General features: G+C 30.5%; 4 protein-coding genes across 4 annotated transcripts in view; 1 reads left to right on the forward strand and 3 right to left on the reverse strand.

Annotated features, from left to right (window-relative positions):
- LOC109019136 (adenylylsulfatase HINT3-like) overlaps positions 1 to 7,111 on the reverse strand; it is a 9,788-nt gene extending 2,677 nt beyond the window's left edge. Inside the window, exons 1-2 of the mRNA XM_035687159.1 lie at positions 6,996 to 7,111; positions 729 to 837 (exon numbers count right to left, since the gene is read on the reverse strand). Of these exons, the coding sequence (XP_035543052.1) occupies positions 729 to 837; positions 6,996 to 7,111 (225 nt within the window). The remainder of the gene's footprint in view (positions 1 to 728; positions 838 to 6,995) is intronic.
- A 2,340-nt stretch (positions 7,112 to 9,451) lies between these two features.
- LOC109019137 lies at positions 9,452 to 16,877 on the reverse strand. Its single transcript, XM_035687160.1, has 9 exons — positions 16,860 to 16,877; positions 15,225 to 15,348; positions 14,527 to 14,691; positions 12,599 to 13,105; positions 12,312 to 12,470; positions 11,763 to 11,855; positions 11,548 to 11,601; positions 10,978 to 11,399; positions 9,452 to 10,140 (listed from the first exon to the last, which is right to left on the reverse strand). The coding sequence occupies exons 1-9, from the start codon at positions 16,875 to 16,877 to the stop codon at positions 9,532 to 9,534; spliced, it is 2,151 nt and encodes a 716-aa protein (XP_035543053.1). The 3' UTR covers positions 9,452 to 9,531.
- A 25,328-nt stretch (positions 16,878 to 42,205) lies between these two features.
- On the reverse strand, positions 42,206 to 49,940 carry LOC109019138 (ankyrin repeat-containing protein ITN1-like). Its single transcript, XM_035687161.1, has 3 exons — positions 49,448 to 49,940; positions 49,208 to 49,332; positions 42,206 to 42,814 (listed from the first exon to the last, which is right to left on the reverse strand). The coding sequence occupies exons 1-3, from the start codon at positions 49,938 to 49,940 to the stop codon at positions 42,206 to 42,208; spliced, it is 1,227 nt and encodes a 408-aa protein (XP_035543054.1).
- An 11,975-nt stretch (positions 49,941 to 61,915) lies between these two features.
- LOC108984490 (ankyrin repeat-containing protein ITN1-like) lies at positions 61,916 to 65,948 on the forward strand. The gene is made up of 3 exons (XM_035687162.1): positions 61,916 to 62,405; positions 64,445 to 64,524; positions 65,343 to 65,948. Exons 1-3 carry the CDS (start codon positions 61,916 to 61,918, stop codon positions 65,946 to 65,948), a joined length of 1,176 nt encoding a protein of 391 aa, XP_035543055.1.
- Positions 65,949 to 72,089: the final 6,141 nt, after the last annotated feature.

The following is a 72,089-nucleotide window of genomic DNA, read 5'->3' on the forward strand; positions in this document are numbered from 1 at the left end:
CATGCTGAGCATAAGATTAGGTCTTGAGTCACGTACGCGGGCTATACTAGTTTTAGCAACTACAACTGCTTGAAGCATCAAAAGTCAAGAAACTTGCCAACTTTTCCAAACGTTTGGTGTTCTTTAGAAAACTCTGATCAAGCATATTAAAATTCCTGTAGGGGACTTAGGGTTCAAAATCTTATTCTTCCCCGCTTCACAAGAAAAACTTCTAAGTAATAATAGTTAGCGGTTTGCGAGGAAATAATCAACAATATTTTCTCAAAATGCAGAAAAACGTAAGAGGATTTCACGATGACGAGATCACAGTGAATTTTTCACACAGATAAACAAAGATAGTAAATTAATGATCCAATGGTTATGGCAAAAAAATTTGACCACTTGAAAAAAATGTTAAAAAAATGGTCCACAATGCTTAGAGATACTACCATGAGACTCTTAAGTAACAAAAATAATAAGTAGGCAAATGTTTGGTAACTAGGAAAACGTTGGACAAGGAAAATACATATATGCACACGACAAACAGATATTCAGTATGTGTGTGTTTTATATTTACGCATTAAATTTCAATTACCAAATTGTCTTCTCAACTTATCTCTCTGCATGCAAGCTCTCCAAATTGCGAAACCCAAATCACGAAAAACCGTGAAAATAGCATTTCAATTTTCTTCCACTCTTCATGAATTTTCTTAGCATCCAAACGAAAATGATCAAATAAGCCGAATTACCTTGAGAGCCGGTGATTCACCGCACACAATCTTGCAGAAAATGCAGTCGTTTTGCTGAACCTTCTTCTGAGAATCACGCAACCGCTTAGTCTCATCCGAATCAGAAGCTCAATCGGAAAATGAGAGGGTTGAAAAAAGTGGGATGGGAGTCCGACCCCGAGGCTGACTGGAACCAAGAGGGCAGATATGGGAAGAGAGAATGGCGAGCCTCCGTGCCTCCATGTCAAGCGAAACCGAACCTTCTGACAGAATCATTGGCTGTGGATGTGACTAGGCCCATGATTTCCAGAACTTTCTAAAATGAGTTTCTGATCTGAGAAAGCAGAAAAACAAACCAAAACCGCGGGGTTTTCCTCCTTTCTGTTCGAGTATTCAGTAATTTCTTGGGAGGATGGAGGTTTGGCGTGGCGGTGGTGGTGCTATGGTCGAGACATGTGGCGTTTGGTTAGCCCTGCTTTGCTTTATTATCCAAGGGTAGTGATAGGTTGCTACCGCTACTAATTTACTATTTATATGTATTTGAAATTTTTTTTTATCATTTATTTTTTAGTATTTTTTTTAATATTTTTAATTATTAAAAAATTAAAATTAAAAATTTTAATTATTAAAAAATTAAAAAATATATAATTTTACTTATAGTTATTTTCTTAGCCATTAAATAAAATAAAAAATTTTAAAAAATTAAATATAAAATTAATAATACATGAGTAGTGAGAGGATTTCATTATCCATATGACACACATTGTATAGAGTAAAATTATTTACGTAAGCCTACAGCCGGAGTAAAAAAAAAAAACAAACAAACAAACAAACATGTAAGGTGTGCAGAGAGTGGGCTGATGTATAGCTCTGCTCTTTACAAAACGTGGGCTTTGTTTTGCCCGGTTGAATTTTCTTCTCCCATTCGAATTTCCCTCGCGAAAACGTGCGCTTTGTTTTCCCCAGTGGAGTCAGCCCATCGCGTACTCCTCCCTCGCCAAGCCAGTAGTGCATCACGTACAAAACGTGCGTTTCACCTCTGTCGACCACCCAGCTGCGGCATCGACCACCCCCACCCGCGACCCTCCAGCCACCTTCGAGCCTCCACTAACCTGACCGAAAGCTTTGAAAAAAAACACCTGCCCTGAGTCTGTGGCCGAGCACCACATTCTTGGCACAAGGACCTACTTAAAAAATCAACAATCTGAACCACAAGTCCCTCCTCCACCGTCTGGGACCGAGCCCTCCACCCATTCCCTTTCCCTTTTCATCCACTTCCACTTATTGAAAGCTACCATTTTTTGGCACTATTGCATTTCGTTTCCAAGGTAAGAATCTCAACATTTCTAAGCAGTTTTTCTCATACCTATTCTATATATTCCTTTTGCTGTTTTTAGATCTTTTTCTGTTTTTCTTGGTTGTTTGTTTTTGTGTTTCTGTTGTTCCGAATATGTGTTTTTGGATGCTGATTTTCGTGGGTCTTGATTGTTGATTTTCGTGAATTTTGTTGTTGTTTTCATGGATTTTGGTTGCTGTTTTTGTAGATTTCGTGGGTTGGGTTGGGAACGGCCAAAGCCTTGCTTATTTATGCTGAGGATATTTGTTTAGAGCGAGCTTATGCCACAGTTTAGAAAAAGAGGAAGAATCATATCGGAGTTTTTTGAAAAATTTTACATCTCATAAGTGGACTCTTTTCAAGTTTTGCCACCCTATTCTTCGATTTAGGAACATTTTGCAGCAAAGTTCAAAGAGGAATAAGTGCAAATTAAGAAGAAAAAACTGCTATTGCTCATTTCAGATTTAAACAAAATTCACTAGGTTACAAATGAATGAGTTGTGCCCCAATACAGACATGTGTAAAACTAGACAAGTTTTGCTAGTAGATGTTTAGAGAATTCAGGTTTTAAAGATTAGGGGTGGCAAAAATGGTGCCGGCCAAGCGTAATTGACTTTTTACTTATGAAGGGTATATAATTTTTCCGACCGCTCACCTCTGTTTTTTCCTGTAAAATCTCAAGGAATAGCAATCTAGCTTAGGCCACTAGAGCATAAATAAAACAGCCAAAAAATATTAATTGACGGTAATATATTAGAAAACACTAACCGATCCCTAGAAATCCGGAGGTCATGAGGTGTATATGATCTATATTATGTTATAGTAACGAAGTCATGAGGTACTGATGTTTATTCATTCAATATCTGGGATATTTGCCCATCATTAAATTCAGAAACAAATATTTGCCAGTGAATATCAACAGCGAATTAAGTGCATGTGCATGGGGGTTAAAGCAGGGGAATTGGTTTGTGTACTTGTGGTGATCTTTGGCCTAGACAGCTAGCTGATGTGAGCATATGTGAGTATATATATTATATATACCAAAGGAATTAATATTTAGCATGTAGTAATTCTCTCTTTGTAAAAGGTAAGATCAGTACATGCATGTACCAACAACTTTCGCGTGTGATCAATAAATAAACATCAGTACCTCATGACTTCCTTACTAAAACATAAATAAATAAACAAATTAAAGCTTCTCAATCAAGGCCTTATCTTGATACCTCACCATGCTTAACATCAGTACTACTTATAATTAATAGTTGAATCAACTATTGTCACCAAAAACTGTAATTATAAATATAATCATGTAATTCTCAAATGTAATTCTTTGTTTTCTCCAAAGGATTATGGGTACCTCCATCTATTTTGAGGTAGCTTCCATCTTCAAGTTGTTTTTGTTTGTTATCTTTTTTTTCTTTTTTTGACAAGTAAAACATAAATGGGCATATTGGATGGTTTTATTTTCAAGCACGTATTCATTTCCACCGTGAAAGTGAGGGTGCAGGAAGCTAAATTGGCCAAGGAGAAGATGCATGGGAAAATGAAATTAGCTTGTGGCCGCCCATTGGTTGTCCAACTGGCTAGTGAGAATACTTGGTGGAAACAACTGATCAGAAGTCTTCCAAAGGAGGAATGGGGTAGTCAAACAAGACAAGTCTTTGGAGGATGAGGAGAGCTCAGGTGGAAAGAAGCAGAAGCTGGGGAAAAGCATATCCTGCAGCGAAAAGCTGGATCTCCCCTCTGGCTAGGGAGGCATTAGCATGATCGATTTGCTGAAATGGAAATGATTTCACGATACTGTATAATGGTGGCATTATCAATGCAATGCTTTTTTTATATCAATTTTAACCTTTTGCGTCGTGCACATGATATGTTTGTGGCCTTATACGAAAGATGAAGAAAGAAATTTTAGTTAGAAGTTATCGATCAACTGGCACAAGACTTTTTAAGTTTTTCCAGTACCTGATATATAGTCTTCATTCATGAGATGTGTACAAGCTTTCTGAGCTATAATTTTTGTTTCATTCATGAGATGTGTACAAGCTATTTTCATTACAAAGGAAAATTTAATGAACCTACATATACTCCTTTTGTACATCATAACCAAAACATAGGGGGAGTACCATACAACATCTTATTTACATACAGTTTACCCAAACCAAATAAAAACTATTATAAATGTGACAACCCAATACAAACACAATAATTTTTGCTTTTCATTTCGTAGAGTTGTCTCTTTCTCTCGTACTTTATCTTCCCTTTTATGAACTTCATGCTTGCGTAGTAATACATCATCCCACATCTTATTGACTTTATTCTCTCTTGTACGAATGTTCTCTTCTAGCAAGTGAAGTATATCCCAGCCCAAACGAAAAATTCACACCTCCTTGCTTTTCCAGCAAGTCATCTTCCTTCCTACTCAGTTTTTGACATACACTGATTAGGAAATTACAAAGTATTCCTTCCTCATAAAGCTTTGTGTGTGTTACATCCTAGTAATATTATTGATGAGAAAATGTATAAAACCAAGTAAGATTTGGAGCATAAATATTAGAGTTTAAACTTCCGAGTAAGAGATTGATAGACTCTCAAGAAGAGGGCAACTCGAAATAAGACTTTCAATTGCATTCGAGGCAACAAAAACTTGGTAAAGATTAAGGCTCTTCAAACACAAAAATCTTTTAAAAGTGGGAGTTGCTTAGTCAGTTCACAAAAAAATGTGACATAGTGGCCCACTAAGCTACATTAACAGACAACCAATCTGAGCCTATAGCATCGCCATCATGGTTCTACAACTTACATGAGTATGGAAAACTCTATGGAATGCCAAAAATTTCTCAAATTATAAAGTCTGGACATCGGATACCATGGGCAAAATAACAATTGGTTTACATTGAAACAATCAATTTACCAGATTTATAATAAAATCACAAGCTTAGGATTATTACTAAAAATATTTTTTAAAAAACATGTTCCCAGAAATGATATAGGTCAATTCACAATCATAACTTAATTTACGGAATTTGAATGATGTTGTTAGCCCCAAACAAAGATAAATAATAGATAAAATAAGAAAAAGAAAGAAAAAGGCCAATCGCAGTTTTTTTGTTTATGCAGCGACTTCTTGATCTTCAAATTTCAAATTCATAATTTTTCTTGACAATCTAAATGGATAAACTAATTAACATCCCTCAATAACCATGATTTCCCCACTGCAAAGAATACTCCATAGGATAGAAATGGTGGTACATACTCCATAAGGCCAAATTACAAAGTACAGATCGCCTACAAACCTAGATTCTGAGATCCACTTTCAGTAATTTGGGGCAAAATTTCAAATTTTAGATTGACTACAAACCCTAAAAATTTGAGATCTATTTCATATCGATTTGTATGTGAACGAAATTGAAGTGTGCGCGCGTGAGTGGTGAGAATCTGAGTGTGAGTGAGTAATAACAGAGAGTATGTGAAAAGTTTGGGAAAAATGCTTACCGGCGTTGAAATCGCAGAGAAGAAGAAGACACTCTCATCGCGATGCCATCCAAACCTGTAGTCGATGGGGATTGGGGGAGACCGGCTCCAAGGGGGGGGGGGAGGCTTAATGAGGAAGAAAAGAAACGGGGAGGGAGGAGAGGAAGAAATAGACGCCGCGTAGGGGACGGGGAAGAGGATGCCGACTCGGGTGGTAGGGGTCGGGGGCGACGCAGGATGGTTGGGTATAGGAAGAAAAGAAGGGAAATGCTATGCATCAGCCCCACACCGGCACACACCTCACATCACTTTTTTTTTTTTACACTCAATAGGTTGAGTGTGTGCTGGTGTGGGGCTGATGCAAATATTTTTCCAGAAAAGAAATGGGGAGGGAGGAGATGAAGGAAGTTATTTTCAAAATGTGAAGATGTTTCCCTCTGAGAGAGGGAAACATCTTCACATTTGGATTGTCAAGAATAAATATTAAGATCAGCCCCTGTGCAGCAGCAGCCCGGCGCACACCTTACGTGTCCATTAAACGCACGTTTCGTTCCCTCTCTCAGACGGGTGCACACCTTATTCTGTTCTCTCTCTCTGTTGATCATCTTAATTCCTCTCGTCTGGCACCCACTAATCATTTCCTAGATTGCTTTAGCTTGTCCTAACCCACCCTTTTGTTCCTTGTCGCCTCGTATCTCCTGTGACATCCCATTCTGCGGCTTTTGCGAAGTATTAGAGGCAAAAAAGTTCACGACCTAGAAATTAGGTAAATCTTCTGAGAAACCAAGGCAAAGGGTCTCCCACCCTCCCATGCCCAAATATAATTCACCCTCTCCTTTTTTTTTTGGGTTGTTGTTGTAAATTTCTTCTTATATAATCGGTTTCTGTAAAAAGCTAAGATAAGACCCTCGTTGTTGTTGGTTGTGTTTGACTTTAAAAAAAGAAAAAGAAGAAGAAGAAGAAATAAATATTACTAAGAAAGAAATTAGTCCAGTTCATGGCGGGATGCCCGATTATAACAAATGGGTCTGTCTTAGATTTTGTTTAGGTAGTTTGTGATTACCAAAATAATGGTCGTTGCCTTGCTACTGATCATTCCGTAAGAGATGGCGTCGATGAAGTGGTAATGTGTGGTGCGGGGTGAAGTTGAAACAAGGAAAAAGTGTGGGAGCTGAGGACTAATTTTCTAGAAAAATTCGGCGTGAATGTAAATGTAAAGGACAAAGGACACGTAAGGTGTGCTACGGATCAGTCGTGAACAGGGGCTGATCCGTAGCATTTCTCAGGAACGAAACGTGCATTTAATGGACACGTAAGGTGTGCGCTCGGCTGCAGCTGCACAAGGGCTGTTCTTAAGATTTTTTCTTTCAAAAACAAAACAGCGAAAATTACGAAAAATTGAAAGCCCTCTCGTCAATCGCTGTCTACTGCCCATCAACGGCCTCCTCCACCATCGATGGAGTTGCATACTCCACTACCCATCGCCGGCCTTCTCCACCTTTGACGGAGTCGCAATGGTCTTGTCCTCCACTGCCCATCGCCGGCTGCCTCCACCATCGACGGAGTCGCAATGGTCTTGTCCTCCACTGCCCATCGCCGGCTGCCTCCACCATCGACAGAGCACGTAAGGAATTTGTAAGCCCAACATCTCCGGCCTCCTCCACTACCCATCGACAAAGCACCTAAGTGGGTCTAAGTGGGTAATGGCGAGAATAAAGCAATTGCAATTCACATATTAGGAAATATGCGATTTAAGTGGGTAAGTTCTTTTATACTACCCATAATAAATGCAACCAATTCACCTTTTTCGGATCATTCTGATCAACTTTGAAACTTTAGTGGAAGCAAGAATTTATTAATTCATAAGAAATATAAGAGCATCGATTGAATAAAAAAGAGAGGGAATATCCATTACGGCCATATTCGTGGCGGTGAGCTTAGAAAGCTTAGAGAAGCCGAAGAAGTGCGAGCGTAGATGCTGAGACTCATTACAGCCATATCTACTACCTTTTTTTCTATCTCGACCTGCTCCTGCAATATCAGAGAACAGAGAGAGAGAGAGAGTCCTCAGTATAGAGCTGAGGAAGGGAAACTCAATTTGAGAAGGAGATAGTGACTTGGGCTAAGGAAGGGGGATGAACCATGAGGCAGGCACTTTTTCACTTAAATTAGAGATTCGTTTTGAAAACACGTAGGGCGTGTGCACGCTGTCTCCGAAAAGAGACTGCAAATAAAATTTTCCTTGTTTTAAAGCGAAGAGAGTTTTGTGTTGTCTTTCGATCATCGGCCGAGAGGTTTCGCTAGCCAGTCGGGAGTTCCAGTGTCCAAAATAGTTTTGATAAGCAAGTATTACACGATTAGATGAGTAATGATATATATAAATTTTTTTATTAAAAAATTCTATACACTATACTTCCATTTTATTTTTATCTTACTATATAAGATATAACATATTTATGACATTAGATGATCTTTTATTAGATATTTTTCATTATTTAATGAGAATAAACATGTCATATCTTACATAATACAATGAAAGTATGATAGTGGTGTGGTGTGTTGTGTTGCTATTTTTTTAATAAGATGGTATTAGTTAGCAATCTGTCTATTTCTTAGTTTCGTTTGAATTTTTTATTTTATTATTGTGTATTTTCTAGCATGGTGTATAACATTATTTTTTTTTAAGTTGATGACATTATGTAAAACGATATTTTTTTATAAGTTATTTTATAACAACATCTATAATATAAAATAAAATTGTGTAGAGAATTATAAAAATAATTGTATAATCATTTTTCTAACTAAAAAGAGTTACATTGCTGTTTAATTAAATATAGACTAGAGAGGTTCATCTTTGTCACTACTAAAGGGTAATAAAGATTGTGGAATGGTGACAAGGAGTAGGGGTACGCATTTGAATATAGTTGTGCAATATTATGCGTATATTGATTTTGAAATTGATTTATTTTCTTGTCACTCCAATTGTAAAAGTTGTTTAAAAAAGAATTGATATCCATCAATGCCGAATAGATCTTCCAATGAAATGACCCCAATGGGAGTCTCCTTTTGGTACGATGTATTTTAATCCCCCAAGCTTGAGCTTATTTAAGAGCTAATTCAGGCCTAAGATGAAATTGTATTAGAAATTTATGAATAGTAATGAGATAATTTGTGAATAATAGTGAAATTATTTGAGTTAAGATATTTTATAGAGTTTTGAAAAATGATATAAAAAAAGCTAAATAAAAATATTATAAAGTTACAATATTATTAAAATATAATCGTTTAATATAATTTTTGTTTTGAGATTTGAAAAAGTTGAATTATTTTTTTTATTTTATTTGAAAGTTTGGAAAAGTTATAATGATTAGATAAAAATTTTAAAAATTTAAAATTTAAAATTATTTGTATTTAAATGGTGTTTGGATATTAAAATGAGATGTGATGAAATAGCTTGAGATCATTTATTGAGTCTTTTAGGAGAATGAGATGAGATGAGAATTTTATGAATAATAATAAGGTGATTTGTAAATAGCAATGAGATACTTTGAGTTAAGTATTTTTTAGATTTTGAAAAATGAGAGAAAATGTTGTAATGATTATAAAGTTGTAATGATTAAAAAGTTGTTAAATATTAATTTGAAAGTATTTGTATTTGAGTGACGTTTAGAAAAAAGATAGGATAATATGAAAATTTTGAAATAGAAACTTTTTACAAACAAGCAGTTGTATCAAAAAAGATATAATTCATTTTTCCCACTCTAAATTCTCAAATTTGAATATAAAATTCTAGAGATTTAAATCATTTTTCCTTTGAAAGAATAACTACCTAAATCATAAAAAAAAAAAAAAAAATCAAACTCCAATAAAATTATATTGGGTGAACATCAGTGTAAAATAGGAATTACAAAATATGCCACATAAGTTCAACTATTTGTTCCAATGAAAAATAATCATCTATTCTGCTTAGTCTGCCAAATATTAATACAACATTACAACAAATAAGGTAAAAAGTTATATCGAAGGTGTCTTTTTTCTATCAAAGATGCCTGGTCTATAGGTTGAATTAAACATGTCAATAAGAAGGCGAAATTGCATCAATACAAATAGGATAACGGGAATACCAGCCAAACCAATAATAGGAATGACAATCCAGTATTTTCCACTTAACATAAGTAAAATAGCAGTAGAAAAGGCTATCATCATAGTTGCAATAGAGAAGAAGAGAGCGAAAAGGCCTATAATCATCTTTCTGGGTAAGGATATAAGAAAGTCTTCTTCTGCATAACGTGATGTGAGGATTCCTAAAAACATCAATACTGAAGTCGATGAAGAAAATAACGACAGAGAATCAGTTACTATAAAAAGTTTAAATAGTTTGTTATGCACGAGGATTGGCAAGCCTGTATCTTGATTGTTACCACCAGGAATGGTAAATGCTGCCGCAAACATAATGGTAATGATGAGAGCACTGACCACAGTACAAGAAGTTGATGTGCCCTTCATCCAGTTCTCTCCCTCTTTTCTCATTTCTCTGTGGTCTTTCGTAAACAATTGTTTGGCAGTCAAACCATCTTTGTTTGAAATATCCTTACGAGTGAGAGGGCAAATGCGTTCCACCTCCTGCATTTATTAAATAAAAATATGAGGAAAAAATCGCAAGTAGACTATTGCAAAAGAATTAGCCATCTTATATATTCAACAAACCGAGACCATCATCAATCTTTTGGCTTTTTTAATAATGAATTTTATTGTTTTGATTTTTATACAACCTTATTTTTATTTGAGGGTATTTCTATAAAAGAATATTATTGTATAATTTATTTTATAGAAATGTCATTCATTAAAATATGAATGTGCAAAGAATTGTAAAAATAGTTGTATACATGTCAGTTTCTTTTTTCAAATTTGTATTTTATTTCTTCAGTTTAATCTGTTTATTAGATTTCCGGATTGAAAATTGGACAGCAAGAATTTTTGCTTTCTTATAATAAAGACATGCTTAGTAGCAATCTTGTGACACCAACAAACATGGAATGGAAAACAAAGTTATTCTATATATAATAAATATAATACTTGCAGAGTGGTTGAAGTTTCTAATTAAGATTATTCCATAGTAGAGTTCTTAAAATCAAAAGTACCACTGTTTTGAAGTTAAGTGATACAGATTTTTCCACCCCCACATTCCCTACATTAATGTAGGGGAATTAAAAATTAATATTAGAAATAAATTTGTTAAGAAATGCAGATTTTAAGACATATTAATGTAAAACAAATGGGCTCAAGGTCATGAGCTCTTGCCTAAAAAATTGAAAGGTTTTTTATACCTACATTACATGGTACTATTGTTGTTGTCCTTTCTCTCTATTTGAAAATCTATCTCTAGATTAGTTTAAAGAGTGTATGCAGGTTGAGATCAGCAAAATAATAAAGCAGCAGGGAGAGATGGATGGAGCTGACCTTAAACCATTGAACTTCTCTTTGCATTTGCAATGCTGCTCCTCTTATGGAATCGATAGCAGTATTTTCTATTACCATCCCTGCCATATGCAATATGGTATTTGCGGACTTATCTACCATATTTAGTATTGAATTCTTCATTTTTAAGTTGTATAGAAGGCTAAAGATCCTATGCTGACGATGCAGGATGGCCCAATGAAATATGGTCCTTTTTTTAGCAGTATCAAACGTCCAGAAAAGATATGGATTTGCTTTGACTGTATGATAAACAAATTCAAAGTTCCCTCTCTTGATAGCACCGTACACTGCTTGCAAAATAATATCAAGATCATATTGATTTCTTTGGCTTGCTTGACAAGTACGGGTCAGAAGTCGTTGGAATTGAGCTTGTACCAACTTCATTTCATATAAACGCTTGAATCCTGTATAATTAATTTGGCAGGTACGAAACATTAATGCATGCTGGCCGGTTAGTTTATAAGTTGGGTGAAACAATAAATGATCAAGAATAAAAAAAAATTATAAAAAATTATTCAAAAAAGTAAATGGATGCAATATCAATATATATACCCAAGAGGTTTGAGAGACTTGAAACTAGTTGGCGCCATAGATGATCAGCTCCCACTGCAAATTAAGTAAAACCAAAACTTGTTCATCTTTATTAATTCCGACAGAAAAACAAAGCCGCCAAAACTTTGATAATTAACATTAATTAATGTAAGGAGTCAAAAAATTCTCGGGAAAGAAATTAAGTAATTTAGGCATTAATTAACGCACGTACGTACCTGATCCGATTGTATTTTCTTGACCATGATTTTGAATGTTCAAACGGAATTGGTTGGCAGCACGATCTAAATCTAATGATGAAATGTGTATACCTTCCCCCACCAAAAAAACAAAAAAGGCAAATAAAAGCCAATTGCAATTAAATTCAAGCAACATGCATGTACAATACTATTAATAAGACTATGATTTCCTCTTATATTCTTAAAAATATTTTCATTATAAAGGTAAAAATGATAATATAAAATAATAAGTTGTATGAATTAGTTATTTGACTTGATACAAGTACTAGAGCTGAGTAGTACTATACAAGTTGTACTTGGTGATGTTGTTCTATCATATTAGTTGAGTGTAAAATGAGCTCTGCATTAATGTTTAAATATAATTATTTACTCAACTAATTACTTACCACGAGACATAGGAAATATAATTATTATAAAAGATGTATAAAAGTAAGATTATTTTTTAGAAATTTCTTTTTTTCGTAAAAAGAACCCAATTAATGGAAAAGCTGCTAAGGAAAAAAAAAAAAAAAATAGAGTGGTACTAACAGTGATTGTAGATCCATTTTTTCCAAAACACCATCCCTTTTCCAATCTCGAATGTTTCAGTTGAAATATTAGCCAATACCTCCAAAGGGCACGTATTTGATCGATTGTCCGAGGTAGAAGCCAAAAGAGGATAACGCTCCATTAAATCCAAAGCCATATCTTGCAAGATCATCATGTGTTGTTGTACCGTAAGTACGTAAGTGCATATAATATCCAATTAATTAATCCAATCACCAGAAATTACGGCCAATGAACGGTTATAAGAGAATGCAGTAATAATTTATTACCTAAATCTCCCTGATAAATACAAAAGTTAAGAAGTGAAGCACCATGGGTATGGCAGCCTTCTTCTGCCTTCAGATCTTCTAACGGAGTTTGAGAATAGAGATAGCGAGCCAATTCTTTTTGCCCCAAGGCCATAGCCAGAGAAACTGGAAGGTCATGATATTTATCATCTGCAATGCTGACCAAGCGATTGTTCTTTGCAATCAAGCACTCTGCAATATTCTGATTCCCAATAATAGTTGTCCGATGTAGAGCTGTAAAGCCGTCATAATCTTGCATTGCCAAATCATGTTCCGAAATTATTTTGACCAACTCCATGGCTATATGTTCCTTTCCAGCATCAACTGCAGCGTGAAGAACCGTCCCATGACCGTGAAATATAGGCATTCTTGCTATCAATGCATGGGGGTGGAGCTGAAGGAAATCACTTGTAGCGTTCCAATCACCCCTCCACACAGCCTCGATTAAGGGCCGCCCAAAATTATAATCATCCTCCCTGATCTCTGGCCCTGTCATGCATGCATATATATTATACATTATGATAATTGATATGCTTTTTGATCTCCAGTTTTCATATTATACATAGAATTATGAAATTAATTAAATGAAACAACTCAGACACCTACCTACATATATATATATAATGATATTAATGCAACTTATATTATAACTTGTAAATTTGGTGAAGTGTAAGTCCCAATAGCAAGTTTCGCATAGGCCTTCTATAAAAAAAATAAGCCCCCGTAAAAAAAATAGGTTTTCTTTACACTTTGTTAATGTGTGGTCTATTTTTTACAAAAGGATTATACGTGACTTATTTATTGAGACTTGTACTAATCATTTTTCAAATTTGATAGATTGTTTGTTAATCTAAATTAGGCTTTAATAGATTGTTTGTCAGTCTAAATTAAATAGCTCAAATAATTAGCAACAGGCAAAGCCCATAAGTTTATTTATGTTATGTGAAGATGCAACCCAACGAACTGAGTGTTCGATGTGGGCTTTGTTCCAGCAATTCTCGTACAACTTACCACTCACACGTATTCAAGCCCAATAAAATCTTTAATCAAATCCCTATTATTTTTTAACGTATCATTCTCTTAAGTAAAAATCACATATTACTCCTGAAATTGACACATTTTGCAAAATGGCAATAAAGTTAGTTAATCACCTACCAACTTAACACTTCACCTCCAAATTATATAAATAATTTGACCCCTTGTTTAAATCCTATGTAATATTGTTGACTTCGAGATAATTGATAATTAAAAAATAAGTAATGTAGTAGTATGATCTAAAAGATTGGATCTTAATGGAAGAAGGCAAATTGCAAAAAGGAGAAGTTTGAGAGATAAAGTTGGATTAGTAATTTGATGGTCACCTTGTAAAATGAGTTCAGGTAGTTTGAGGAGATGACAAGTGTAATTTCTCTATAATTTCATTTTACTATCATCTTTTACATTCAACTTATTTGCATATTGTGCTTAATTGGTCGATATCCAAATGTGCTTTCCAACAAATACGATCGAGATCCGTCATGAGTTGTGTGAGAAGGATGTTCAAGTTTTCCAAATCTTTATTTATTTATTTATTTATTGTGGTTGATTCTTTCTATTTCTAAGCTAATGTGAATGACACATCATCCACATTATTGACATGACAAGATTTGATATACAATATTTAAATCTAGAATCTTTCTTGCAAATTAAATCATATCAGGTCAAAGATAAACCACCTAAAATAAATCATTTGTACTTGTTGTCATGGTGATTCAAATTTCAATGACAAGAAGAACTACAACTAAGTTACAAGATCAGCTTTAGATTAGGCATTGAGAAATTCTTAATTTTCCATTTAATTATAAGCCTATTTTTTTTCTTCCAATAATGTTTGTGCATATTTGTGCATATTGAGAGAGAGAGACAGATACCTGTGTTGTCTGAACTTGAAGAGTTTTCTTCATCAATTATCAAATTATCATCTTCAGTCTGTATTGAGTTGTTTGAACTTGAAGGATCTCCTTCATCAATTATCGAATTATCATCTTCAATTTGTATTAGCTTGTACTTTCCTTTACTTTCCATGGGTATGTTGCCTGTCAAGTTATGAAATACGTATATACATTAGTCTCAAAACTTGAAATAGAAGGAGACACTAATTACGGCCATATCTTTCATGATCATCATGTGTTGTTGTACCGTACGTACGGAAGTGCATATATCCAATTTAATTAATCCAATCACCACAAATTACGGTCAACTTGATTAATTATTTTATGGACTCCAATGACATAGGATTGTGCAAAATTTCAAAATTTTCGACTCCACTCAACATCCGTTTCGATTTCAACTCCAATGGAGTTGGAGTGATCGAAATTTGGAGTCGGAGTTCGGAATATCTCCGAATTGGTAGTCAGAGTTCGCAACTCTAAGAAGCTCCAAACTCTGACTCTGAATTTTTAAAAAAAAACTAGATGTAAAACGACGTCGTTTGACATCTAGATTTCTTTTAAAAAAATTAAACGACGTCGTTCCACTTTAAGTGGAACGTCATCGTTTCCTCACACGGGGGGTCCAAAACGCAGGACCCCCTTCCCTTCTTCCTTCTTCATTCTCTCTCGAGTCTCACGTCTGGACTCTGAACCAGTGAAGCGTCTCGCGTCTCTCTCACATCTCACGTCTCTGTTGCCGCCGTTCCTCTTTGATCTTCCGTACGACTTCAATCCGAGCTTCAGCCTCCGTTCAGCTTCCACCTACGGTGAGAGTGAGAGCCCTAAAATTAAATCAAACAATTTAATTTTATGTACACGTCACTTATGAATCGGTATTTTGTTGTGATTCTTGTGAATTGGTTTTGTAAATTTGTAGTAAGAAAATGTGTTTGATGAAATGTATTATGTGTTTGTAAGTTGTGTTGCATGCATGCAATGTGTTTGATAAAATGTGCAAGAGAATCAAGAGATGTTACTCCTTCAAAAATCAATGTGTAAATTTGTAAATGGGCTATTTGAATCAAGAAATGAGCTCTCTGTTGTTTGAATCAGACACACTATGAAGCCCTTAATTATTTGACTGGGTGGAATAAAGTTCAACTACTTGTGTTTTTTATTCCCGTAGAGGAGAGGGTGTGTGTGTGTTTTGTAGTTGGTATTCATTTAGACACAAAATGGTGCATTTTGCTTCGGTTTAGTTTTGTAAAGACTCAGTTGTTTAGTATCATCATCATCATCATTTCAATCCCCAAGTTCACCTAGTGAAGATGTTGTGGTGGGTTGATCAAATGGAATGAAAATATTGAGCTTCACCTGTGACAAAATCTATAATCAACATCTTCAAATTTTATTATGTTGTACCACAAATATGCCAGACATTTGATGTCCTTACCATCACAAACATGGATCCCTCTGGTTTGTTTGGGCAAATAATGCAAGGGATTTCCTTAATTCTACCACAAATAGGAGCTTTCAATATCATTATTTCTCTAATCTGCTATCTAAAGAAATTCTTCTATATTGTCTTTCAGGTAAATTTACATGAACATGAATTAAGAAATAAAGACTTTTGAGAAATAAAAATAAAAATATAGAAACTAAAAACTGTTATGACTTTTGAAAAATAAAAATATAAAAATATAGAAAACAAGTAAATTTTCGGGTTTTTACCTAAATATAGAAAAATAAAAATAAAAATAAAAAACTAAAAAGGGTACTGTTGAATATAAAAATTAAAAGTTTTCCTGTAAAAAAAAATTTGGTTGACTTTTGAGAGCATGCAACACATCCCTTATGACTTTTGAGGGCATGCAAGAGATTCTTTTTATTGCACTATAGCTATGCATTACTCTTTTATAAATTTTTCAGAGGAGTCTATATTGGAAGACCACGTATATCTTTACGTTAATTTAAATGTTTAATATAGCCTAATTATTTTTTAAATTAATTTTTTGCTTCTAATTTATTTTTTCAACTTCTTTGATTGTGATATAGATCCTAGACCTAATCGAGATGATCGTCCAGAAAGGGATATGGCAGATGCCAATGTTACAACTCCTATACCGGTATGTACTTCCACCCCTAGAGCCACATCTAGAGCAACTACATCTTGTGCGAGTAGTCGACTCCCACTCCCAATAGATATAGAGGATGAGGATATGTTCAACGAAGAGGAGGAGATGCCCATTGAGCAAGATCAACCACCATGACCTTCTAAAAAGAGGTCGTGGACATGGAAGCATTTCACCAAAATTCCTGGTGATATTGCATACCCGGTAGCAAGAAGTCATTACTGTGGGCAACTTTGTGGATGTCATTCGAAATAGCAAGGCACCAGTGTATTAATAGCACATCTAAATGGTTGCCAACGATATAAGATAGCAAAGGGATTGGCGGCCACTAATCAGATCAACTTCAGTTACCAAACTTCTATAGCCACTAATAGTACATAGACTAAGAAATTAGTCATCCCTCAATACAGTGAGAAGATGTTGAGGGATATGCTTGCAGAGATGATAATTACTGATGAGATGCTGTTCACCACAGTCGAGAAAAGAGGCTTTCGAAAGTTTCTAAACTTTGCTAAGCCATGATTTTCCATTCCATTACGGTATACAGTGATGCGAGATTGTATGAAGAGGCATGCGAAAGACAAGGCGGAGATGAGGAAGATGTTTATTACCACTGGCCAGAGAGTGTCGTTTACGATTGACACATGGACGTCTATACAGAATATCTTCTACATGTGTATCACAGCACACAACATTGATAGTGAGTGGATTTTACATAAAAAAAATATTGGCTTTAAAGATATTGTGGATCATAAAGGTGCATCCATTGGAGCAAAGATGGATGATTGTTTAAAGGACTGGAAAATTTGAAAAGTGTTGTGTATTACAGTTGACAATGCCAGTGCTAATGAAACAGCAATTGATTGGTTTAAGCAGAACACGACGGTGAGAGATGATGTCATTCGGACCCACGAGTTTATTCACGTTCGATGCTGTACTCATATCATCAATCTCATAATTGTTGAGGGGTTAAAAGAAGTTGATGATTCAATTACCCAAGTCCGCAGCATTGTACAATATGTAAAGGGTTCCCCTCAAAGGCTTGTCAAGTTTAAGGCAATAGTAGAATATCTTAAGGTTGAATGTTCTAGTATGTTGTGCTTGGACTTTCCGACTAGATGGAACTCTACAAACATGATGTTGGATGTGGCAAAAAAGTACCAAAAAGCATTCGAGCGGATGGAGGTCGAGAATGAGGGCCTGAAGTATACTTTGTTAGAGCCAACAGGACAGGAGCTCAATGCGCTAGACACACATGATTAGACCAGTGTGAGCTACTTTGTTGAATTTTTTATGACATAACCATGCGGCTATCTGGATCCAAATATATGACTACGAACTCATTCTTTAGCGAGCTCTCGGAGCTTCACTTCCACTTAGAAAATAATTGTACTAACTCTGGTAGATTGTTATCTACCATGGCTATGAGGATGAAGACCAAATATGATAAATATTGAGAGAATATTAAGAAGATAAATAAATTGCTATTTGTGACTGTGATCCTTGATCCCCGATATAAGTTGGCTATTTTAGAATTTTGGGTAAATTCCGTCCTCGGGGCAGTGAAGGCTGCAAAGTTTATTAGAGTGTTAAAAAGTGGTATTGATGACCTATATAATCACTACAGTAATAATTGTCAGCCTTCATCCGCAGCTGGTAGCTCCTTACATTCGAGGCCGACAGGGTCGACAACTTTTTCAGATGATACTGACCCATCTGTAGGGGTTAGAGGCCATCGTATTATATATCAATATCATCAACTCATGCCAACAAGAAATATTATGCATTGTACATCTAAGGTTAAATGATATTTTATGGAAGCTGTCGAGGGACCTAGTGATGTATTTCGGTTATTAACTTGGTGAAAAGTTAATTCCACCAAGCATCCAGTCCTTTCCCGTGTAGCCCGATATGTACTAGTCATATCCTGTCATTACGGTTGCCTCAAAGTTGACATTTAGCACTGTAAGTCGCGGGTTGGATGTTTATTGGAGTTCATTGTCACCGCCAACCGTGGAGGCCCTCGTTTGCACATAGAATTGGTTAAGTGAAATGCTCATTGGACTAGATACTGTTGGCGTTGATGCCGAGAGCTATAGGATTCAATCGAGTAAGTTTATATGCTTTTAAATGATTATTTAATTATTTTTAATGTTCTAACTTCTACTTTTTATGATTTTATAGATCTAATTGTGAACCCTAACATAATTGCCGATGATTGAGAGTCTGAGACGGATTCCCCTTGAGAGTTGGGCTGGAGTTGAGAGAACCTCCTTTCTTGGTAAGAATCAAATTCTACTTTTACCGTATTTAATTTTTTATTATCAATTTTTTTCATTTATTGATTTCAACTTTATATCTTCATTTCAGGCATGACCAATGGACCAAAAAGCATTTGAGTGAAATCCATTTTTAATATTTATGTAGTTATATTTCAAGGCTAAATCAATGTTGTTATTACGTTATAAATGAGACTGTTATAACTTATGGCTACATCATACATGTTACTTAGTTTTTAAACTATTGTATTTAAGGTTTTTTTTTTTCTTTTTGTCTTTTTAGTATTATTTTTTTTTACAGATTTGGACTTGGGCTTTGGTGATCAAATTTATGTAATTATATTTATGTAGTTAAATTACATTGTGCTCGATCCAAGCAAAGACTGAAACAAGGACCCACCACGTGATACTCTTATTTGGGCCGCATTGATTTTTGTCTTTTTCTTTTTCATATTCTCCAATATTAATTATCTTCTTTGCAATTAGGATTTTAGCCAATTGAGTCATGTTGCTTAAAACTTTTATTAGTATTAGATTCTTCATTCTTTTGCCGTTAGTAAAGTTTTAAATCTTTTCATATATATGATTATACTGGCACTCCAAAGGTATTTTAATTTGTCTCCACAACGTCTTATATACACAAAACAAACGTCCTAAGTCGAGCTGATATGCAACTCGATCTGTAAAAAACGTAGAGAAATAAACGGCCGGATTTCAATCAGAAGTCGGATCTCCAACCTCCGTTCGGAGTTGGAGGAAAAATTTGGCTCCAACCGGAGTTGGAGGTCGGAAACTACGGAGTTCAGCCCTCACATTAGATGTCTGTATCGCGGCTCTACTCTAATCATGTACACGTCATCGCGCCTTTAAATTGTGCCATCAAAAATTTCAAATTATGACATTCCACCCACCGTGATACTTTTTCCGGGGAGCAATTGATTTAACAATCAAATTTTACAATTATCACTAAAAAATCAATTGTTTTTAATTATTTTTCTTTTAATTTCTTGACTTTTCCTAAATGATAATAACTTTTCATTTAAAGACTCAGGAATTCAAAAAATTAAAAATACTATTTGATTGATAATTTTTAAATAGAACAATGTATAGAAGAAAAACCTACAAAAAAATTTATTTTTACACCTATCAAGTATTGATATGGATAAAATTATTAAATTTAAAATTGATTTTTTAAAAAAAACAGAAAAAATAAATCTTATATGTAAAATTATAAATATGTGTAGCATTATTTTTTTAAAATATCATTATCAAAGGGCGTTGTAAACTACGCACCGAAATATTTGTAAACGTAAAAGTCAAGAATGTAAGGTCGCCCATAAATGTTTTACGGTTGAAATTTAAAATGAAATTAAAGATGGTTTTTTTCTAGAGTAAAATCTAGAATGTAATAAAGAATTTTAACAGCTTTAGCTCTTAAAAATTACTCACAGATAATTGTTGGCAAGCTGGAGTTAACTTGACACCAAAAAAGTGAGTTTCATGACAGAATACCAAATTCCACTTTTACCAACGAGAACTATACAACCATAAAAAATTTTTTATGAAAATAAATTTATAAATTGATTTAATTTCATACCATACGTTAAATTTACTTTATAATAATAATAATTATACAATTTAACATATTACATCAAATTTTGTAAATTTATGAATTTATTTTTATAAAACTTAAAACATTTGTATAATGAAAAGCACTAAACATGGAGTAAGATCTACTCAAATAATAGAGTAACGGGATCCAAGTATCGTGCATGGAAGGAACCATGAGAGGCTCACATATATGTGATTAAGGAGTAAGGGAGTTTAGACACAAGATGAAATATGAAATTCTCAAAATTTTTAAAATTTTTTAAAATTTTATTTTTAAATATTACTCAAATATAAAATTCTTTTCAATTTTAAATGATCTTCAATTTTTTCATTTAATTATTACTTAATCATTACAAAATAAATCAATAAAATTTTTACAAATTTTGTAATAAAACAAAAAAATCGATACAACTTTTTCTAACTTTGAAACAAAAATACTATTAAAAAATTTTATTCAAATAATTTTTAAATTAATAATATTTTTATTTAAATTTTACTCTTTCATTTCTTAAAATTTAATAAAGATTTTAATTTAAACTATTTTACTATTATTTACAAACTTCTGTCTAATTCAATCTTAACAAAATAAGAAAAACGAGTAAGAAAGAAAGAAAGAGAAAGAGGGAAAGAAGAGACGAATACAGTTCTTCTCCTTCTTTTTTCCCTGAGTTCCCATCCTATCTGCATTCTTCTTGAAGTGTATGTGCTTTAATTCGGTTCTAAAGACACAATTAATAGGCCGATGATAATTAGGTGTACCGCGTCCATGCATCTAATTCAGAAAATAAAGATGCAAACTAATTATATAAATGGTGGTGCAAAAACGAGTTACTTACCAGCTAGCCTAGCTAGAGGGATGGACAGGACGCTGTCTTCCAAAACTGCTGCCTCTAAAAATATTCCACACTGCAGTAGTGCTGCCGGTGAAGGATCAATTAAGAAACTAGATGGTCATTGGTTGCTTACCCACCGCAATTTAAGGTACCAGGAACAAGCTGCCTGTCATTTTATAAAGACCAACTTCACTATCGTTTTTTCCCTTTTTTTAATTTCCCAACAACTAGTTGTCCAGCTGGCAGCGCGTAATAAAGTTGTGATATGATCTATACACAGTAATAAAGTTATGAGTGGTGTCTTTTATGGAAAATGCTACTATCTTCTAATTATTTTTTTATTATTTTTTATATTTTATATTTTATATTTTATATTTTTTTTATTTTACTTAATAATTAAAAAAATGATTATGAGTAGAATTATATATTTTTTTAATTTTTTCTTAATAATTAAAGATGTTAAAAAAATATTTAAAAGAAAATAATAAAAAAATAAATACACTAAATAATAAATAGATAATAAATAAGTAGTAACCATATTGCTGTCCGTCTTTTATTCCGTGTTTGTATAGTCAATAAAACATAAATGATGACTACTACTCTCTTATTATACTTTTTATTTTTTTTACTTAATAGTTAAAAAAGTGACTATGAGTAAAATTATATATTTTTTTAATTAGTTCTTAATGATTATGAATGTTAAAAAAATACTTAAAAAATAACAAAAAAATAAAAATTTCAAATACACTGGAGTAGTAAAGGAGTGGTAAGCGGATAGTAAGTGTATCATCATCCATAAATATATTCAATTTTGAAAAAAGAAAATGCTAGTATACTGCTTGACTTTATCTTCTCATTTTTATTGCTTATGTATCTGAATTTTTTTATAATTTTTTAGTTAATGATTAAGAAAGTGATTTCTAGTGTATTGATATATTTTTTCATTTTTTAAAAATATTTAAATATGTTAAAAAATCTAAAAAAAGAAAAAAGAAAAGAGAGATTTGTGCTAGCGGGCACGCCCAGCGGTCAAAGCTAGGCAGCACACTAGCACTGCCCTTTGAAAAAATATTGTCATTATCCGGTCCCCCAACGCACACCCCATACTCTCTGTGGGGATCAGGTTCACTAATTAATCTCACGAATCGAGAGAAGCCATTAGTCGATTCAGTCCCTCCAAAAGGCTTGAGTCCCCCCCTACCCCAAGCAGCGAAGCTTTCAGTTCGCCCCAACCCAAGCACATTGTCTCTGTGATTTCTTGGTTTTGCGTGAAGTCTCGTCCTCTTCTATGTGATTTCTTCCCCCTAATTTCTTAGTTTTTTTATTTGAATGTCTCTGTAATTTGCCCCAAATTGATAATAATCTTGGGCTTTTATCTGTGATTTCAATGCCCCACCCCCGACCCCGAGCACGTCGTCTTCTATATGATTTCTTCTCACTGGTTTGCTGTGATTTCTTCTCGAGATTTGGCCTTCAATTTGTTTTCTCGTCCCTCACGTTCTTTTCATTTCAAATTGAAGGCCTCTTATCCCTCTTATCGCTCAGCATCTAGACAAATACTCTTCAGATCGCTCAGCACGTCGTCTTCTCTAGGAGCTTTTTTCCTCCCGGATCTGTCTTCTCTGCGATTGAAGGCCCAAGCACATCGTCTCTCTCATCGTCTTCTTAAAATGGTATGAGGGCGACACATGATGCTTTCAAATGTAAAAAATGGTCTGAAGTGTGGGTATTCTAAACGCTCGTTTTAGAAGAAGAAATAAAAATAAAAATAAAAATAATTTTCACACGGGGTGTGAATAATGAATAGTGACGGATCAAAAACTCTTCAATTTTAGATTGAATAAACAAGTTTATTTTTATCTTTATCCTTTACTTTTGCTATTATGATGTATTTGTAATACATTATTTGTAATAATGTTTATTTATTTTTATTATTTGATTGATTGGTTTATTACTTTTAAGTCTCTAAATATATTTTTTATAATGCACGCGTATTCAAGACTATAAAAACTTACATAATTTTATATTTATGTCGGTTGATCTCCAAAAAAAGATTTTTGATTCTATCCTTACATACCATCAAGATCAACACTCTTACCCTTTGGGCCAACGGTTTGTTAAGAGCAACTTGGGTATTACTCTTGGAAGGGGTGTTGCAAACCCCCCCCCCCCAAAAAAAAAAAAAAAAACAAAAAAAAGGTTGGGCCTAACTCACCCTTGGGAAGCCCAACAAACAAAGTGTAATTGACCCACTGATCGAGAGAAGGAGGGAGGGCACTGGGTGGGAAAGGGTTTGACATGGAGAGATGGGACGGTTTTCATCCTGACACGATCCTTCATACGCAAGCAACATTAAAGCCACATTGCATTAAAGAATCAAGTACAAAATGTGGGTTGAGATCTCAGCGAAAGCCCTTGCCCTTGACAGGGTGCACAAATGATGACCGCACTCACCTATCTGCCATGCACAACACGACCTGAGGGAGTCATGCCCTATTAAAGACAAGGGAACAGACGTTCCTGAAATAGCAGATGAGGGAGCCACCTCCATAGGAGTATAAGAGCCAAATTCCATGTTAATTCATTCTGATACTCTCTTGCATATAGAAAAACTATCTAAAAGGATAACGAACTGATTTAGACATCGAAGGTGTTTCATCAATCTCGAGCTCTCATTTTCCTTGCATTGCCAGAAAATCAAACCTGATAATCGGTATAATACACGTGGTTAATAGTAGGGCTGTAAGACTATTAGTCCGAATCAGAAAAATTGACCAGATTGAATTGTTTGGTCCGGGGTCTAGACTGAATGTGTATATATTTATATTTTAAATATATTATATATATTATTATTTTATATAGCAATTGTATAAATTAATTATATAATTTTTATTTAAGAGATCACTATTGGTCATATTATATAATGAAATTGTTTAATATTCTTTAACTATATATAAAATATTAAAGAGATCAATAATTTTTATTTTTCTTGTTTAATTAATTCTTTATATTAATTCTTCTATAAAAAAAAAAAAGAGAGAAAAAATGTTCATAAAGCTTTGGCAGCTTTATATTAATTAAAAATAAAGAGAAAAAAAATTATATTAATTAAAGATGGTTCTTTTATAAAGTAAACTCAAGATGTAATAAAGAATTTTAGCAGCTTTAGCTCTTAAAAGTTACTCACTGATAATTGTTGGGCGGCGTTGGCAAGCTGGAGTCAACTTAACGCCAAAAAAGTGAGTTCCATGATAGAATTCCAATTCCATTTTTACGAACGAGAAGTGTACAATCGTAACTTTTTATTTTTTTATAAAAATAAATTTACAAATTAATTAGATTTTATATCATATATTAAATTTATTTTATTATAAAAATAATTTTACAATTTAACATATTATATCAAATTACATGAATTTATAAATTTATTTTTATAAAAATATTTTATGATTAAAAAATTGGTACAATGAGAAGAATTAAGCATGGATAAAATCTACTCCTCCGATAATAGAGTAAGGAAGTGCAGGTGTCGTGCATGGATGGAACCATGAGAGGCTCACATATATGTGAGACTCTTAGCTTAGATACAGTGATGAAACGTAAAATTATCAAAAAAATTTAAAATTTTATTTTTAAATATTATTTAAATATAAAATATTTTTTAATTTTAAAATTTTAATTTTACAGATCATGAGATAAAATGGAATAAAATAAAATGAGTTTAAATTAAAATTAAAAGTTAAATAAAATATTATTAAAATTTATTTTTTTAATATTATTTTTATTTTAAAATTAAAAAAAATTAAATTCTTTATTTCATTTTATAAATGCCAACTTGCCTTAACTTATCTCTTGTTTTGTCCAGGGTAATAAAGTTGTGATATGATGATCAATGCACAGTGAGAGTTGTGAGTGGTCCTCTTTTATTCTTGCTTTAGCTCAGGATATCCTTTTTCAACACATGTCTGACGTTGAAAATTCATTAGTCATTTGGCCCAGACTTGAAATGTTTAAGAGTTTTGTTATACAATTTCTACTAAATTTTATATTTTATATTTTTTAAATGTTTAATATTTTTTTTATATTTTTTTTTAAGTTTATTTTTTTAAAATTATTTCAAATTTTTTATTTTTTATTTTTTATTTTTATAATAAATATTTTTAAAAAATAATAATAAAAATTAAAAATAATATAAAATATAGAGTATTAGAAGGTTATGAAAATTTTTAAAATGTTTTAAGCCCCTGAACCTTTATAATTCATCGTCGTAATAGGAAACACAAAGTGGTTGGATTCAGTCTTTGTTTGGTTTTTAGTGGTTACAGTGCTCACATGTTTTGTCAATGTGCTATGTCTGTAACTTCACGTGTTTGGGAATCTTTGTGCAGTTTTAACCCTTTTTCTTCTATTTATTTGTGGTCAGAAACCTATGAAGAAAAAAAAAAACAAAAGCAGCAAGAATATGTTAATTTCAAAGTGATTATTATTTAGTTGGGAAAATGAATGGAAACCATTTTATTAACTTTTATTAGATTATTTTATTCCTGACTTTGTTTACGGTATTAGTTACTTATTTTGGTCTGTAATTATCCCTTCTTCTTTTTTTCCGATTCGAGGCTGCTTCGTTTCTGGAACTGCAGCCGAACTTCAAATATCGCGTCCGTTGCCTTGGAGAGAGAAAACGTACGTGTGCGAGATATGGCAAACACGATAGGCTTCAACACACGCCTGTTGAAAATTCATTTGTCATTTGGCCCACTAAAAAACATAGACATCAATGTTTTATGGTCATGAACCATCATAATATGAAACACACAAGTGATAAGGATAAGGCTATTATTAGAAAACAACAAAAAACACAGAATGATAAGACTCAGTGGCTTAAAGTGCTTGGATTCTGTCTTTGTTTGGTTTTACTATTTGGCGGTCACAGTGCTCACATTTTTTTGTTTAGTGATGTGCTATGTGTAACTGCATGTGTTTAATTGGGAGTGTGAAGGCCGGTTGTTTGGAAATCATATTTTTTTTCTTAAACATCACTCAAATGCACATATTTTTAAATTTTAAATCTTTGACATTTTGGTATGATCATTATCTAATAATTAGAACTTGTTCTAAACTTCTAAATAAAATATAAAAATCGATTCAACTTTTTTAAATTAATATTAAAAAATTATTTTTTAATAAAATTTTAATTTTATAATATTTTTATTTAACTTTTTCTCTCTTTTAAAAAATTCAATAAAATTCTTAACTCAAACTATTTTACTCTTATTAACAAATTATTTCATTATTATTCATAATTTTCTCATCTTATCTCATTTGCCAGCGAGTTTGCTTGTGAGTCATGATGTAGTTTATGAGATGTTTGGAAATCATTCACATCTCATCTCATCTCATTTCATTTTTAAATATCACTCAAATATAAATACTTTCAAATTAATAATTAAAATTTTTTCAAACTAATCATTATAATTTTTCCAAACTTTCAAAGAAAAAGAAAAAACAATTTAACTTTTTCAAATTCTAAAATAAAAATAATATTAATAAATAATATTCTAATAATTTTTTAACCTTTTCATATTTTTTATTCAACTTCTTCTATTTCATTTCTTAAAATCTTAAAAATACTTAATTTAAATTATCTCACTATTATTTATAAATAATTTTATTATTATTTATAAAATTCTCATCCCATCTTATACCGACCTTCTTTGTTACTTTTATTAGTGTTTGCCATGAAAAAAAAAAAAAAAAAAAAAAAGCAGCTGCAATATGTATCATACTATATTGTAAATCATTTTCCTTGAATTAAATAGCAGCCTCGAGTGCATGCGCAGTAGCGGTGGACTTCTATTCATGTGATTGTGTGGATGATTTTGCTCATCATACTGTTTCAAACTGGCGATTAACTTTTATAGTTGTTAGATTTGAGGGTATATGCTGGAAAGCTTTGGCAGGGAACTAGATTTAATTTTTATAAGACTGTTTTACCACTGACTTTGTTTACGGCGTATTTTCGTCTGTAATTAGTCTCTTTTCATGACAGGTCGGAACCCTCGCATTTTCCGATTCGAGGCTGCTTGGTTTCTTGCGGGAATCAAATTGTAAGGATCATGAGTATGTGTAGTAGTGCATTGTGTGTGTTGACATTCGTTTAATGAAACTTTTCATAGGCCAGAGGATCTTATTTTTTTCTCAAAATCTTCGATTTTATTTTATAATAAAAAAAATTATGTGAGTGTTGGTAGGCAGTTTGATCTGCCAAACTACTTGTACCTAGTACGTAGGCCTGCAACCCGGCCTGATATTAATGGGTTTGGGCCCAACCCGACCCGAATACTGCTATTTATGGCGCCAAACCGACCCGAACCGACCCGAACAAAATAAGATCGGGTCGAACCGTACTACCCGAAAAGAGACCCATCTTCATTTTCACAAACGTGCCATTCTCGTTCAAGCTAATGTATCATTTGCCTAAACCAGAACCTACCGTCTGCCTAAAAAGACACAAAGCTTCAATGCCCTTCCTAGTCTGATCAAGCCCACTAATCATCGAAGTCCATGATATCACATTACGAAAGGCATCTTGTCAAACAATCTCATAGCATCGTCAACTCTACCGCTACCACAATACCCATAAAGTATTGAATTCCACGCTGCCACGTCCCTCCCCGGCATCTCCCAAAAAAAACACTCAGCCATCTCAACTCTCCCGAACTGACAGAACCCATTCACCATCGTGGTCCAAGAAACGAAATTCTTTTCAGGCATTTCACCAAAAAGCTTCACGGCCATTCTCAAATCCCAGCAATCCAAACGCCCTTTGACTATCGAATTCCAACAAACATTGTCTTTATCCGGGATTTCGTAAAACAGCTTCAAGGCATCGCGGAGTCTATCATTTCTGGCATAAGCGTTGATCATCCTGGTGCATAGAGTCGCATCAAGAACGAGGATTTTATCGAGGAGTGCCAGAGCTGCGTCTAATCTGTGGTTCTTTAGGTGAGCAGAAGACAACAATGATTTGTGAGAGGGAGTGCTTGAGTTGGTGTAATTGACCATGCCGAGGAAGCATCCGGAGAAATTAGAGCGTGAAACAAAGGACGAAAAGGAAGCGAGGGGAGATACAAAATTACGAAAAGTAGGGCGAAACATTAGCATCGTATTCGCTTGTGTAAAGCTCGCTTACGAATTGATCGACAAGTTGGAGATGGGAGGCAGTCTTCTCATCCGGATTTGGGAGGCTAGGGTTTGAGAACAGATAAGTATGCTTTTATAGTCGGACGGGTAGACACCCAAAACACAGACCCGCTACTTAGTCGGGTTGAGATCCGAAAAGGTGGAACCCGATAAAAGTCGGGTCGGGTCGAGTTATTTTGATCGGGCTCAACGGGTTATCGGATTTTATGCACAGCCCTACTAGTACGTATTTTTTTTAATTTTGAAAAATAAGAGAAAATGTTATAATGATTATAAGGTGATAATGATTAAAAAGTTGTAAGTATTAATTTGAAAATATTTATTTTTAAGTGACATTTGGGAAAGATATGTGATAAGATGAAAATTATGAGATAGAAACTTTTTCCAAACAAGAATAACATTTTTCTCACACCAAGTTCTCAAATTTGAATATAAAATTTTAGAGATTTAAATCATTTTTCCTTTGAAAGAATAACTACCTAAATCAGGAAAAAAAAAAAAATCAAACTCCAATAAAATTATATTGGGTGAACATCAATCTGGGTTCATCCTGAAATGTATGTGTTTTAATTCGGTTCTAAAGCAACAATTAATAGGCCGATGATAATTACGTGTACCGCGTCCATCCATGCATCTAATTCAGAAAATAAAGATGCAAACTAATTATATAAAGAATAAATATAGATAGAAATCACTATTAAAAATATTTATTTTACATACATAATATGACATCATATAGACTACACATATTTTTAAATGAGTGGTAGGAATAATCAATTAGAAATAGTCATACAGTAAATATAAAGTGTACACTGTTATAATGACTTACCTCTACCATTACTCTTATATAAATGATAGAGCAAAAACGAATTACTTACCAGCTAGAGGGATGGACAAGACGCTGTCTTCCAAAACTGCTGCCTCTAAAATATTCCACACCGCAGTAGAGTACCGCTGCCGGTGAAGGATCAATTAAGAAACTAAGATGGTCACTGGTCACTTACCCACCGCAATTTATGGTTATCATGATCAAGCTGCCTGTCATTTTATAAAGACCAACTTCCCTGTTACTCTATCGTTTTGTCCTTGCATTAAAATATTCAGTTTTAGATTTAATAAATAAAGTTTGGAGCGTGTGTATGGTGGTGATGGGTAGATATCAGACAGCTTCAACCATGGCTGGCCGGGGAAGTCGCCTACCTTGTTTGATTTTTTTAATATGCATTTACACTATACTAAAAGTTAAAATTTTGTGTTGGTACAAAAGAAAATAAAGAAAATTTATAATCAAAATAGATTTTTTGTTTATATTAGATTTTTTTATATTAATTAATCACAATTATAATTTCGATTCGATTCAATGAAATGAAATCTATTTTTATAAAAAAAATAATAATAATATATCCATCAAGAACGAGTTGGTCCCAAAAAAGAATAATTTTTTTTATTTATTTTTAATTTTTTTTATATATTTTTTAAAAAATAATTCATAATATTATTAAACAACACTTTTATAATTACTAAATAAATTTTTTTTACATCGGGACAAATTCTTGAGAAACTTTATCTGGTGATTTAGTTTTTTTATTATTTATAAATATTTTTTAAAAAAATATCACATCATTAAAAAATATTTATTTAATTAGTAAATTAAAAAAAAAATTGGGACCCAACATTCGGTAGATGTAACATTTTTGTTTAAAAATGAATAATGATAGCCGACCATTTCGTGTACAATCTCTTCAAAACTTAACTAATATTAAATAATAATAATAAATGAAACAATATTATAAAAAATTATTTCATAATTCTGATATGTATTTTTTATTTGTGAGTTGTAAACTGATAGTAAATAATTATCTAATTTGTATATTTGTCTTATATTATCTTATTTAATTATTATAATTTTTAAAAATTTTAAATTATAGACTAGTGTTTGGTAGTGTTGGCTTCCGTGCATTGGACTTCTTTTTATTTTTTAAAGGGAGGGGCGGCGAGTTGTTAGGCTTTATGTAAATATAATGTAACTGGTAATTAAATATAACAGGAGTTATGTGGTTATATTTTATTAGAAAAATACTTTAATGTCAGAGGGATTTAATTTTATAATTTAATATAGTACTTTAAATTATAAAATTATTTTTATTATTATTATATATCATAAAAGATTATCTTAGATTTAATTTTATAGATTATTTCATAGTAACACTTCTTATTTTACTAAGTACATTAGAAAAAATAAAACTAAAAAAACTTATTTTTATGGGACTATTTTACTGCTTACTTTATTTACGACTATTAGTTATTTTGGTCTGTAATTATCCGTGTTTTTTTTCAATGAAAGGGTCGGAATTAGGAACCCTTGCCGTTTTCTAAAGCCATTCAGAAAGCTCCATTTTTTTATAGGTTATTAAGAAGCATTTGAGCAAATACATTATAGTAGTTGGGATAATTTTATTTTTATTCCACTTGCTAAGACAATAACATCTGGCAAAAATGGATGCAGTTAATTGCCAAATTTTAAACAATATGACATATGTAAGTACGTAAATGTTAAATAAAATATTATTAAAATATAAATTTTTTAATATTATTTTTATTTTAAAATTAATAAAATTAAAATATATTATTAGTTACGTTGGTACGCAGTTTGTCATTTGGCCCACTAAAAAACATAGACATCAATGTTTTATGGCCATGAACCACCATACTATGAAACACACAAGTGATAAGGATGAGGCTATTATAAAAAAACGACAAAAAAAACACAAAAGGATAAGGCTCAGTGGCTTAAAGTCCTTGGATTCTGTCTTTGTTTGGTTTTACAGTGCCAAGAAAAAAACAAAAGCAGCTGCATTATGTATATCACTGATTCACTATATTGTAAATCATTTTCCTTGTTAGATTTGAGGGTATATGCTGGAAAGCTTTGGCAGGGACCTAGACTTAATTTTTTATAAGACTTTTTTATCCCTGACTTTGTTTACAGTGTATTTTCGTCTGTAATTAGCCTTTTCATGACGGGTCGGAACCGTCGCCTTTTCCGATTCGAGACTGCTTGGTTTCTTGCGGGAATCAAATTGTAAGGATCATGAGGATGTGTAGTAGTGTAGTGTGTGTTGAAAGGGATGTATTTGAAGCAGCAGAAATTGAAAATTTTTTATCTCATCAATATAATTTTTTTAAATCTTCACACAAAATTGTAATAGGAGTACATGGACGTAGCACCACTCCATTGGAATCTTTGTACAGTTTTTAACCCTTTTTCTTCCATTTATTTGTGGTCAGAAACCTGTTAAGAACAAAAAAAAAAACAAAAGCATCGACAATATGATTATTATTTAGTTGGAGAAATGAACGGAAACCTTCGGTCGGGACCTTTACTTAATTATTATTAGACTATTTTATCCCTGATTTTGTTTACGGTATTAGAACATTAGTAGTGACTTTTCTATCTTTATCTTCATTTTTAAATTTAAAGAATATGTCTTTAAATTCATCTACATTGACTTATACATCTCTAAATTTTTGTATGGTTATAAATAGTACTTCTTTAAATTTGAAGAAGTACTATTCATTCTTCAAATATTATTTTACTATTTTTTTCTCTTTCCTATCCATTAAAATCAACTTTGTAGAATTTATATTAAGATGATTTTGATACATAAAATTTGTATTAAGTTGATAATATAAAGTAGATGTTAATTGTAAAATATATAAAAAATAATAATTTTAAGAAATAAATAAAAAATAAAAAATAATTTTTTATTATTATTTAGTTTAAAAATATATAAATCAATGTGAAAGTTTTTTTTTTTCATATGCAAAATTATCATAAAAAATAATTTTGCATATGAAGATGGATAAACCAATGCTCTTAGTTATTTTCGTCTGTAATTTATCCCTTCTTCTTTTTTTCCGATTCAAGGCAGCTTCGTTTCTGGAACTGCAGCCGGACTTCAAATATCGGGTCCGTTGCCTTGGAGAAAGAAAACGTCCGTTTGTGAAATTTGGCAAACACGATGAGCAATATTAGTTACAGTCTTCAAGTGAAGATTGTATGTACAAGTTAAGTTATTTTAATTTTAAATTTTTATAAAATTATATCTGCATATACCATTTTCACTTCAAGACTATAAATAGAATTTCTCTTTTAAATAATATAGCAACTACGTGGGACAGTGTGAAGGAAAGTGATGATAAAAAGCCGATAAGCACGCCGGGGCCACTGCCGAAAGCAACTTGGAAGGGGAGAGCACGTGATCCAGGTAATAGTTCTGTCAGATGCATTACGTTTTGAAAGCGATTACTATTTATGAAGTGCAGAGGGGTTGGTTGTTATTTAATTCTGACATATTGCTATTAAATTCTGATAGATTTTAGGAGTACTGAGCTGATCTATAGAGAGTCATGGAAAACGAAGGTACGACTTTTGCCGTGATTTACGCCTCGTTTGTTTAAAAAATAAATAAAAAATTGCTAAGCGTTGCGCTTTTAAGGATAGATTGGGATGAAGTGAGATATAAAAATTTTATTTTATTATTATATTTTTTTAAAATTTTTATATAAAATATAATAAATAATTTAATTTTTTTAAATTTTAATATAATAATAATATTCTAATATAATATTTTAAACGTTAAAACAAAACATAAAATTCTTATCTTCACCCTTTAAACCTGTCCTAACTCTCGTTAAGAACTATGGCTTATTTTAGTGTTTTTTTTAATGTATTTTTTTAAATTTTTTTTATATAGATTTTGTTAATAATTTTAAATATTAAAAAAATTAAAAAAATTCATAATATTATTAAAAAATTCTTTCTTAATCATAAAATAAATAAAAAAATAATTTTTTTATTTTACTTTGTAATTAAGAAAGTGTTTTTTAATAATATTTTTACTTTCTAATTAAAGAAGTAGTTTTTAATAATGTTCTAAATTTACTTTATTTTTTAAAAATATTTAAAAGTATTAAAAAAATCTCTATAAAAAATAACTAAAAAAAAACACATGAAAAAATACATGCTAGAGCTAACGGTAGCTTCTAGCGAGAGCCACCAGCAGTGGCTCTAGCGTACCCTTTCAAAAAATTATATTATTTCATTCTATCTTATTTAATCATTATAACTTTCTTAACTTCTAATATAAAATAAAATAAATAATTCAATTTTTTTCAAATATCAAAATAAAAATAATATTAAAAATATATTCTAACAATACTTTATTTAACTTTTTAACTATAATCTCAACTCAAGTCATCTCATCTCATCTCTAAAAATAAACGAATCCTTCAAAATTAAAAATGATAGTCTACCAACTCGTGTACAATTTACTGTTTTAAATTTCATACCGACTGCTGGCCTGTACAAGTATCTCATACGTTTCATACCGGCCCAAATACCGACCGGTACCGGCATCAATTTCAGCCTATACCGACCTATATTTTTGCTAGTATCAACCAATATTTCGGCCTTCTATTTTTTTTTTCAAACTACAAGCTTATTTTTTACCCCCAATTCAGACTAGATTATTTATAATTTATATATATGTATTTATATATAATTTATTCATATATAAACTATTATTTTGGAATATAATTTATATATATTTATATATAATTTATTCATATATCGACTATTCTGAAACGGTACACGAAACAGTACCGGTATAGAAATATTTCGTTTCAATGCCTTGACCGATTCGACTTCTAGTATGGTATTGGTACAATCTCTTCAAAACTTAATTAATAAATAATAATATAAATAAAAAGAAGGACACAACAATATTATAAAAAAAATATTTTATAATTCTGATATGTATTTTTTAATAGTGAGTAGTAAACTGATAGTAAATAATTATCTAATTCGTATTTTTGTCTGATTTTTTTTATTTAATTATTATAATTTTTAAAAATTTTAAAAATGATGGCAGCTTGTTCATAATACCATAAATTGCGATGGGTAAGAGCATTCTCATTGGATTAGCTAAAAGTTAAATCCAATGATAATTTAGCTATTAGGTCAATAAATTAATCACATTGAATTAGCTATATTCCAAATATTTGGAATATAGCTACAGTAATATCCAAACTAATTTTCAAATTTGGATTTGGAATATAGCTACAGTAATATCCAAACTAATTTTCAAATTTGGAACATACTATTCATTCATCAAATTCCTTTTATATTATTTCTTTCTCTCTCATTTTAATATCAATTATTTCTCTCTCCATTTGAAATGACAATTGAAAAAATATAATTAGAATAAAATTACTAATTAATATATAATATTATGAATAGTAAAATATGATAAAATAAAATAAATTCATAATTAAAAAAATTAAAAAATTTTCAAAATTATTAATTACTTATTACTATATAATGAATAAATGGATAATCCAATTTGAAGATTTGATGTGAATAGTCAAAGTTAAATTCATCGTATATTATTTTCTTGTCATATAATAAAAAAATAGCTATTCTAATGTAGAAATTTATGTGAATGTAATAGCTAAATGCTAAATTTATCTTGTATTCATAAAAAATGTACTTTAATTTTAACTAATCTAATGAGAGTGCTCTAAGTGACCGATGACCTCTGTAGCACTACTGGCAGCCACGGTAGGGCCGAGCAGAAATCCGACTCGGAATTCGTTCTGATTCTACTCCGTTCCGACTTTCTATTTATATATATATATATATATTTATAAAAATATATATATTTTTCTATAATTAATCATATAAATATAAATATAATATGTAATAATAATGTATAACGTATAAATACTAGAAATACTAGAATGTATAATAACATGTAACATTGTAATATTAATGTATAATAACATGTAACACTAATGGATAAACACTAATATATAAATAATAAATTCATAGTAACATGTAATACTAATGCATAATAATTAAAGTATTGATTATATAGATTTTATATAACTTTATCTTATATAGTTAGTTAAACTTAATAATATACTAGCATGAGTTAATTATTATAAGTTAATATATTTATATTATAATATATAGACTAAATTGACTAATAGTGAGTTTATAAACTCAATAATATACTAGCTTAAGTTAATTATTATTATAAAAATATCTGTATTTTTTATACATTAATCATATGTATTTTATATAACTAAAACTTATATAGTGAGTTAAATACTAGTATGAACAAATGTACCTAAAATAATATACTTATACTATAATAATATGTAACACTAATGTACCTAATATACCATTTAGTAGTAATGTATTGACTATAGTATTCAATCTATGATTCTATAATAACATGAAATACTAATAATGTATTGATTATAGTATAATAACATGTAATTAGATATGAGTTAAATAGTTATTGTTAATAATCAATATTAAGAATTTGGGTCCTGCTGCTACATTGTGTTGTCTTCTTTTAACTAGGTAGAGATGCTGGAATTTACATAAAGACTGGAAATTGTATTGGATAGTACTTGATTAACAACATTGATAGGTGCATGAAATTTCTAGCTTTAGGGTTTAGTTCATATATTAATTATATCTTAAAGTTATATATACATATATTATATATAAGGGTCTATAATATGAAGTATATACATGTCCTATTATACTTCATATATAATGTATTGGTTTATTTCATCAGGATTAATTTTGTGGATTTTTTTATTTTATTTTGTGAAATATATTTTCCGGCGAAAAAAATTCACCGAAAATATTAAACTATATTTCCAATGATCGTATATCGTTGGAAATACTTTTTACCGGCGATTTTTATAGTATATTATTTGCCGCAAAAAGTATTTCTAGCGATTTAATTAGGTCGTTGGAATATATCTCCTCATTAGCAGCGATTTATTAAATTTTTGCGATGACTATAATTCGCCGCAAAAAGGTTTTCCAACGATTTAATAGGCAAACCAGAATGAGTATTTGCAGCGTTTTATTTGAAATTTACAGCGAAAAAAATCGCCAGAAAAGATAACGTTTTAGCAACGATTTCTAGCTTTCGTTGCGGTAAATCAGAAGTGGAAGAATAATACCGACGAACATGGAGCGAGTTGTAAATTGCTGGGAAAAGTCAATGGCAGCGATTTATAGGACTTTTCTCGGCAAAAATAATTGTTGGAAAAAGTCATTTCCTTTGTAGTGGATTTTCAAACTCCAGACCTCCATTTTAGTGACTATGAGTTATGCCAATCAGGCAAAAAATTGAAATACTTTTATACCTACATTACGTGGTAGTATTGTTGTTCTACTTTCTCTCTTTGAAAATCTATCTCTAGATTAATTTAAAGAGTGTTATATGCAAGGTCGAGAGCAAAATAATAAAGCAGCTGGGAGAGATGGATAGAGCTAGCTGACCTTAAACCATTGAACTTCTCTTTGCATTTGCAAAGCTGCTCCTCTTATGTGATTGATATAGAAGTATTTTCTGTTAACTTTCCTGCCATATGCAATATGGTATTTCCGAAATTTGGCCAGTATAGCATAACATTCTTCTTTTTTAGACTAAAGGCCCAATGGAATATGTTCCTTTTACCACTAATCCACAAAAGATCTGGATTTACTTTGACTATATGATAAACAAATTCAAAGTTCCCTCTCCTGATAGCACCTAAGATTGCTGGCGCAATAATCCTATCTCGATTTATTTGGTTTGTATTTACCGTCGGTATTGCTTGACACATACGGGACATAAGTTCTTGGAATAGAGCTCGTACCAACTTCATTTCATATAAGCACTTCAAAACTATACAATTAATTTGGAAATTACGAAACATTAAAGGATGATCAAGAATTACAAATTTTAAAAAATTATTAAAAACATTATGTGGATGCAATTAATATTATACCCAAGAGGTTCAACAGACTTGAAACTAGTTGGCGCCATAGATGATCAGCTCGCAGTGCAAATTAATGTTTGTGATAGTGAAAATATTGAAAAGTATTGGGAATATTTATGAATAGTAATAAAAAAAAATATATTGAATAGTAGTGAAAAATAATAAATAATAATAAAAATTAGATAAAAAGTAATAATAGAATAATAAATAATAGTAGATAATGTTGAAAATATTTAAAGTTACTCTTGATACCAAATATTAATTCCACTGAAAAACGAAGCCGCCCAAACTTTAATTAACATTAATTAACGCACGTACGTACCTGATCCGATATTTTTTCTTGACCATTTTGAATGTTCAAACGGAATTGGTCGGCAGCACGAGCTAAAGAAATGTGTATACCTCCCCCACCAAAAAAAGAAAAAAGAAAAAGGCAAATAAAAGCCAATTACCATTAAGATCACTATGATTTCCTCTTATATTCTTAAATAATTAAAAATATAAAAGTAAAAATATTAATATAAAATAATAAGCTGTATGAAGTAATTTGACTTGATAAACAAATCAAGTCAAACTTGAGCTCCTTAATTGATCAAACTGATTTCTAAAAGTAAGAATTATTTATTTAGAAATTTCTTTTTTACGTAAATAAAAGTAAGAATTATTTATTTAGAAATTTCTTCATGTGGATCCCATAGAGAGTACTAGTGTTAGGGCTATACAGAAACCGACAGCACCGGCCGCCACTGACGCTAACCTACCGGCTGCGTCAGAACCGGTGGAGAACCGGTCGGCGTGCGGTGGAAATTTCAAGAAACTGACGTTCAGCGGTTTGGTCTCGATTTGAAGCTGGATTGGACCGCTGAACCGACCGATATAATAAAATCTTTTTTTTTTAATACACCCTTATCGAAACGGTGCCATTCCACTTAAGTTTAAGTAGAACGGCGTCGTTTTAGTTAATAAGTATTACAACAGATACTGGAAACGACGCCGTTTGGCATTAAACCAAATGGCGTCGTTTTATTAAGGACGTAAGAAAAAAATAAAAAGTCTAAAACGACGCCGTTCCACTTAAGTTTAAGTGGAACGGCGTTGTTTCGATAAGATTCTTCTTCTTCTCGAATCATCTTCTTTCCGTTCGATTTTGCAACTCTCTCTCTCTCTCTCTCTCTCTCTCTCTCTCTCTCTCTCTCTCTCTCTCCCTCCCTCCCTCCCTCCTATGCATCTCTCCCTCTCTCATTCTCTCTCATTATGGTCGGTGCCTCCCCCATTTTTCCAGACGTCGGTCGGCGTAGGTTTTGCCCAAAAATCGCGCCGACGACGTCGGCTTTCACCCCTAACTGGTATTCCGAAATCATATTGACCAATTCCACCAGTATATCTTCCTGTTTAGCATCAACAGTAGCGTTAAGAACTGTCACACCCGTAATCAATATTCTTGCTGTCAATGCAGCTGGGAGGACCTCGAGGAATTCTCTTGTAGCGTTCTAATCACCTCTTCAAACAGCCTCGATTAAGAGTACCCTCGGCTTCGCCAAATTTATTTTTAAAATTTATTCAATATCATATTTTTTTATATTTATCTATTCTATTTAAATTTAATGTCCACATTAGATTAACCATTTATTCTCTATATAATAATAAAATATTATTACTTTAATAATTTTTTATTTAATTTATTTGTATCACATTTTATAATTCTATCAATTTAATATTAACAATAATTATATTCTAATTAAATTAAATTAATATTTATTACATTTATTAAATATTAAATTAACATTAAATATTAAAATTAATAATAATTATATTCTAATTAAATTAATATCAATATTTATCACATTTATTAAATATTAAATATTAATATTAATAATAATTATATTATAATTAAATTTTCATTATAATTAACTTAATAATTAATATTCTAATTAATATTAAAATTAATTTATTTTTATCAAATTTTATATTTAATAATAATAAATCGAACCAAATTTCTTAATTACAAAAAATACTTACATATTTTGTAAGAGGAGTGAGAATTGAATATTTTAATGTTTGGTTAACCTACTATTCACCTACAAATTTGGAGAATCACTGTAGTAAAAATCTAAAATTTTATAGAGATGCTTAATCTAATGTGGTGGTTTTTTGGCACATATTAACTAAAGTTTAGCTATAATTAATTAGACTTTGGCCTGGCCAATAAGGATGCTCTAAGGGCGCATAATCATCCTCCCTCTTTGGCCTTGCCATGCATATATATTATATAACATGATGATAATTGATATGCTTTTTTATCTCCGGTTTTCATATTATACATAGAATTATGAAATAAATTAAACGAAACAACTCCGACACCTATACTACTTACTTTCCAGCAAACTACTACGTACATATCGATATCATCTTTTGTATGCATCTTTTGTGTGCATTGGTCTATTTTGCATGCATATATATATATATACTAGTGGTGATAAACGTGCAAAGCACGTTTGCCACATCTATCAAATTAAAGAAAAAAATAAAATATAACTTTGAATATTAAAATATTCTAATGTATAAAAATAAAATTATTATTTATTTATGTTCATCATTTATTATGAAATTTAAATTATATTAAAAATTCAAATTAATTAGATAATTTTTTTTCTTAAAAATGTACAGTAAAATTTTATTATTTATTTAATGATAAAAAATTAGTATTTTAATTATCTATTTTATGTTAGTTTAAATCAATATTTAAACTTCTATCGTTAGATTAAATCTGAAAATTAAAGATGAAGAGTTGTAATTTAAAACCTATAAACCAATATTTTTCCCCACCTTTCATTTCTCTCTCTCTTTCATTCCCCACGCACAATTGTGGTATTACGTCGCACATTGACATTCACACAGACGAACCTAAAAAGAAACAAAAAAACAAAACAAACATGAAAAAAAAAAAAAAACCTCTTTACTGTTCATAACAGTAATGAACAGTATATGAATATGCGAAAAAAAAACCACACAGCTTATTTACTGTTCATTACTGTTGATTAACAGTAATAGGATAGCCTCTTTTAAGATATCGACAAATATATATATATATATATATATGAAGTTAATTTTAAGTGTATGATAGAATATTTATATTTTAATTATCTATTTTATGTTAGTTTAAATCAATATTTAAACTTCTACCGTTAGATTAAATCTGAAGATTAAAAATGATATATCACTTTTAGTATTACTCTATAAAAGTCTAAATAACTTAAATAAAAATCTAAAAAATACTTATCACACAAATTTGATCCAATCAATTCAATTATATATACTTGCTTTTACAAATTCTAATATAATCACTAAAAATTCAAGAATTATAAATAACAATTACATAACAATCCGACTATAAAGCAAGCATTTGACAGAAGTAATAATTTATTTTACTCTTTAGATGAATACAAAAAAAAGTCTATTTAAAGAGAAAGAGATAATATAAACACTTGCGGAAAAAAACATGTGAAAAAAAAAAAAAAAACTTTACACTGTTTATTATTGTTGATGAACGGTAATGAAGGTAATATAAACAATTGCCAAAAAAAAAAAAAACCTCTACACTGTTCATTACTGTTGATGAACAGTGACATCAACAGTAATGAACAGTACATGCATAGCCACTTTTAAGTATAGGCGCAAGGCGCAGATATATATAATGATATTAATGCAACTTATATTATAACTAGTAAATTTGGTGAACAATGTTAGTTACAAGTCCTAGATAGCAAGTATCGCACAGCCCTTTTGTTAAAAAAAAAAAAGGTTTTCTTTACACTTTTTTAATTTGTGGTCTATTTTTTACAAAAGTAGCCCAATAAGATCTTTAATCAAATCCCTATTGATTTTTAACGTATCATTATTTTGAGGAAAAATCACAGATTATTCTTGAAATTGTCACTTATTTTGCAAAATGATAATAAAGTTAGAGAAATGATATTTGTAATTATAGAGGGCACAAACGTCACGTCGTCATGTACTCATGATGTTAAAATGATTTTTTTCCTGTGAATCTCATATTAACTCATTTTTTTAAATGATCATTTAAAAAAAAAGAGTTATTATGAGATCCACATGAAAAAATTAATTTTTTTAATAGTAGATTCCACTCTTTTAAAAAGAGTGTGTCATGCTTGTACAACTTATGAATGTATATAATATTACTCATAAAGTTAATCACCAACCAACTTATCACTTCACCTCCAAATTATATAAGTAATTTAATCCCTTGTTTAAATCCTATATAATATTGTTGACTTCGAGATAATTGATAATTAAAAAATAAGTAATGTACTCATGGTATGATCTAAAAGGGCGTTGGGTCTTAATGGGAGAAGGAAAATTGCAAAAAGGAGAAGTTTGAGAGATAAAGTTGGATTAGTAATTTTATGGTCACCTTGTAGTTTGAGGAGATGATCAAGTGTAATTTCTCTATTATTTCATTTTACTATCATCTCCTACGTTCAACTTAATTATTTGGGTACTGTACTTAATTGGCTGATATCCAAATGTGCTTTCCAACAAAGATTGGGACACACTTCTTTTATTTGTTCGGCCACTCTAAATTTTTGAGTTTGAGTAGAAACTTTAAGAGCCTTGAATCTTTTTCCATTGTCAAAATAACTAGCTAAATTATAAAAAACTGAAGAACGTAAAATTATTTTGAGTGAACTTTAGTCTAAAATAGGAAAATAACAAAATACACAACATAAGTTCGTTGACAATTCAAAAGTTAAAGCAACGCCTTAATTTTTCTATTGAAGATGCATGATCCATAGGTCGAAACAACCATGTCAACAAGAAGCCGAGACTGCATCAATGCAAATAGGATTATGGGAACACCTGCCAAACCAATGATAGGAGCAACAAACCATATTTGTCCATGCAATATAAGTAAAAGAGCAGCAGAAAAGGCTATCATCATAGTTGTAATAGAGAAGAAGAGGGTGAAAAGACCTATTATCATCCTTTTAGGTAAGGATTTAAGAAAGTCTTCTTCCGCATAACGTGCAGTCAGAATTCCCAAAAATGTCAATACTGAAGTTGAGGAAGAAAAGAGTGACATGGTATTAGTTACCATAAAGATCTTAAACAATTTGTTATCCATAAGGATTGGCAAGCCTGTATTTTGGTTGTTACCACCGGGAATAGTAAATGCCGCTACAAACGTAATGGTAATAACAAGAGCACCGACCACTGTAGAAGAAGTTGTTGTACCTTTCATCCATTTCTCTCCCTTTTCTTTCAATTTTTGGTGATTCACAGTAAACAATTGTTTAGGAGTCAACCCATCTTTGTTTAAACGCTCCTTACAAGAGAGAGGGCAAATGCGTTCCACCTCCTGCATTTATTAAATAAAATATTAGGAAGAAATCACAACTCGAATATTGCAAAAGAATTCTCCATCAATATTCAACACACTACAAGAAAAATACCCTTTTGCGGTGATTTTGTATTTGACGGAAATAAAATCGCCAAAAGAGTCTTTAATTCTAGTGATTTTGATGTCGCCACGGACTTTTAACATCAAGTTTCGAAACTTGTATTTTGCAGTAATTTTTTAACTTTTTACGACAAAGAAATTTGCCGCAAAAAGTGAAAAACTTGTTGTAGCGATTTTTGCCTATCACTAAAATTGATTAGAAGTGGCGGCTTAATTTTGTCGAAAATGCTGCGAATTTAAAATCACCAAAATTGATTAAATGCAGCGATTATTGAAGATATTTACGACAATTTTAAGCGCTGAAAAAACCCTTTTTTCTTGTTTGTACAAACTGAGACTATCATCGAGATTTTGAGAGTAATTCTTCTCCCTGGTTTTTTTGTGCACAATCATTTGAATCTTTTGAATTTTTGAATCATGATTTCTTATTTTTATACAATCATATTTTAAATTGAGGGTATATTTTTATAAAAATTATAATTTTCATAAGTTATTTTATTAAAATACTCCTCATTTAAAATAGGACTGTGCAAAATATTGTAAACAATTTGTATATTATTTTTCTCTTCCAATTTATAATTTTTTTCAAATTAAATCATTTAATCATATTTCCATAACGAAAATCGAACGATGACAATTTTAGCTTTCTTATAATAAAGATTCCGATTATCAGTAACCTCGCAACACCAAAAGACATAGAATGCAAAACAAAGTTATTCTATATATAAATATAATACTTCCAGAGTCCTTGAAGTTTCTAATTAAGATGATTCCATAGGAGAGTTCTTAAAATCACTGTTTTGAGGTTAAATGATACAGATTTTTCCACCCCACATTTCTACATTTCAGACACAAAGAATCGAAAAAAGAAAAGAAAACGGTTTTAAAGATAGTAGCAAATTAATGCTGTCATGGTAATTTCTATACCTACCAACGATTCCAACTAATTCAAAATTGTATTTATAAGTTGTCTAACAATTGATTTTTTTTTTTTAACTTCTTCATGTACAAAAATACGACAACAGATCTAAACATATATTAACTTTTTCATCATTATATTCAATAAGAATCGCATAAAAGTTGAAAGATAAAATATGTAATTTTTATTTTTATTTTTTTAGTACTTGAACAAAAATATTAGGAGATGATGAATGAGTATTTTATATTAACTTTGTGGTTGTCATGCATAAAATTCTACATTTGTCATGTGCTTAGAACTTAATGGACTTTATCTTCTTCGTTTATGATGCAAAAAAATGTTGACAATTGAAGTTAAATACATAAATGACATATTTATTGAACCTATTTATATTCATATAATATTTTTTTTATTAAAACTAGTCAATAAATTTATATTTTATACTCTTTTATACATGATATAAAATGCTTGAATTCCATTATATAGATTTTTAATACTTTTATCAAGATTAAAATAACTGATTCAAAATTGTCATGAATCATCCAATTCAATTTGTTGAATCGTCCGATTCATTAAATTGGTCCTTATCAAATTCTGAATCCGAGTCCGATTGTTCAAGCCTTGGCTCAAGGTGACTTCTTGCATGAAATTGGAAGTCTTTGAAACCTAGTACTTTACCTAGTTCTATTGTTGTTCTCCTTTCTCTCTTTGAAAATCTATATCTAGGTCAGTTTAAAGAGTGTATAGCCCCAGTTTCATAACATAGGTTATGTGGTTTAAGAGAGAGAGGTTCTAACATCTCTCTAGAACACTCAAATTAGAACCCAGCTGGGAGGGGGGGTGCCTCGGCTCCTCCTCCCTCTTCCTCTTCCTCCCGCTCTCCTGTCGGCTTTGCATTTTCGGTTGTTTTTTTTTTTTTTTTTTTTTTGTATTTTTCATTTTTTTTTTCATTTTTTTTGGCTAAATAAGGGAAGTAGTCGATTCGAGCTTCTCCGGTGGCCATCTTCCTACAAACACACCACCGGGAGAATCCTCCCCTGCCGATCTAGTAGTTGACTAGATTGGAAGCCATTAGGAGTGACGCATGGGTGCACCCATGCGCGGGTCAAAGGGAATGCGTGGCGCCCACGCGCCCCCGCGAATCATCTTCCGTTGATGCCACGAGCGGAGCTGAGGGTCCAGTGACTCCGGCACCGCCTAGACCGACTAATCGGCTCCCTTCCAAGGTAGTGCGTGTCATTCACGGGCCACCACTGTTTCCTGTTACTGTTTGCTTGATTTTTGTTTGTGTATTTCCGATTTCTGTTGGTGTGTTTTTGGTGTTTGTTTGTTGGTTTTGTTTGTAGGAGAAAATAAGTGAAATAGGCTATTGGACTTTATGTCCATAATAGTGTTGGTTCCTCTCTCCTCCGGTTAGGAGGATGGGTGTGGTGTTCACTTCTCCTCCTTTGGAAGATGGAGTTTCGATGCGGGCTGTTTTACCTCTGTTTTATATAGAGATTGATACTATCTTTTTTAGAGTTTTTTAAAGTTCAAACAATGTCCGTCACAAAGATATTTGTGTACGAGAAAGCTTACAACAGATGTTAGTTTGGCTTGTAACTTGAGTCACAGATGTAACTTCACTCATGAAATAAAATAATGTCTATTTTCTAAAAAAAAATAAAAAAAATAGTTTATAGACCACAGCGAAATAATAAAGGGAAAGAGATGGATGGAGCTGACCTTAAACCATTGAACTTCTCTTTGCATTTGCAAAGCTGCACCTCTTATGTGATCGATAGGAGTATGTTCTGTTAACATCCCTGCCATATGCAATATGGTATTTCTTGAGGCATCTTCCACATTTAGTAGAATATTCTTCTTTTTTAAGCTGTATATAAGGCTAAAGATCCTATGTTGACGATAAAGGATGGCACATTGGAATATGCTTCTATTATCAGTGACATCACCGATCAGCAAAATATCTGAATTTGCTTTGACTATATGATAAATAAATTCAAAGTTCCCTCTACTGATACCACGGAAGATTACTGGCGCAATAATCTCATATCGATTGTCAGGACTTGTATGAGTTGGAATCGCTTGACACATACGAGTCAGAAGTTGTTGGAATTGGTCACGTACTAACTTCATTTCATATAAACGCTTGAATCCTAATTAATTTGGCAATTACGAAACAATGCATGCGGTTAATTAAAAATTGGATGAAACAATAAGTGATCAAGAATAAAAAAATTTAAAATAATTATTCAAAAAATTATATGGATGCAATATTATACCTAAGAGGTTCAAGAGACTTGAAACTAGTTGGCGCAGTAGAGCTCGCACTGCAAATTAAGTAAAAGCAAAACTTGCTCATCAATTAGATCAAAATATTTAGGGTAGTGATAGGCTTACTATCCAGCTATTACTATCCATCTACTACCCAAGCATATTTCAAGTTTTTTTTTTTTTTTTTTTCATTTTTTTAAAATATATTTTTAACATCCTTAATTACTAAGAAAAAATTAAGAAAATATATAATTTTATTAATACTCACTTTCTTAATTATTAAGTAAAAAAAATTAAATATAAAAAAATAATAAATAGATAATAGTAGGATAATTATTATTCAAATATTTATTACCAAATGGATATTAAAAAACTAATCTAATCTGTTTCTTCCTTGAAAAGATCATTATTCTCAAAGAAGTACTAAATTTTGATTGACATTGTCAGGAGTACTAAAAGAATTGAGGCAAAGAAATTAAGTTTAGCCATCAACGTACGTACGTACCTGATCCGATAGTTTTTTGTTGATCATTTTGATTAATGTTCAAACGGACTTGATCGGTAGCATGAGTATCAGCACTTGAATTAATGTGTATACCTTCCCCCACCCAAAAAAAAAAAAAAAAAACTATTATTCGGTTGAGTTGAAACAAGAGAATTAATTAATAAATAAGTATCTGATACACAAAGTTTGCATTTTCTCGCGGCTGGATATATAATATATTTTATATTATAACTGTAATGTACAAATTTTAACAAATCAACTTTGAGTTTTTGTAAATATCTTCCAAGTATTTATAAGACTATGTGATTTCCTCTTATATTGTTAAATACTTTAAAATTACTTTTATTATAAAGGTAAAAATAATAATATAAATAATAAATATGAAAGTTATTTGAGTTAATACAAGTGCAATTGAGATTTATACTGATTGTATCATTTAATAATCAATCATAAATTTTTTCTTATAAAAACAATAGAAAAATCAATCATAATATTGTTAGAATATTATTTTTTAATATTATTATTGTTTTGAGACTTGAAAAAGTTGAATTGTTTATTATATTTTGTATAAGAATTTAAAAAAATTGTAATGATGAGATGAGATAAGATAGGTTGATAGTGTTTCTATATCCAAACGGGGCCTTAGGCTTCCAGATTTCAATTTTATTAAAATATAACCAAAATTAAAAAAATAAATCGTTGTACAAATTAATGTTATTATACATTAATATTATATGTTATGATATGTTTTAGTATTACATGGTATTATACATTTATTATTATACATGACTAGTACATGTTATTATACTTGTTATTATATATTAGTATTACATGTTATTATAAATTTATATATTTGTGTTTATACATAATACATTAATATTAAATGTTATTATACATTAGTTATTGTATAATTAGTATTACATGTTATTATACATTAGTTGTTATTATACATTAGTGTTACATAGTAGAAATAGTTAATAGTATGGTGTTTACATATATTAAACTACTATTAGTCAACTTAGTCAATTTATGTTATAGTATAAGCATATTATTTTGTAATAATTTGCTCATACTAGTATATTATTAAATTTAATTAACTATATAAGTTATAATTATATAAAATATATATGATTAATATATAAAAAAATACATATATTTTTATAAAATATGTACAATATCAGAGTTGGAGTTGGAGTTGGAGTCGGAGTCAGAGTCGGTACATCTCCACCTCCGACTCTAACTCCGACTCCAACTTATCGAAGCTGGAGCGGAGTCAAATTTTCAGATTTTTGCTTAGTCCTATTTGGAGGTACAAGTTTTTGTGAAAGCTTGTCTTAATTTTTTTGTTTTTGTTTTAAACCACGAAAATTAATGCAAATGATTAGTATAAATTATTTAAGAGTGATGACACATTTATGTTACAATGAGAATTTCAAAGCTTATGGTAGAAAGTGATAGTTTGCTTATTGTTGAAGCCTTACAGGATGATAGTATGACTAATTCTATGCTTGGCATGTCGTATCATGAAATTCAGACTTTATCATCTTGTTTTGATATTTGTAGCTTTTCACATGTATACAAAGAGGGCAATATGGTTGCTCATAAGTTGGCTAAGAATGCTTTCATGGTTGACAATATTAGTTCAAGGTGGAATTGTATTCCAGACTGTATTTCTCAAGTCTTATGGTTTGATAATTGTCTGTAATCGTTTTCCGTGGATTAATGAAATTATCATTTCAATAATAATAATAAAAAAGTGATGACACATTTACGATTATTTTATAATATTATTACAACTTTGTTATATTAATAGGACGGTGGTTATGTCAAAATCTGAAATTCAAATACGCTAGCTAGTATTGTTGATGATGTTGCACTATCATATTAGTTGACTGAAATGTGAATTAATGTATAAATATAATTTCTTTTTTACGTAAAAAGACCCCAATAATTAATGGAAAAGCTGCTAAGAGATATAAAAAAGATTGGTACTAACAGTGATTGTAGATCCATTGTTTCCAAAACACCAAACTTTGATTAACATTAATGTCAGGAGTGCAAAAATTCGAAGGAAAGAAATTAAGTTTAGGCATTAATTAACGCACGTACGTACCTGATCCGATTGTATTTTCTTGACCATGATTTTGAATGTTCAAACGGAATTGGTCGGCAGCACGAGCTAAATCTAATGATGAAATGTGTAATACCTTCCCCCACCAAAAAACAAAACAGGCAAATAAAAGCCAATTGCAAGTAATAATATGGCATGCAGTATAATTTTTAATCTTATATATCTTGAAGGAGCAAATTAAATTCAAGCAACATGCATGTACAGTACTATTTGATTTAATCCGTAGAGCTGAGTATTATATTATACGAGTAATTGTATTAGTTGGGAGAGAGTTCAATTCATTTAATAAACAAATCAAGTCAAACTTGAGCTTGATCAAAATGATTTCTAAAAGTAAGAACTATTTTTTTGAAATTTATTTTTTACGTAAATTAATGGAAAAGCTAAGAGAAAAAAAAAAGTAAAAAAATAGGAGTACTGGTTATACTAACAGTGATTGTAGATCCATTGTTTCCAAAACACCATCTCATAATTTCCACTCTCGAATGCTTCAGTCGCAACAGCCAGTTTCTCAAAAGGGGAGACATCTTGTCCGTCCAAGGCAAAAGCCAAACTAGGACAACGCTTCATGAATTCCAAAGCCATATCTTGCACGATCACATGATGTTGTTTTACCATAAGTATCCAATTAATTAAAATCCAATAAACACCGGAAATTACGGCCAATAAATGGTTAGAAGAGAACGAAACAGTAATTGTTACCTAAATCTCTGGTATCGATAGAGTAGTTAAGAAGTGAAGCACCATTGCAGCCTTCTTCTGCCTCCAACTCTTCCAACGGAGTTGAAGAATAGAGATAGCGAGCCAATTCTTTTTGACCCCATCCCATAGCCAAAGCAACTGGAAGTTCGTTGTTATCATTTCTAATGCTGGTGAAGCTCACGTTTTTTCTAATCAGGCACTCTGCCACCCTGTAATTACCACTATTTAAAGCTGTTTGATGTAAAGCTGTATTCCCGAAACCGTCTTTAATTGTTTCCAAGTCTTGTTCTGAAATCATATTCACCAACTCCTCCACTATATTTTCCTGTTCAGCATCAATAGCAGCGTGAAGAACTGTCCCACCCAGAAATGTAGTCATTCTTGCTGTCAATGCATGGGGGTGGAGCTCAAGGAATTCTCTTGTACGGTTCCAATCACCCATCGACACAGCCTTGAGTAAGGCTGCATAATCATCCCTCTCTGGCCCTGCCATGCATATATATAAGCTTTTTTTTGCCTCCAATATTTGTCATATATTATACATAGAATTATGAAATAAATTAAACAAAACAATGTCTTAATTCGACTCGTACGAACTTTCAAACGAACTACTACTACTACTACATAATGATATCATCGTCTTTTGTACGCATGTGTTGATTTTAAATTTCAGTACGTATATAGGATTTATCAAATATGTATTTTATATATATATATATATAATGATATTAATGCAACATATGTTATAACTAGTAAATTTGATAGTGTCACTTCTTTTCATGGATTAGGCTTTAGTCGAATGTTTGTTAGTCGAAAATAGCCCAATTAATTAGCCACAGGCAAAGCCCATAAGTTTATTTATGTTCTATATGTGAAGATGCAACCCAACGAACTGAACATCCGGCCATTCTATATGTTCTAGATGCAATTCTCGTATAACTAATAAACTTACCACTCACAAATTGTCAAGCCCAATAAAATGTTTAATCAATCCCTGTTGATTTTTAACGTGTCATAATCATTTTGAGGAAATATCACAGATATTACTCTTGGAATTGTCACTTATTTTGCAAAATGGCAATAAAGTTAATCACCAACCAACGTTATCACTTCACCTCCAAATCTAAATCCTATATAATATTGTTGACTTCGAGATAATTGATAATTGAAAAATAAGTAATGTAAGTTCCCTATTATTTCATTTTTACTATCATCTTCTACGTTCAACTTATTTGCATATTGTGCTTAATTGGTCAATATCCAAATGTGCTTTCCAACAAATACGATCGAGATCCGTCCATGAGTTGAGTGAGAAGGATGTTCAAGTTTTCCAAATATTTATTTATTTATTTATTGTGATTGATTCTTTCTATTTCTAAGCTAATGTGAATGACACACCATCCACATTATTGACATGACAAGATTTGATATACAATATTTAAATCTAGAATCTTTCTTGCAAATTAAATCATATTAGATCGAAGATAAACCACCTAAAATAAATCATTTGTACTTGTTGTCATGGTGATTCAAATTTCAATTCTCAAATTTTTAATGACAAGAAAAACTACAACTAAGCTTTAGCTAAGGTATTGAGAAACTCCCAATTTTCCCTACAATTATAAGCCTATTTTTTTCTTCTAATAATGTTTGTGCATATAATTGAAAGAGACATTAATAATGTGATATATCCCATTTTTTGAAATCAAGAATTTAATATTGTTATTTCTCAAGAATACATTTTCGATCTTGACTTTGAAAAATGATTTTTAATTTCTTCTAGTGAGTGCATGTTAGGGATTGGGTTAACATGTTTTGGATTGCGTAGTAGAGCTTTTAATAAAGTTGGATTAGTAATTTGATGGTCACCTTGTAAAATGAGTGTTTGAGGAGATGATAAGTGTAATTTCTCTATTATTTCATTTTACTATCATCTTGTACGTTCAACTTATTTGCGTACATGCTTAATTGGTCGATATCCAAATGTGCTTTACAACAAATACGATCCAGATCCATCCATGAGTTGTGAAAAGGATGTTAAACCTAGTCTCCAAATTCTTCTATCTTTATTGAAATCTTGTAATCTAGTCTCCAAATTCATCGTTATTATTATTATTTTTTTTTTTTGTGGTTGATTCTTTTTATTTTCAAGCTAGTGTCAAGGACATACCATCCATACACATCATTAATGACATTACAGATTTGATATACAATATTTAAATCTAAAATCTCTCTTGCAAATTAAATCATGTTAGGTACTTTAAGATAAATCACCTAAAATAAATCATTTGTACTTCTTGTCATGGTGATTCAAATTTCAATTCTCAAGTTTTAGGCACTGTTTGGATTCAAAGTTGATATCAACTCATCTCATGGTCTCATCTAATCATTATAATTTTTTTAAATTTTCACACAAAATATAATAAATAATTCAATTTTTTCAAATCCCAAAAATAATAATAATATTAAAAAAATAATATTCTAACAATATTTTATTCAACTTTTAACTTTCATCTTAACTCACTATTCAAATCTCATCTCAATGACAAGAAGAATTACAACTAAGTTACAAGAGCTTTAGATTAGCTACTGAGAAATTCCTAATTTTCCATTTAATTATAAGCATAATTTTTTCTTCCATAATGTTTGTGCATATTGAGAGAGAGAGAGAGAGAACCTGGGTTGTTTAAACTTGAAGAGTTTCCTTCATCAATTATCGAATCATCATCTTCAGTCTTAATTAGCTTGTCTTGTCCATTACTTTCCATGAACATTTTACCCAACATTTTCCAAGCAATTTTGGAAGAACTAATTTTATTGATTCGAGATAGTATGTCAATACCACACGAACTTTGGATTGCATGTAAAGCCGCATCATTCATCTTTCTCCAAGCCTCGAATTCAACCACATCATCATTTGGTTTGGGAGCTTTCGGGCCTCTTTTAACAATGTCCCAAAGGCCTTGAGCCACCAGGTTGTTTTTCATCTTGACACTTCAGTCCGCATAATTATCATTTGTAAGAAGTTCAAGGGGAAAAATATTTGTTTCCATACTGCTTGGCAAGTTATGATCAAGTGCATATATTAGTCGAGACTCACATTAGAAAGAGACACTAATAATGTGATATATCTCATTTTTTTCAATCAAGAATTTAATGTTATTCTATGGAATATATTTTGGATCTTGACTTTAAAAGTTGATAATTAATTTTTCCGAAGTACTAAGTGTGTGTGTTAGGGATTGCGTTAACATGTTTTGAATTGCGATAGTAAATATAGGTTTACTAAAAAGCTTTACTAGTGAAAATTAAGTTGTTTGCTTTTTGGAATTGTCCGTTGCTTTACGCTAGTAAAGAAATAAAAAGTTGAACTTCATCTCTACGCTGACGTATGCATAGCACAAGAATCTGCTGAAGAAGAAGTAGATCGATCATACTCACAAGGACAGATGAGGGGCTTTTCCAAATTCAACCGCTTGTAGCCTTGTAAATCCCAGAGCGAGTAACAGTAGCGATCACCGGTGGAAGACGAACTTAGCTAAGAGACGGGTTAATATATATATAAATATATATATATATATATACACCCTAGGGAACAGTATCAATGCGTTAGTCTCGAGGTGTATACGATATAATGATTTAAATAAAAAAAATAAAAAAATTAATAATTTATTTATTTGAGAAAAGAAAATATAAAGTTAAAGAAATACAAAAAATCAAGATTAAAAAAAAATCTAAACTTCAGTAAAATATAAGCATTGGTCTGCATCTATATTGGATTATCTATTTACTCTCTATATAATAATAAAATATTATTAATTTAATATTTTTTTATTTTTATTACATTTTATAGTTCTACTAATTAAAATATTAATAATAATTATATTCTAATTAAGTTATTAATTCATATTATATATTGAGTGTTTTAAGTATTTTATTAGTTAAATTTACTTAAAGTTGAATTTTACAATGAGAATACTCTAAAGCGTTTCTCCTCTAAAGAGTAAAATCATTTAATTTTTTTATTTTAAAAAAATTGAAAGAAAAAAAAAAGGAAAATGAGTACACTGTTAGAACAAAAAAGACATGAAAAAAGATGTCAATTCATATGCACCGCAGGGCTATTATGAATCTTTTGATAAAATATGATCCTTCATTAAATTCTACAACAGAGCTACATGTCAATGGTCAAGGATCTTAAAGACTTTTTAGTAAAACATGACCATTCATTTAATTCTATAAGAGAGCTACATGTCAAATGGTCAAAAATTTTAAAGGCGTTTTAGTAAAATAGGACTTACTGAACTTAACAGAAAAATAAAAAAAATTAATAAAAAATTAATAAAAATTATTATTCACAATTAGATAATCGTTCATTCTAATAGAGATATACACGTCCACCCACCCTTCATGGCGCTCATAGATCAACCGAAGAACATGCATTAATTAAGGTCTGTCATTGAATATTAATTTAGAGCAACTTGGCTATTATCTATATTTCAACAAACAGTAGTTTTTGCACCAAGTTGTTTAATTAATATATATATATATATATATATATATATATATATATATATATTACACGCTTGTTTAAACAAAAAAATATATAAACGTGTTAGGTAGCTAGGTATATACTTTTCATGTGAAATTTCAGGAATTTAAAAAGTTCAAATATTATTTTATTGATAACTTTAAAATTTCATTGGCAAACAAATTAATAGGACAAAGATTAGCTGTACATGTGATGACATCTAGCCCACCTAACAAATTAGAATCAATATTACTACTTCTTGTCATGCTGTTTAGAAATTGAAATCTCACGTTTGGAATGACCTTTTAGATGAAGTCGGATCATATTATATAAAATATATTAGATCGATGAGTTTTGAAATGTCAAAACGAAGTTCTAGAAATGAAAATATTATTATTTTTAATATTACTAATAAGATGTCATTATTCTTTATTTTAAAAATTAATATATTTAGAGTCAAGTGAGTATATATCATAGTGCATCTTCTGTCATATAAGATGATGAGTAACGAAAATGCAGTGAAGAGATAAATCTTAATATTGATAAACACTTTTCAAATGTGAAGACATATATTTTTTTCAAATTGAGTCACTCATTTTAATATTTATTTTATCTTATATTTTGTAATATTTGTAGGTTGGCCCCGTAATTTTGGAGAAGTCGAGGTGATGGACACTTAGATACGTAATGATACCCTTATTATGTAATGAAAAATACTGAATATGTAATTTTTTTTTTCTTTTTCTGTTTTTTTAGCAGCTTTAGCTCTTAAAAGTTACTCACATATAATTGCTGACAAGCCGGAGTCAACTTGACGCCAAAAAAGTCAGTTCCATGACAGAATACCAATCCAATCTTTACGAAGGAGAAGTGTACAATCATAATTTCTTTTTATTTTATAAAAATAAACTCAAAAATTCATTTGATACAGTACATTAGATTTATTTTATTATAAAAATAATTTTATAATTTAAGTATTACGTCCGGTCACTTTTTGTGGCTAAAACATTTGTATAATGAAAAGAACTAAGCATGGTTAAGATCTACTAGTCAAATAATAGAGTAAGGGAGTCAAGTGTCGTGCATGGAACGAATCATGAGAGGCTCACATATATGTGATTTAATATATTAATGCACGGAAGCCAACACTACCAAAACAATAGTCTATGATGAAAACCAACATTAAATATCATACATAAATATAAAAACGGTGCCTTTAAAAAAAAAATTTGCATGATAAATTGAGATGAGATGAGATTAGAGTTGAGAATTAAATAAAATATTATTTTTTAATATTATTTATTTTTTAAATTTAAAAAAATTAAATTATTTAATTTAAAATTTTAAAAAATTATAATAATTAAATAAGATAAGATAAGGTAAAAATACAAATTAGATAATTATTTCCTGTCAGTTTACTACTCACAAATAAAAAATACATATCAAAATTATAAAATAATTTTTTATAATATTGTTTTGTCCTTTTTTTTTATTATTATTATTTAATATTAGTTAAGTTTACAAGAGATTGTATCATTATTCATTTTTAAGCGAAAATGCTACATCTACCGAATGTTGGGTCCCATTGGGTTCCAATTTTTTTTTTTATGTAGTGATTAAAGAAATATTTTTTGATGATGTGATATTTTTTTTAAAAATGTTTATAAATGTTAAAAAAATGAATAAAAAAATGCTAAATCACCAGATAAAGTTTCTCTAGAATTTGTCCCGATGTAAAAAAAAATATATTTAGTAATTAAAAAAGTGTTTTTTAATAATATCATAAATTATTTTTAAAAATATATAAAAAAGAATAAAAAACAAATAAAAAAATTATTCTTTGTCGGAACCAACTTGTTCTTCATCTCGGTGGATATATATATTTTTTTATAAAAATAAATTTCATTTCATTCAATTAAATTGAAGTTATAATTATAATTAATTAATAAAATAATCAGATTATAAACTAAATTACACATTTACTAAGGATTATTTACAAATATTTTTATGGTAAATATTATCTTAATTTTTAAAAATTCTCTCTTAATATATAAGAAATTACTATATAAAAACAGAATTAAATGAAGCTATTCTAAATAAATGAATAAAATAAAATAAAAGGGGGAGAGTAATATCACCCTCCGTACTCACTCATTTTAAAATTGTGTTTAGATGTTGAAGTGAGTTGAAATGAGTTGAGTTGAGATAATAAAATATTAATAAAATATTATTTTTTAATATTATTATTATTTTAAAATTTAAAAAAGTTGAATTATTTATTATATTTTATATTAAAATTTAAAAAAATTATAATGATGAGTTGAGATGAGTTTAAAAGAAGTTTGATAAATCACGGCAAAAGACATACTTTCGATTTCCATGACTCTAGATAGATCAGCTGAGTGCACCCAAAAATCTACCAGAATTTAATAGCAATCTGTCAGAATTAAATAGCAACCAACCAGTCTGCACTTCAGAATTAAATAGTAATCGCCTTCAAAACGTAATGCATCTGACATTTTTTTTCCACGGCAGGTTTCTGACCACAAATAAAAAGAAATAAAAAAAAGGTTAAAAACAACACAAAAACTCCCAGCAGTATACGTCTACGGCTACGTTTAGATCGTGAGAATATTTAAGAAGCGTTGGAAATATTTATAAATAATTATAAATAAAAATTAAAATGAGTTTATGAATTTTATTAAAAATATTTTAAATTATTTGAATGTGTAAAGTATGTTAAATTATTAATTTTTAAATAATTAATTAAAAAAATATGGATCTCATAAATATTATAATAATTTTATTATAGTATTTTTTTAATATTAATAAATATTATAGTGATTTTATTTTTATATATAATAATGATAAATATTATAATAATTTTATTTTTAATTTATATATAATAGTAATAAATATTATAATAATTTTATTTTTATATATATAATAGTGATAAATATTATAGTAATGTTATTTTTTATTTATATATTATAGTGATTTTACTTTTTATTTATATATAATAGTGATAAATATTATAATGATAAATATTATAGTAATTTTATTTTTTATTTATATTTAATAGAGATTAATATTATAGTGATTTTATTTTTTATTTATATATAATATAAATACATATTATAGTGAAATTATTTTTTATTTATATATAATAGTGATAAATATTATAGAATATTTATGAATAGTTATGAGTAGAGATTGAAATGAGTTTATGAGTCTCATTGAGAGTATTTTAAATTATTTGGCATGTAAAATATTTTCATAAGTATGAGTGCAATAAAATTGTTAAACTAGGGTGCAATCTGTCCGGTCTGTGGTTAACTAGCTTTATGAACATTTTCTCTCCTTTTTTCTTTTTTTATGAAAAAATTAAAATAAAAAATAAAAAATTAAGTGATTTCTTTTAATATTTAATATATAGTTAATAAATATTAAATAATTTCATTATATAATATAATCAATGGTATTTTTTGAATGGAAATTATATAATTAATTTATACAATTATTATCATTACAACAATTTAAGATTTTCGGACGATTTTTCTTTAGAATGAAATAAAAATCATCCAAAAAATGTAATTTTTAAAGACGAAATTCTGATTTTATTCCAAAAAAATTCTGACACATACTCTCCCTCTTTTTCTTTCTTTTTTTTCTTCAATGTAGAAGAAGAAGAAGAAGTATAGTGTAAATGCATAAAATCAAACATGGTTGAAGCGACTCACAAGAAACAGAACAAGAAATTGCTGATTGATCGAGCGTTTACCTAGATATATATAATATATATATATATATATATGGATGGATATATATATATATATATGGATGGATATATATATATATATATATATATGTATATATATTTGTATGTATGGATGTATATGTATATATATTTATATGGATATATATATATATATGTATGGATATATTTGATGTGATATGTATTTGATATATTAGATTTTTTTATAATATATATATATATATTTTTGTAATATATATCAATTTAAATTTATTTTTAATTAACAAATTATATCAATTTAAATTTATTTTTACGAGGGTTTTTTTTTATAAACAAAAAATCTATTTTGATTATAAATTTTCTTTATTTTCTTTTGAACCAACACAAAATTTTAGTGTAAATGCATATTGAAAAAATCAAACAAGGTAGGCGACTTCCCCGGCAGCACATGCTGGCTGATATCTACGGTCAACCCACTACCCACCACCATCATACACACGCTCCAAATTTCATTTATTAAATCTAAAATTGAATATTTTAATGCAAGAAAAAAACGATAGAGTAACAGGGAAGTTGGTAAGTGACCAATTAGTTTCTTAATTGATCCTTCACCGGCAGCAGTTTTGGAAGACAGCGTCCTGTCCATCCCTCTAGCTGGTAAGTAATTCGTTTTTGCACCACCATTTATTTAATTAGTTTCCATTATTATTTTCTGAAGATGCATGCATGCATGGACGCGGTACACGTAATTATTATCGGCATATTAATTGTTGCTTTAGAACCGAATTAAAACACATACACTTCAGGAAGTACGCAGATAGAACGGGAACTCGGGAAAAAAAAGAAGGAACTGTATTCGTCTCTGCTCTCCCTCTGTTTCTCTTTCTTTCTTTCTTTCTTTCTTACTTGTTTTTCTTATTTTGTTAAGGTTTAATTTTGTAAATAATAGGAAAATATTTTAAGTTAAGATCTTTATTGAGTTTTAGGAAATGAAAGAGAAAAATTAAATAAAAATATTATCAATTTAAAAATTATTTGAATATAATCTTTTAATAGTATTTTTGTTTTAAAGTTAGAAAAAGTTGTATCTATTTTTGTGCTTTATTACAAAATTTGTAAAAGTTTTATTGATTTTTTTTATAATAATTAAGTAATAATTAGATAAAAAAATTAAAAATTATTTAAAATTGAAAAGTGTTTTATATTTAAATAATATTTAAAAATAAAATTATGAAAACTTTTAAAAATTTTGAGAATTTCATGTTTCATTCCGTGTCTAAACTCTCTTACTCTAAGCTTTAATCACTTAAAAGTATATTCATAAATTTACGTAATTTGATGTAATATATTAAATTATACAATTATTATTATTAAAAAATAGATTTAATGTATCTTATAAAAAAAATTATATCAGTTTATGAATTTATTTTTATAAATTTTTTTTTACGATTGTACACTTCTCGTTGGTAAAAATGGGATTAATATTCTGTCATGAAACTCACTTTTTTGGTGTCAAGTTGACTTCGGCTTGCCAACAATTATCTGTGAGTAATTTTTAAGAGCTAAAGCTGCTAAAATTCTTTATTACATTCCAGATTTTACTCTAAAAAAAAAAATCATCTTTAATTTCATTATAAATTTCAACCGTAAAACATTTCTGGGTGGCCTTACATTCTTGATTTTTACGTCTAGAAATATTTCGGTTCGTGGTTAATAACGCCCCTTGATAATGATATTTAAAAAAGTAATACTACACATATTTATAGTTTTACATATAACATTTATTTTGTCAATTTTTTTAAAAAAATTAAATTTTAAATTTAATAATTTTATTCATATCAATAATTGATAGGTGTAGAAATAAATTTTTTTGTAAATTTTTCTTGGATACATTGTTCTATTTAAAAATTATCAATCAAATAGTATTTTTAATTTTTGGAATTCCTGTTTCTTTAAATGAAAAGTTATTATCATTTAGGAAAAGTCAAGAAATTAAAAGAAAAATAATTAAAAACAATTGATTTTTTATTGATAATTGTAAAATTTGATTGTTAAATCAATTGCTCCCTAGAAAAAATATCCCGGTGGGTGGAATGTCATAATTTGAAATTTTTAATGACACAATTTAAACGCGCGATAACGTGTACATGATTAGAGTAGAGCCGCGACATGGACATCCTTGTCGGAGTCCATGAAATAATTAATGAAGTTGGTGCATCAAGAATAATTAATTATATATGTTTATCTAGACAAGAAGATTAATTAATATATATATAGCAGCCTCACTACTCTTCATCGATGATTTTATTATCCTGAAATGATCTCATGGGATATGAGATGGTGATATACATTCTGTCTTAACCCCAAATGAGACTAATTTCCTCAATCAATCATGAGGTCACGTACTCTTCATTGTGTTTTGAATGATCCTTGTCTTTATATATATACAATAGTACGTAACTAGCTATATCTATCGAGATTCTTAAAATTCCTGTACATAATTTGACACCTAAATTAATTTGGAAAAGAACTTAATTTGTGGAATCTACGTTAATTATTGTTGAGTACCATTGGGCATTGGGTCTAATAGGGTAACATGACCCCCCTCTTTGATATTCAATATATTGACAAGCATCCATCATTTGAAAGTATTGATCTCTGACCTTACTACAAGAAAAACGAGTTTTTGTAGCCATTTAATTACGACGAAAAGAGTATTTATGATTAAAACAGACTCATTTTAACTGTAAATAATCATTTCGCTGGAATTAACTGGCCACAAATAAATAATTTTCTTGTAGTATGCATGTATGGCCGCCAGATAATTTTAAAAATCATCTCAACTAATTTAAAAAAAAAAAAAAAAAACTTTAAACACATTGCATGTTTCCTGCCAAAAAGTAAACAACTTAGATTGTGTTTGGATATTGAAATGAATTGAGTTGAGTTGAATTGAGATGATAAAATATTGTTAGAATATTATTTTTTAATATTATTATTATTTTAGAATTTGAAAAAGTTGAATTATTTATTATATTTTATATTGAGATTTGAAAAAGTTGTAATGATGAATTGAGATGAGTTTGATAACCAAACTCACCCTTAATTTTCACTAATAAGGCTTTTAGTAAAGCTCTGCAATTATAAAAAGTTCTACTACGCAATCCAAAACATGTTAACCCAATCCATGACATGCATGCACTTAGTAGAAGAAATTAAAAATCATTTTTCAAAGTCAAGATCGAAAATGAATTCCTGAGAAATAACAATGTTAAATTCTTGATTTCAAAAATTGAGATGTATCACATTATTAGTGTCTCTTTCTTTCTATTCCAAGTTTCGACTAATCTATGTATTTTATAACTTGACAGGCAATATGGAAACAAACACTTTACCTCTCCAACTGCTAATGGTGACTAGAGCTAATCAGAGAGTTGAGAGTGGAAACTCTTCAGACAACCAAGGTCGTTCTAACTCATCAAACATCTCAGGTAATGGAGAGAACACGATAATACAGATTGAAAATGATCATAATTTGATAATTGATGAAGGAAACCCTTCAAGTTCACACAACCTAGGTCTCTCTCTCTCTCTCAATATGCACAAACATTATTAGAAGAAAAAAATAGGCTTATAATTAAATGGAAAATTAAGAATTTCTCAGTGCCTAATCTAAACCTGATCTTGTAACTTAGTTGTAGTTCTTCTTGTCATTGAAACTTGAGAATTGAAATTTGAATCACCATGAAAACAAGTACAAATGATTTATTTTAGGTGGTTTATCTTAGATCAGATATGATTTAATTTTAATTTGCAAGAAAGATTCTAGATTTAAATATTGTATATCAAATCATGTCAATATTATATATAGTTATAATATAGTTACAATATATTATTATATATATTCACCATATATATATAATTATATAGTTATAATATAGTTATTCACCATATATTCACCAATATATATATTAATATTATATTAATATACATGCATACAAAATCGACATATGCATACAAAAGATGATATCGTTATGTACGTAGTAGTTTGCTGGAAAGTTGGTAGGTGCATGTCGGAGTTGTTTCGTTTAATTTATTTCATAATTCTATGTATAAATTATAATATGTAACTGGAGATCAAAAAGCATATCAATTATCATCATGTATAATATATAATGCATGCATGGCAGGGCCAGAGATCAGGGAGGATGATAATTTTGCGCGGCCCTTACTCAAGGCTGTGGAAAGTGGTGATTGGAACGCTACAAGAGATTTCCTCAACGAACACCCCCGTGCATTGACAGCAAGAATGACTACATTTATGGGTGGGACGGTTCTTCACGCTGCTGTTGATGCTGAACAGCAAGAGATAGTGATGGAGTTGGTCAATATGATGTCAGAACATGATTTGGCAATGAAAGACAATTTCGGCTATACAGCTCTACATATTAGTGGGAATCAGAAAATGGCAGAGTGCCTGATTAGAAAAAACAAGGAATTGGTCAGCATCAGAAATAAAGGCAAACTACTTCCAGTTGCTCTGGCTATGTCCGATGGGCATAAAGAATTGGCTCGCTATCTCTATTCTCAAACTCCGTTCCAAGATCTGGAGGCAGATCGAGACTTCAATGGTGCTTCACTTCTTAACAGTTGTTTTTATCAAGGAGATTTAGGTAACAAATTATTATTGTATTCTCTTCTAACTATTCATTGGCCGTAATTTCTGGTGATTGGATTAATTAATTGGATATTATATGCACTTATGTATGTACGTACGGTACAACATTAACACATGATGATCTTGCAAGATATGGCTTTGGATTTAATGGAGCGTTGTCCTCGTTTGGCTTTTGCCTTGGACGGAAGACGTAAGTCCCCTTTGGAGGTATTGGCTGAAATTTCGACTGACGCATTCGAGCAGAGTGGAAATTATAAGATGGTGTTTTGGAAACAATGGATCTACAATCACTGTTAGTACTACCACCACTCTTTTTTTTTTATCTCTTAGCAGCTTTTCTATTAATTGGGCTCTTTTTACAAAAAAAAAAAGAAATTTCTAAAAATAATCTTACTTTAATACATCTTTTGTAATTATATTTCCTATGTCTCGTGGTACGTAATTAGTTGAGTAAATAATTATATTTATACATTAATGCACATCATCAAGTACAATACTAACATATTTGAATTTTAGATTTTGACATAACTACCCGCGTCCTATTATAACAAAGTTAATGTAAAAATATTATAAAATAATTATAAGTGTATCATTATTATTAAATAATTTACATGATCTAATCATTGGCATTCTTTTCAAAAGATCTTACCGGTATCTTTTTCATACTACTCTGATAGAATCATATCTCAAAACACTTGACGATCCAAACATACTTCATAGAGCCTTATCACTTTCACAAAAACCTATATAGGTTGAAATTAAAGTTTTCGTCTTGATTCTAAAAACCTATATAGGTTGAAATTAAAAATTTTAAAGTTTTCGTCTTGATTCTAAAAATTATAATAATTGAAGGTGATAACATAATATTGAACTCTCTCCCAACTATATAAACAAATATAATTGACAAGCCGTTAGAAATCAGTTTGATCAAGCTCAAGTTTGACTTGATTTGTATATTAAATTAAATGAATTGAACTCTTATAATACTCAGCTCTACTTGTATTAATAAGTCAAATAACTTCATACAACTTATTATTTTATATTAATATTATTATTTTTACCTTTGTAATGAAAATATTTTTAAGTATTCAATAATTATATATATAAGAGAAAATCATAATACGTAGTCTTAATAGTACTGTTCATGCATGTTGCTTGAATTTAATTTGCTCCTTCAAGATAGAGATTAAAAGAATACTGCCTTAATATATTATTACTTGACTTTTATTTGCCTTTTTTGTTTTTGGGTGGGGGAAGGTATACACATTTCATTAGATCGTGCTGCCGATCAATTCCGTTTGAACATCCAAAATCATGGTGAAGAAAATTCAACCGGACCAGGTACGTACGTGCGTTAATTAATGCATAAACTTAATTTATGTCCCTCGAATTTTTTGACTCCTGACATTAATTAATGTTAGCCAATGTTTGGGTCGGAATTAATAAAGGTCATGAGCAAGTTTTGGTTTTACTTAATTTGCAGTGGGAGCTGATCTATGGCGCCAACTAGTTTCAAGTCTCTTCAACCTCTCGGGTATAATATTAATTGCATCCATTTACTTTTTTGAATAATTTTTGTTTAAAAAATTGTTATTCTTGATCATTTATTGTTTCATCCAACTTATAAATGAATTAAGCAGGATGCATACATGCTGCATGCATTAATGTTTCGTAATTGCCAAATTAATTATATTGGATTCAAGCGTTTATACGAAATGAAGTTTGTACGAGCTCAATTCCACCAACTTCTGACCCTTATGTGTCAAGAAAGCCAAAGAAATCGATATAAGCAGCATATTATTATGCAAGCAGTGTTCGATGCTATCAAGAGAGGGAACTTTAAATTTGTTTATCATGTAGTCAAAGCAGATCCATATGATATATGGACGTGTGATGGTGATGGAAGAGGCATATTCCATTTGGCTATCCTGCATCGTCAGCATAGGATCTTTAGCCTTCTATACAGCTTAAGAAAGAGGAATGTTTTTCTAAATATGGAAGATTGTTCCGGAAATACCACATTGCATATGGCAGGGATGGTGATAAAAAATACTGCTATCGATTCCATAAGAGGAGCAGCTTTGCAAATGCAAAGAGAAGTTCAATGGTTTAAGGTCAGTTCTATCCATTTTTACCTGCTGCTTTATTATTTTGCTGATCTCAACCTGCATACACTCTTTAAACTAATCTAGAGATAGATTTTCAAAAGAAAGAAAGAAGAACAACAATAGTACCATGAAATGTAGGTATAAAAAACCTTTCAATTTTTTAGGCAAGAACGCATGACCTTGAGCCCATTTGCTGTACTTTAAAATCTGCATTTCTTACCAAATTTATTTCTAATATTGTTTTTTAATTCTCCTACACTAATGTAGGGAATGTGGGGTGGAAAAATCTGTATCACTTAACTTCAAAATAGTGGTACTTATGATTTTAAGAACTCTACTATGGAATAATCTTAATTAGAAACTTCAACCACTCTGCAAGTATTATATATAGAATAACTTTGTTTTTGCATTCCATGTTTGTTGGTGTCACAAGATTGCTACTAAGCAGTTCTTTATTATAAGAAAGCTAAAATTCTTGCTGTCAAATTTTCAATACGGAAATCTAAAAAACAGATTAAACTGAAGAAATAAAATACAAATTTGAAAAAAGAAACTGACATGTATACAAGTATTTTTACAATTCTTTGCACATTCATATTTTAATGAATGACATTTTTATAAAATAAATTATACAATAATATTCGTTTATAGAAATACCCTCAAATAAAAACAAGGTTGTATAAAAATCAAAACAACAAAATTCATTATTCAAAAAGCCAAAAGATTGATGATGGTCTCGGTTTGTTGAATATAGATGGCTAATTCTTTTGCAATAGTCTACTTGCGATTTTTTCCTCATATTTTTAATTAATAAATGCATGCAGGAGGTGGAACGCATTTGCCCTCTCACTCATAAGGAAATTTCAAACAAATACAAATTGACTGCCAGACAATTGTTTACGAAAGACCACAACGAAATGAGAAAAGAGGGAGAGAACTGGATGAAGGGCACAGCAACTTCTTGTACTGTGGTTGGTGCTCTCATCACTACCATTGTGGTTGCGGCAGCATTTACCATTTCTGGTGGTAACAATCAAGATACAGGCTTGCCAATCCTGCATGATGAACTATTTAAACTTTTTATAGTAACTAATTCTTTGTCGCTATGTTCTTCATCAATGTCAGTATTGACGTTTCTAGGAATCCTCACATCACGTTATGCAGAAGAAGACTTTCTTAGATCCTTGCCCAGAAAGATGATTATAGGCCTTTCCGCTCTCTTATTCTCTATTGCAACTATGATAATAGCCTTTTCTACTGCTCTTTTACTTATGTTACGTGGAAAATATAAGATCGTCATTCCTATTATTGGTTTGGCTAGTGTTCCCATTATTCTATTTGTATTGATGCAATTTCGCATTCTGATTGACATGCTTGTTTCAACCTATGGATCGGGCATCTTTGATGAGAAAATGAAGCCTTGGTTGTAACTTTTTACCTTATTTGTTATAAAGTTGTATCGATATATGGCAAATTAAATAGAATTGATGATTATTTTTCATTGGGATGAATGGTTGAACTTATGTCACATATTTTGTTATTATTTTGTTATTTATATTTTTTAACGGGGTTCACCCAATATAATTTTATTGGAGCTTGAGTTTTTTTTTTTCCTGATTTAGGTAGTTATTCTTTCAAAGGAAAAATGATTTAAATCTAAAGTTTATATTTAAATTTGAGAATTTAGAGTTGGAAAAATGAATTAGATCTCAACTTCTTTCATACAATTGCTTGTTTGGAAAAAGTTTTTATCTCAAAATTCTTATCTCATATCTTTCGTTGCTCAATCACAAATACTTTCAAACTAATTATTATAATTTTTTTAAACTAATCATTACAATTTTTCCAAACTTTCAAACAAAAAATAGAAAATAATTCAATTTTTTTTCAAATCTCAAAACAAAAATTATATTCTAACAATATTTTAACTTTATAATCTTTTTTATTCAACTTTTTTTCTCTCATTTCCAAAAATTTAAAAAATATTTAACTCAAACTATTTCACTACTATTTACAAAGCATCTTATTATTATTCATAAAACTCTCATCTTATCTCATTCTTTAAGCATGTCCTAAGGACTCACTAAATGACTCAATTTATCTCATCTTATCTCAAAATCCAAACACCATTTAAATACAAATAATTTTAAATTTTTAACTTTTTTATCTAATCATTACAATTTTTCCAAACTTTCAAATAAAACATAAAAAACAATTTAACTTTTTTGAATCTTAAAACAAAAATTATATTTTAACAATATTGTAACTTTATAGTATTTTTATTTGACTCTCTCTCTCTCTCTCTCTCTCTCTCTACAAAGAGACGAAGATCACATGTCGAAGAGTAATTCCCTCCCAATTTTATTTAAAAAAAAAAAACCCTCACTTCTGGCTGAGGAAAACCGTGATAACAATCAAATTCGTGAAAATTACAACCAAAACCCAATACCCAAACCTAAAGAACTCTAAACAAATTAACAAAAAAAACCTGCTCTTACTTACATCTCAAATATGGCAAACCACCTTTATCAAGTCTTAAAAAACCTCTAGCCAACCGAGAAAGTTCCGAAGCAGAAGAATAAGTAGAATTATTTCCCTTAGCTCCAGATTTTGCCAAAACATCAGCCACCGCATTGCACTCCCGATATATGTGTCTAGTAATGAACTGCATCTGAGCAAGAATGCTCATGATTTCCTCTCAGTAATCCTCTAGATACTACAAACCACACCTTCCATTACCAATCCAGTGAATAATCAACTTTGAATCCATTTCAATCTCAATAGCAACACAACCCATACGCCTAGTATGCCTCAAGCCATAAAGCAAACCCATAACCTCAGCATGGTTATTAGAACAGCACCCAATCGGAAGAGAAAAACTCAACTGGAACTCACCATCATGATCACGAATAACTCCTCCCACCCCTAAAGCACCTGGATTACCCAATGAGCATCCATCAACACTAAGTTTGTACCAGCCACACTGTGGTTTCTCCCATCTCACAATCTTCTCCCCCCTCATACTAGCATTCGGGATAGGAAGATTTAAGGTTTGAAGCAATTCTTCATCTCTTTGCTTGATATTATTTTGATCTTTAAATTTTAAAGCAACCCAAGCCAACCAATATTTAATAGATATCCAAACAGTATCAATAGATTCAAAGAAACCCTCCATCCGAGCTTTACATCTCTACCACCACAAACGCCAAGTAATAATAATAGGAAGGAGACCAAGAATCTGACCATGACAAGAGGATCGTTTGGCCCGACGAAACCAACACTCCATCCGTTCTTTCCAATTTCTTCCAATCAAACTCAGCATGCCTAAAATGATATATGCCCGGCACCAAATTTGTGATGCAAACTCACCCAATGCAAGAACATGATCTTGATCCTCATAGGCTCCCAAAGCACAACAATCACACTTTGAAACCAAAACAATACTCACTCTCCTCAATCTATCATCTACAGGAAGGCAACCGTTCAAAGCTTTCCATATCAATTACAAACATTTTTTTGGGAATAAATGGGTAATGTAATAAACTAAATTAGAGATAGATTTTCAAATAGAGAAAGGAGAACAACAATAGTACCATGTAATGTAGGTATGAAAAACCTTTCAATTTTTTTGGCAAGAACTCATGAACTGCTTGAGCCCATTTGTTTTACTTTAATATGTCTTAAAATCTGCATTTCTTACCAAATTTATTTCTAATATTAATTTTTAATTCCCCTACATTAATGTAGGGAATGTGGGGTGGAAAAATCTGTATCACTTAACTTCAAAACAGTGGTACTTAGGATTTTAAGGACTCTACTATGGAATATTTTTATTAGAAACTTCAACCACTCTGCAAGTATTATATTTATTATATATAGAATAACTTTGTTTTTGCATTCCATGCTTGTTGGTGTCACAAGATTGCTACTAAGCAGGTCTTTATTATAAGAAAGCTAAAATTCTTGCTGTCAAATTTTCAATACGGAAATCTAATAAACAGATTAAACTGAAGAAATAAAATAGAAATTTGAAAAAAGAAACTGACATGTATACAACTATTTTTACAATTCTTTAAACTTTCATGTTTTAAATGAACAGCTTTGCTACAGGTACCCGCCCTTGGGTACCTTTTGCGCAATCGGCTGACAGTCGATATTATTAAAAGAAAAAAATGAAGTCACATTTTTTGGTTCAGTTCGTTTGGCATCTCAACTAGTGCCACGTAGGCATTCCAAAAGAAATTAAAATGGAGTCGCATTCATCCAAAACCACTCCATCTCCTTCTTTCTCTCCCTCTCCCTCCTCCCATCTGCACTCATGTAGCAGAAGATCCACAGAGACACTATGGTCCAATCAAGTACCCATGTAATCAAGAGCAGGTAGATTGAAGGAGGACGGAACTCACCCACTTCCAAACTCAGAAAAAGCAGGTAGATTGAAGAGTATGTGAAAGTGAAGAGATGCTATCTATCCACCTAGACAACTTCAAAATTGGAATGCAAGAAGAGCCCAAGATTAGGGGAGATAAGAATTCATAGACCAAAAAAAAAAAAAAAAGGGAATCACAATATTCGGAGTTTCTAATCCCAAACAATTTGATTTATCTGTAAACTACCAACCACAACCCAGGACAAGAAATGGGCTAAACTAACCAACAAAGATTTGAAACTTAGTTAAACCAAATCAGATAACCAACCCCTCAATAAAGAATCTGACAAAAGATCTAGTTTGTAGGGGTTCCTAGCTTGTTGAAATTAAACAAGAACGAATTTAAGCTTGTGGGTATTAAAGTTTGATTCTTTTGAGTAAACAAACTTAATAGAACTATGCACAAAACACAAGAAAGACCAGAAATGATAGTAGAAGAAGAAGCAGCGATAGGAGATAAAGAAGGTGAGCAGAGTAAAATTATGGACATTGAGAAAAAAATGAATCAACGAGAAAAGGTTGGAGAAGAATATGGTAATGGTGGTAAAAATGTCTGCTAGCCACGTCAATATCCCTTCTAAAACTGGCATATATGGAGACGAGGATACTTAAAGGTTTTATTCTCCACAACGAGTAAATATTGGAAACAAGATGGATGGGTTTTGTAACTTTGTTCCCACTGCAGTTCTTTACATTCAAGTTGTAATTTCATTTTCCCCTCTTTTGTCCAATGCGTGAATCATCTTCATAGCTTACTTGGGAAACTTGCTGTGTTTCGTGCGGGGTTCCATGGTTGTGTTCCTTGTTGAGGTGAAAACGAGGTGTTCTATGGGTTGGATTTTGAATTTCAGAAACCATGAATCAAAAGGGGCAAACGATGGTGCGAACGCGCCGTTTCACTAATATACACATGGAATCCCTGGTGCGCGGGGGGTTCCCCTCCCGGGTAAAAGTAGACTTTTTGTTAAATGAATGCCATTTTTATAAAATAAGTTATAAAATAATATTTTTTTACAAAAATACCCTAACTTAAAAATATGATTGTATAAAAATCAAAACAACAAAATTTCTTATTCAAAAAGCCAAAAGATTGATGATAGTCTCAGTTTGTTTAATGATGATGGCTAATTCTTTTGCAATATTCTAGTTGCCATTTTTTCTTCATATTTTTATTTAATAAATGCAGGAGGTGGAAAGCATTTGCCCTCTCAGTCAAAAGGAAACTTTAAACAAAGATGGTTTGACTGCCGGACAATTGTTTACGAAAGACCACCAAGAAATGAAAAAAGAGGGAGAAAGATGGATGAAGGACACATCAACTTCTTGTACAGTGGTCGGAGCTCTCATCATTACCATTATGTTCGCGGCAGCATTTACCATTCCTGGTGGTAACAATCAAGATACAGGCATGCCAATCCTCGTGCATGACAAACTTTTTACACTCTTTATAGTAGTTGATTCTCTGTCGCTATTTTCTTCCATGACTTCAGTATTAATGTTTTTAGGAATCCTTACATCATGTTATGCAGAAGAATACTTTCTTAAATCCTTGCCCAGAAAGATGATTATAGGCATGTTCTTCTCTATTGCAACGATGATGATAGTCTTTTCTGCTGCTCTTTTACTTATGTTACGTGGAAAATACCAGTTCGTCGTTCCTATTATTGGTTTGTCTGGTAGTCCAGTTATTCTATTTGTAGTGAAGCAATCTCGCCTTCTTGTTGAGATGTTTAATTCAACCTATAGACCAGGCATCTTTAATAGAAAAATGAAGCCTTGGTTTTAACTTTTTACCTTATTTGTTGTAATGTTGTATTAATATATGGCAAACTAAGCAGAATTGATGATTATTTTTCATTGGAACAAATAGCTGAACTTTCTGAATGGCTTTAGAAAAATGCAAGGGTTCTTAATTCCGTCCCTTTCTTTGAAAAAAAGCACGGATAATTACAGATCAAAATAACTAATAACCGTAAATAAATTCAGCGGTAAAATAGTCTAATAAAAATAAGTTTTTTTTAGTTTTATTTTTACTAATGTAGTTAGTAAAATAAGAAGTGTTACCATGAAATAATCTATAAAATTAAATTCACAAACTAATATAATCTTTTATGATATATAATAATAATAATAAAAGTAATTTTATAATTTAAATTACCATATTAAATTACAAAATTAAAATAGATTTTTGTATAAAATAGATTTTATTTTATTTAAACCCTAATCCGCTTCACAGGTTTCTGACCACAAGTAAATGGAAAAAAAAAAAGGGTTAAAACTGCATAAAGAAAAAAGATTTTATTTATACGTTAAAGAGGATGACAAAACAACATCGTATTAAAATAGAATTGTTGCCTTCAATCCGTTATTTCTGTTACATGTTCGCCTTCAGACTTCTTTTAATTGCTGCACACAGTTTTATTAATGTTCCCAACGTACCGTTTTGGTATTAAATTCCTCACAATCCCAGCTCCTTAGTTCCCACACTTGGCCAATCTCTGCTACTTCACATACATCCCTTTCAACACACACACTGCACTACTACACATCATCATAATCCTTACAATTTGATTCCCACAAGAAACCAAGCAGCCTCGAATCGGAAAAGGCGAGGATTCCACCCCGTCATGAAAAGGCTAATTACATACCAAAATAAACCGGAAACAAAGTCAGGGGTAAAATAGTCTTATTAAAATTAAGTCTAGGTCCCAGCCAAAGATTTCCAGCATATACCCTAAAATCTAACAAGTACAAAAGTTAATTGCCAGTTTGGAACAGTATGATGAGCAAAATCGTTCGCACGATCACATGAATAGAAGTGCACCACTACTGGCGCATGCACTCGAGGCTGCTATTTAATTCAAGGAAAATGATTTACAATATAGTGAATCAGTGATATACATATTGCAGCTGCTTTTGTTTTTGGGTGATGCTACACCCCCCCGCTGAGGGCTCCCGCTGGGTATAGTATTATTTTACATGTATTTTATTCAAATAATTTTTTATATAAATTTTTTAATATTTTAAAAAAATAAAATAAATTTAAAACATTATTAAAAAAGTATTTTCTTAATCAGAAAGTAAAAAAATATATTAAAAAATACTTTTTTTTATAATTTTTTATTTTACTTCGTAATTAAGA

The sequence above is a fragment of the Juglans regia genome, unplaced genomic scaffold (genome assembly GCF_001411555.2).
Source record: "Juglans regia cultivar Chandler unplaced genomic scaffold, Walnut 2.0 Scaffold_7, whole genome shotgun sequence".
Taxonomy (NCBI): Eukaryota; Viridiplantae; Streptophyta; class Magnoliopsida; order Fagales; family Juglandaceae; genus Juglans; species Juglans regia.

Bases quoted from the DNA above. Each gene is read 5' to 3' on its own strand.
- LOC109019137 (XM_035687160.1), bottom strand. The intron at 12,471-12,598 runs GTAATAAATTAT...TGATCTTGCAAG, and splicing joins TATTTATCAGGGAGATTTAG to ATATGGCTTTGGATTTAATG. The intron at 11,856-12,311 runs GTTAGTACCACT...TGGTGGGGGAAG, and splicing joins AAAATGGATCTACAATCACT to GTATACACATTTCATCATTA.
- LOC109019138 (XM_035687161.1), bottom strand. From the start codon at position 49,940: ATGGCAGGGCCAGAGAGGGATGATTATGCAGCCTTACTCAAGGCTGTG. The intron at 49,333-49,447 runs GTAACAATTACT...TGATCGTGCAAG, and splicing joins TATCGATACCAGAGATTTAG to ATATGGCTTTGGAATTCATG. The intron at 42,815-49,207 runs GTGTTTTGGAAA...TAATAAATGCAG, and splicing joins AGAGTGGAAATTATGAGATG to GAGGTGGAACGCATTTGCCC.
- LOC108984490 (XM_035687162.1), top strand. From the start codon at position 61,916: ATGGCAGGGCCAGAGATCAGGGAGGATGATAATTTTGCGCGGCCCTTA. The intron at 62,406-64,444 runs GTAACAAATTAT...TGCATATGGCAG, and splicing joins TTTTTATCAAGGAGATTTAG to GGATGGTGATAAAAAATACT. The intron at 64,525-65,342 runs GTCAGTTCTATC...AAATGCATGCAG, and splicing joins GAGAAGTTCAATGGTTTAAG to GAGGTGGAACGCATTTGCCC.